Here is a 72,089-nt window from a genome sequence, read left to right as displayed (position 1 = left end):
ATCATTATGGATTACAAATTCCTTTGGCAAGAGATAATGTTGCCAAGTTTTCAATGCTCTCACTAATGTATACAATTCCTTATCACAAGTAGGATAGTTTAGGATAACTCCATTTAACTTCTCACTAAAATAAGCAATTGGATGACCTTCTTGCACCAAAACAACACCAATACCTACATTAGATGCATCACCACTAGTGCAGAATTCCTATTTTACCTCGCCTTATATGCCTCGGTTGGCCAGGAACCGAAGCATATAATGGCGCGGTGGCATTTTTGCAATTACAGCCAAGTTTTAGGCCTCGGTTCTCCAAAGACCCGAAGCCAAAGAGGGGTATAGGCCGCGGTTCTCTCAAAACCGGTGCCAAAGAGGTGTTTAGGCCTCGGTCCATCAGGACCCGAAGCCAAAAAGTGGCTGGAAGTCAGGATATAGGCCTCGGTCATACGAGAACCGGTGCCAAAAGGGGTCAATGGCTTCGGTTCTTCTAACAACCGAAGCCATAGGGTTTATTTAGGGTTCGAAAATCGCGAACCCTCTTCTTCCTCCCCGCGCCAGCCTCTGCAACTCTCTCTCTCTCTCTCTGCTGCCTCTCTCCGCTGCACCACACCTTTCGGCCAGTGCAACCACCACGCGACCTCCTCCTCCGGCCACCATTTTGTGTCTCTCTCTCGCGCGCTCTCTCTCTCTCGTGTGCTCTCTCTCTCTCTCGCGCTCTCTCTCTCTCGCGTGCTCTCTCTCTCTCTCCGTTCACCCACTGCCACCACACCCTCCGACCACTGTTGACCATCTCCGGCCACCTGCGACCACCTCTGGCCAGTGTAACCACCACGCGCGAGCCCCCTCCATTTCGCGTCGCTCTCTCTCTCTCTCTCTCGCGGTCTCTCTCGCAAGCGCGCTCTCCCTCCGCTGCTCCCACTGCCACCGTTGACCACCTCCGGCCACCTGCGACCACTTCTCAATTTTTTTCCGGCAATTGTAGTACTGCCATTCCTCCAAGGTAAGTTTCTAACTCGTTTTTGTTTCATTTTCCATTTTGTATATATTATTTTTGAATTTCGATTATTGCAAATATTGATTTTCATTGGAATTGAAATTGTTTGAATTGTTTGTATATACTATGAGTTAGCCTTAGTTTCCCGTTTCAGATTCAATACGAAAATTATGTATTGTCCCTAAATTTTCATTTTGACGAAACTACTTATTTTTTAATTAGATAAAAGGGGATACAATACTAATAATTTAAATGTATTGAATCTTGAATTGTCCAATTGGACAGTTTAAGAAGATAAATCACTTCTTAGTAGTTTATTAGTGCATATATATTTTAAAATACATATCTTAAAATTCATGAATATTTGTGAATTGTGTTTTGTATTGATCTTCAGGTGCATATTTGATTGTGCTTTATAATCACTTTCATTTCGTATATCCTGAAGGCCAATGCGAAATGCTGGCAAAATTTCGTGAAATTTAATATATGTATTTTAAAAGTAATATGTACCAATAAAATAAAGAAAGTGAATCTTCTTAAATGGGATAGGGTCACACCTTGATTACGACGTGAGCATTGATTCAAAGATTACTGAAATTGTTCACGCGATTTCAGTATGGATCGAGATTGGATTAATTTACCACGTATCAGCGCTGAGTATGAGAATGGAGTAGAAGAATTTATAAAATTTGCGCAACGTTATGAGGGGAGAAGTGATGATGAGGTGAAGTTCAGATGTCCTTGTGTCAACTGTTTGAATGGAAGAAAATTGAATGCAACTCAAGTTAGGGAACATCTTATTTGTGATGGTTTCCTTAAAAGTTATACAATATGGATATGGCACGGCGAATTAATACACATTCCAACTGTTTCTCGATCTGAATATCTTGCCAATTCCTCCATGAAAGAGCGACGAGAAAAGCTTCACAGAATTGCTCGTGCTCTTGAATGAAATTCTTCCTGAAGGAAATACTCTACCCACTCGAAACTATGACGCCAAGAAAATTCTTTGTCCGATGGGTATGGAGTATAAAAGGATACACGCATGTCCTAATGATTGCATATTATACAGAAAAGAATTTGAAGATTTGAAAAAATGTCCAAAGTGTGGGTCATCACGGTACAAGCAGAAAAGAAACAGTGAAGATAATGGTCAAATAGAGAAGGAAGGATCTGCTTTGAAAGTAGTTTGGTACCTTCCAATCGTGCCCAGACTTAAGCGTTTGTTTGCAAATCCTAAAGACGCTAAAAACCTTAGATGGCATGCAACTGAGAGAAGATGTGACGGACTCCTTCGTCATCCAGTTGATTCAATGCAATAGAAAAATATTGATCAGGAATTTCCCAAGTTCGGTGAAGAATGTAGAAATATTCTTTTTGGCTTAGCTACCGATGAAATGAATCCATTTGGTAATTTAAGTACAAATCACAGTTGTTGGCCTGTTATATTATTCATTTACAACTTATCTCCTGGACTCTGCATGAAGAGAAAATACATGATGTTGTCTATGATGATATCTGGTCCAAAGCAGCCTGGAAATGACATAGATGTATATCTCAATCCTCTAGTTGAAGACTTGAAGGTGTTATGGGTTGATGGTGTTGAAGTATTTGATACTGTTGCTTCTGAAACTTTCATGATGCATGCAATGTTATTTTGCACCATTAATGACTTTCCAGCTTATGGTAATTTGTCAGGGTACAGTGTCAAGGGTCATAAAGCATGTCCTATATGTGAAGAAAACACTGCATCTCATCAATTGAAAAACGGAAGGAAGACCATGTATCTGCGCCATCGAAGGTTTTTACAAGCTAATCATCCTTATCGAAGGTTAAAGAAAGCATTCAATGGACATCAAGAGAATGACAAAGCACCAACTCCATTAACTGGCATTCAAATTCATGAAAAAGTTAATAAAGTACATCATGTATTTGGTAAAACGTCCAAGAAGTCATCTGCATCGAGCCCTTGGAAGAAAAAATCAATATTCTTTGACCTTCCATATTGGTCGAAGTTAGAAGTTAGGCATTGCATAGATGTCATGCATGTAGAGAAGAATGTGTGTGATAGCTTGATTGGTACACTACTCAACATTCAGGGAAAGACAAAAGATGGAGTAAATGCTCGTTTGGATTTGGTTGAAATGAAGATCCAAGAAGACTTGGCACCAAGGGAAGTTGGTAGGCGCACTTATTTGCCCCCTGCATGTTACACTATGTCCAGACAAGAGAAGATAAGTTTTTGCTTATGTTTAAAAAGTGTCAAGGTACCTCAAGGATACTCTTCAAATATTCAGAGTTTAGTGTCCATGCAAGACTTGAAGCTTGTTGGCCTAAAGTCTCACGATTGCCACATCTTAATGCAACAATTGTTACCTGTAGCTATTCGTGGAATTTTACCCAAAAATGTTAGACAAACTATAATGCGTTTGTGTGCATTCTTCTCTTCAATTTGTAGCAAAGTCATTGATCCTTTAAAGTTAGATGAACTTCAAGCCGAAATTATTATCATCTTGTGTCAGCTAGAGATGTTTTTCCCTCCATCATTTTTTGACATCATGGTACATTTACTTGTTCATGTGGTGAAAGAAATCAAGTTTTGTGGACCAGTATACTTAAGATGGATGTATCTCATTGAACGTTACATGAAGATTTTGAAAGGGTATGTGAAAAATCAATATCGTCCAGAAGCTTCAATGATCGAAAGATATATTGCTGAAGAAAGTGTCGAGTTCTGTTCAGATTACATGGCAAAAGCAAAACCGATAGGAGTTCCTCACAGATCATGGTTGAACAGGCCTGAGTGTGGTTACCAAAAATCGCGAAGAGTTGATGCAAGCACACCTATACATATTGAACAACACAAATGAGGTAATGCCTTACTTATCTGCACACAAAGTCATTGTGAAAGAGAACAATCCAAGACAATCAGAGAAATGGCATTTGATGGAACATAATAGAACATTCATGCCTTGGTTTAAATCTGAGGTTTTGAAAGATGCGCAATGCTCTGAGACTTTGATGTGGTTAGCAAATGGGTTGAAATTTGATGTCATCTGTTGTACAGGTTATGAAATCAATAATTGCACATTCTATACAAAGTCTCTTGATGATAAAAGCACAGTACAAAATAGTGGATTCAGTCTTGAAGCCGAGTCGCTACAATTTTCTACATCTAAAGATCAAAATCCCGTAGTAGGATCAATGACATACTATGGTGTAATACAAGAGATATGGGAGGTTGATTATACCATGTTTACTATTCCACTGTTCAAATGTAAGTGGATTGACAACAAGAGTGGTGTCAAAATAGATGAATCATGAATGACTCTAGTGGATTTTCGAAAGGTGGGTTATCGAGACGAGCCATTTATCATGGCACAACAAGCATCTCAGGTTTTCTATGTTAAACATCCTGCGTCTGAACATTGGTTTGTCACTCTTCATGGAAAAAAACAAATTGATCCTAATGAAGAGAATATGAGTGATCTTAATATTGTTGTCACCCACCCATTTAGAAGAACGATAAATGTTGATGAAATCCATCTAGTTGATGATGGACATGCAATTCGAGAAGATCACGATGAAGGAATATACATATGACCAATCAATAACTTTATGTATGAATTTCATATTCTTGTTAACATTTAGGTGTTTTGTTAAATAATGTTTTATATATTAATTTGCCAGTTGCTTATTAATGTTTTTTTATGTTTTCATTTCACAGATACATGGCTGAACATTATACTTCATCAGAGGATGAAGCACCTACTAAGAGACCCACCAGAGGAGCCACTAGGTTGAGAGAGCTCTTAATTAGAAGAGCTAAAGGTCAGAAAACACATGTTGATATTAACGTCGACACTGGTGAACCTAGTGGTCGTTATGGGGACGTCTTCAAAAGCTATTTAGGAATGTTGGCACGAGAGAGAATATCAATCCTTACGCCATCTTTTGATCATGTCACTGAAGTTGATCGGGAAATGATATGGCAAGATTTATTGGTAACTAATATTAATGTTATTAAAGTTATACTTTGATTTTGTTGATAATATGATAAATATTGTTGATTACATTTTCTATATTGCAGCTAACATTTGATATTCCAAATGTGCCGACGCTAAGACAAAAATGTTTGTCATCGGTGGCTGAGAAATTTCGTAGTTTTAAGACCAAGTTGACGTCAAGGTATGTCTTTGGACATAAAAAGAATGAAAATCCATTGTTGAAATACACTTGGATTGATGAAGACACATGGCGTCAGTTTCTTGAGCTTCGGACATCTGAGGGATGGCAGGTATGTTTATTTGAAATCATCAATAGCACAATTGATAATTATGCAAAATTTTAACTAATTCATAAAGTGGGTTTTATATGTTACAGGTAAAGAGGAAAAAGGCTCAAAGCATAAGTGCTCAAAATAAAAACCCGCACATATTATCTCGTGGTGGGTATAGAAAACTTGAAGAGAAGATAATGACAGAAAAGAAAAAATCTAGGCCCCCACCTTCTGAGGGTGAAGATACTGAGCCTCCTTCACCACCATCACGTCATCAGAAGTGGAAGTTAGCCCGTTTACGCTCATCGGGCAACTACACTTCTGACTCTGCACGAGAAATCTCTGAGAAAATTGTAAGATACAATTCTTATCTAAATTGCTCGTTCATGTTTTATATTGTATTTTGATTTATAAAATTTTTTGTTACATTGTAGGATTCGTTGGTTGAGCAGACCTCCCAAGGAGGATTCACTCCAGAAGGTCGTCATGACATACTTGCTGCTGCAATGGGACGACCTAAGCACCCTGGACGTGTGCGTGGTGCTGGATCAGGAGTCGGCATACGCCAATTTTTTGGTTCCTCCTCTCGTCAGTCTTCATGCAGTCATGGTGCTGATTATGAACAAAGACTAAAGGAAATGATCACGGCGCAAGTGAGAGAAGAACTAATGCGCCAATTTGAGCATTATGGCATTCGTTCGCCAGTGGATCATCCGCCAGAACTAGACCCATTTGTGCCTCCCACGGGTAAATTTGTTTTCTATAAGTTATGAATTGAATAAATGATATTTAATAAAGTAATTGAATAACTTTAATAAATCGTTGGCTCTAACAGGTAGAAGCGGAAAGGGGAATTGTTCAGCTCCACCCGGGGATGACATGGATGACACTCATCCATGTCAGCTATATATTTGGGATGGTACAGAGAAGAAACTAGTGGCTCGTGGAAAGGTATTTGAGGCAGCCACAGTTCTTCATGGCATGGAGTTATCAGAGGATGAGGTTAAGGTCACGGTAGAGGAGGTTCTCATGCCGTATGCTTTAGTTTCTGTGCCAACGGATGAAGTGTATACTGTGGCACAGGCATTCCAGTGTTTCCTCGCCTGGCCTAGAGATTTGGTTGATACTGACCCCCCGGTACAGACTCTTAAACCCACAAATATACTACATTTTAAAGTTGACATGTTTATTATATTCAAACTTAAATTATATTCCATTTTAATTGAAATTGCATCAATATAGGAAAAACCTCAATCAAAGAAGACTCTTCTCTCTTTGGACGATCCTTTTGGTGCATTGCTCCAACTTGCAGAAATCATAGCTGATAAGCCGATGCAGGTTCCTTGGGATGCTAACATTTTTGGGAGAGATCTTGACATCCCATTTTACTTGCATTCCCAAGATGTCTTAGAGCTTGCACGAGGACAAGAGGAACTCAATATTACCATTATTCAATTATGGATGATGTAAGTCTTTTAGTCATTATATATAGTTATTTGATATATTTATGTATTTACTTATATCAAATCAATTTTTGGTTTAGGTATCTGTCTGGTGTCACTGAAACTATGGGGCTGAATGATCTATATGGGTTTATAGACCCCCAACTCACCCATGAAGGCAACAAGTTTGATGACATTCAAGCATATGTGACCAAATGCTTTCAACGTGGAAAAGAAATTTATTTTGTCCCTTATGTTGCTGGGTAAGTCATTTTTGTTAACTTATGAATATAATCAGTCATTTTAATGCATAACAATGAATTTATTTTCTTATCAGGCGTCATTGGCAGTTACTTGTGGTTTACTTAAGGGAGAACCTTGCTGTGTGGTTTTGCTCTTTGCATCGCCCTCCCCCCAACCATCTTAGACAAGTGATAGATTGGTAAGAACCTCAATATCAATCTTATGAATATGACATGTTATATAAAAGTATCCTAACTTATTCCCTATATCATAGTTCAATTGCTGCACATAACATGTTGTTAGGGAGATCAACGGCTAAGGCAAAAGGTCTTGTATGGTGTTCTCTCCAGGTTTGATATTTCTATCTATAACTTCATGATTGTTTGCTTGATTTTCTTCCTTAATTAATTGTAACGTTGTTAATATAATGCAGTGTAATAGACAAACCGGCTCATATGAGTGCGGCTACTATATAATGCAATGGATGAAAACCACTGTGCGTGCTCGTATTACAACAAATTGGGAAACGGTAATATATATTTGAATTAAAATGAATACTTTGCAATATTTCCTTTTTATATACTAACTTAACTAATCTATTATTTTGTAGACATTCAAGAGTCCTGCAGCAATTCCCGCAAAGTCCATCAAGTTTGGTAGGATAGCATGTGCGAAATATATAATTGAAATGTACAATACTATTGATTAGAACATGTATCTTGATTGTAAATGATTTGTAATTGTCTTTTAAATGAATTTGAATTGTGGATGTGTTTTAAAATATTCTGTTCTGGTCTATTCTGGTCTGTGCTGGGTGCTGAATAAAATTTGCAGGTTTAAATGTGGGAATAACAACAAATCAGAAACAACATTAAAAAAAACAGCGTATTAGGCCTCGGTTCATACCAGAACCGAAGCAAAAAGTGTACTTTTGGCCTCGGGTGCATCCAAAACCGAGGCCAAAAGGTTATTGAATTTTATTTTTTTTTTTAAAAAGAAGCCCATATGGCCTCGGGTGCATCCAAAACCGAGGCCAAAAGGGTATCAAAAAAGCCCATATGGCCTCGGGTGTAACCAGAACGGAGGCCAAAGGGGTATCAAATTAAAAAAAAAAAAAAAAAAGCCCATATGGCCTCGGGTGGATGTAAAACCGAGGCAGAAGGGGACTCTATGGCTTCGGTTCTTAACCGAGGTAAAAAGCTATGACCTTTTGGCCTCGCCCCAATATGCTTCGGTTCCCGAACCGGTGCAGAATATTGAAAACAACCGCTGCCAAAGGCCCTTTCTGCACTGGTGCACATTCAATTTCAAAAGATTTTGCAAAATTTGGTAATGCAAGTATAGGGGCATTAGTTAACTCATGCTTTAGGGTAGCAAAAGCCTTCTCTATTTTTTTCTTCCCATTTAAATCAAACGTGTTTTTTAAATATTTCATTAAGAGGTGTAGCCAAAGTGCTAAAATCTCTAACAAACCTCCTATAGAAACTTGCTAAGCCATGGAAGCTCCTTACCTCACTTATATTTTTTGGGGTTGGCCAATCTTGAATTGCTTTCACCTTTTCTAGATCAACCTGCACTCTTAGTGAGCTAACAACAAAACCAAGAAAAACTACATGATCCATGCAAAACACACATTTTTTTCATGTTAGCATATAATGTCTCCAACCGAAGTGCTTCCAAAACACACCTCAAATGCACCACATGATCATCATAAGATTTGCTATAAATAAGCATATCATCAAAATATACCACAACAAACTTTCCTAAAAATTTCCTCAATACATGATTCATCAATCTCATAAAGGTACTAAGAGCATTGGTTAACCCGAAAGGCATAACCAACCATTCATACAACCCATATTTAGTTTTAAAGGTTGTTTTCCACTCATCTCCTTCTCTGATTCTAATTTGGTGATATCCACTTTTCAAGTCAATTTTAGAGAAGACACAAGCACCATACAATTCATTCACCAAGTCATTTAACCTAGGAATGGGACGTCTATACTTTACCATGATGTTATTGATAGCTATACAATCTGTGCACATCCTCCAAGTTCCATCTTTCTTAGGGACTAGAATAACTGGGATTGCACATGGACTCAAGCTTTCTTCAACTTGCTTTTGAATCTCCTTGGTTTCTTAGGGATTGCTTCGATAGGCTAGTCTATTAGGCAATGAAGCTCCTGCAATAAGGTCAATTTGATGCTCAATGCCCCTAAGAGGGGCTAAACCTATAGGCACTTCTTTGTTAAAAACATCTTCAAAATCCTACAGCAAAGAAGAAACCTCTTTTGGAAGAGAGTTAGTAGAACATGGGCTGTTTGAATTACCTTTTTTACTCAAAAGTAAAAGTATTGGCTTTCTCAATTGCATAGCCCTTTTGACTTATTTTTCTTTTATAAACAAATTTGATTTTTTTTTCTTTTTCTCTTTTTTGCCCTTTTTTTCTTTTCACTCTGTTTTTTCTTTTCTCTTTTAACTCTTTTCTTCCTTTTTTTTTGCTTTTCTTTTCTTTATCATTTTTAGTTGATCCTCACTAACTTCTCTCGGAGCCAATGGTGTAAGAGTAGTTTTGCGGTCTTTATGCATAAAAGAGAACTTATTAGTGAAACCATCATGCATGACTCTCCTATATACTGCCAAGGTCTCCCAAGAAGCAAATGACAAGCCTCCATAGGCACCACATCACACAACTTGCCTATTCACGGTCATCTCACCATCTTCACTAAGCTATTGAAGTTTGTAAGGTCGCAGTGTGGCTTAGTCTCCAAATTCAGTTTTGAAACCAACCTTGCACTAGCCATGCTAGTGCAACTCCCTCATCAATGATCAAAGAGCCCAACTTCCCTTGAATGAGGCATCTTGCATGAAAAATATTTTCTCTTTGACAATTATCCAATTCAACTACTTGACTACCCAACATCCTTCTAATCATGAACAAATCTCCTTCTAACTCTCTTTCATCTTTATGCTCATTTTAATCACTTGATGGAGAATTTGAAGAAGATGCACTAATTACTTCTCCATTCTCCTTAAGTAACATGGTCTTCTTAGTGAGACATTGAGAAGCTATGTGACCTCTTCCCAAACATTTGAAACACTTAATCTCACTACTCTTTATTTTCTCAAGTGCCTCATTAGACTTATTTTGAGTTATGTGAGCTATAACATTGGGGTTGCTTGTTGATGATCATCCCTCCTTCTTATTCTTGTACTTCTAGCTAGGAGAGTGAAAATTAGATGAAGTCCTCCTCATGGCACCCTTTCTCTTCAATTGTTATTCCACCTCGGAAACTTGATGTACTAAGTCCTCCAACTCCACATAATTTTGCAGCTCCACATAATTTTGCAGCTCCACAACATCCCTTATATCACTATTTAGCCCATGTAGGAATTGAGCCATAGTAGCCTCCCACTCCTCCATAACATTAGCCCTAATCATGGAAACCTCCATCTCTTTGTAATATTCATCAACACTTCTGCTCCCTTGTGTGAATCTTTGGAGCTTGTTGTGAAGATCTCTTTGATAATGAGAAGGAACAAATCTTCTTCTCATCAACCTCTTCATTTCTTCCCAACTTTCCACCAAGGGTTCTTCATATCTCACCCTCTCCCTTTGTAATTGGTTGCACCAAATGAGAGCATAGTCAGTGAATTCCATGGCTACCACCTTCATCCTTTTATCTTTTGTGTAATTATGGCATGCAAATAGTTGCTCCATTTTCATTTCCCACTCCAAATATGCTTCTGGATAACTCTTTCCTTGAAAAAATGGGTATGTTCAGCTTTACTCCTTCAATTTTGTTTTCTCTAGCATTACCTCTACCATCATCACCATTTTCTTGATTTTCTAGTTCTTCAATTCTCACATACAACTCTTCAGTATGCTCTATCAACATTCTTTTCTTTCAGGCTGTAATGGCCTCAATCAACAATCTATTGTCTCCCCCTAGAGAAGGGGAACAACCACCACTTGTACATGCCATCTTTCAAGTAAAAAAAAAGACCAAACACATGAAGTAATAGGACCTCACCACTCTTCTCACGTGTTTCTACTCAAAGATGTACCACTCGTGTATTGTGCTCTCTTTTATGGTTTTTTTTAATGTTTCACTCTTGCCATTTACCACTCTTTCCCCTCTTAGATTTCTTACTTGAATCAAACAATCTATGACCAAGAATCAATTTAAGTGTCGATAGGGCTAAAACAGAATTTAGAACCAACAAAACAAAGAAGTAGTAAAGAACAATTTTACTTCTAACAAAACAAGCAAGTGGAGACACTAGACACTTAGGAATTTTAACAAACAAGTGGGGTGCATTGAATTTAGAATACAGTTGTTGCACCTTTTTTTTTTGCTTTTTTAAGCTTTAAAGTTGTAGCAACTAAAAATGAAACTAAACAAAAATCCCCAATAAAATAAGCATATATTTAACATTTAACAACAACTTAGCCTAAATCACATGGATTGAAAGGATTAAAGTTATTGAACAATGATGAACATGGGATGAACCCTAAGAACATAAAAGCAGGACTGAACAAGAATTGAATTATGACCAACCTTGCTTTGATTACCAAATGATGCGGACTGTTGCACAAATTCAGCCAGGAACGTAATGTTAACTTTGTTTCATATCTCCGCCAAATCAACTCCGATTGCGACGATTCTAGAATGAGAGGAAATATGGCGTTCTGAAAATCAATTTAGACATAAATCACCGAAAAAGGATTAGTAAAACATGAGATATGTATATGAGAAAATTTGGACAAAATTTGGAAATTAGCAATGCAAAAATATGAACAAAGGAACATAAAAATTGGTGAGGAAGAGGATGGGCGCCACAAACAATTGACGTTTGATAAACCATAAGGATCGCCACATGAATTTTAGTGGATTCTTGATAAGACCAATGGTTCAAGGAAGAACCCTAGCAGAGAATATGTCTCACTTCAGAAAAATTCACATCTAAATTTGTCTATTCATTCACATCAAACTTACTTATACAAAGTAGTTCTCACGTACTAAAGAAAACAAGTAAAATATAAATGAATTATCAACATTACAAGCATAATTAAAATGCCTTGGTCTCAAAATTAGCCATAGGCACTTTATTATAACCATTATTATTTAATTTTTATTTTAAATGTCTAAGTCACTATTAGCCTTCAATGATTAGTACATTTTGAATTGCTTTGGCCTCTAAGTCCTTTTCCTTAGGTGTAGCTTCAAGGATTGTTGCCACCACTTGTTATAGGGATTCTTGTACCTTCTTTGTCCTAGCTCTAGTCATAGACCCTCCAATTAATTATCTTGAACCTTGATCAACTTTAATGTCCTCATCATTTGATAACAAGATAGCATGTTATCTCGATGTGAAAGTTCACTTTTAGAGGTTTAATAAAAGGAGATGAGTGGTTTGAAAGAAGAAACCAAACAAATATGACATTATAACATCAAAGCTAAATCAAAATGAAGGAAAACAACAAGAGAATGGAAGCATAAGAAGATGATAATGGAGCAATGGAAAACGCCACTCATAAGGGGGCACAAAGGCCAACCCTTCCCAACAGATAAGTGTTGATGCTGCTACTTAATTACTCAAGATAAGGCTAAAGCAGAGCATTCATCATTTGAGGATAAGCTCATAAAAATTGTGGTTGAAACAATATAGAAATACTCAAGTTGATCAACCCTTGTACATTTTTTAGGGACACCACTTAAATATAGAGTTTTAGGGGTCTCTAAGCAAAAACCCAAAGTACAAAAGGGTAGTTAAGCAATATAAAACTCTACTTTTTAGAAGGTAGGTTAAAATGAGTCAACAAATAGGATAGAGTGAGAACTTCCATGTTGATTCTCGGCCAAGGGAGGCAAGGTGTAACACCCTAGGCAGATATTACGTGATAAAGCATTTTTTTTAAAATATTAAATTCAAAAGTTCATATAGTTCCCAAGTGCGGGAAAATTTGAAACTTATATCGCGAAAAACATAAGTACTCCTCAAAGGCCTTATTACAATCCATAAGCCAAAAGCCAAATAATAGAAAATTACAAAATGTTCGTAAATAAGGCATAAAGTAAATCCTCATAGCTAGCCTCGCTCCTCTACTACGCATCACCATCCTCACCTGAATTCACATATGCTCCCGTGTGACAAATCATACATTCATCGCCAAACACAAACAAAAAGAGTGAGTTGAATAAACAATCAAACATAAATAATAAACAATGAGAAATAACACCCACCCAAAGCATCTTATCCATTTTCTTATTCAATAGATTCATTTATACCATTCCACCTCAATCTCATAACCTATATGAGAAGGATACACACCCAACTTTGGTCTTAGGGATTATCTTGCTTCCACGAACCTGCACGCTCGTGGTCCAACTCTATGAACCTCACCGCTTGTAGTCAAACTCTACGAACCTCTCCGCTTGTAATCCAACATACGTGAACACCTGCTGTGAACCTCCCCGCTCATAACAACCTCAAGTGTGAGCACCAAATATACAAACCTCGCTCGTATCCCCACTAGAGCTATCAAAATAGGTAACCCGACCCGACTCGGCTCGGCCCACAACGGGTTTATGATTTAGTGAGCAAACCCAACCCTACTCACTTTTTAGCGAGCCAAAAAAATTTGAAATTGACCCGGCCCACCACGGGTTAACGGGTTAAACGGGTTGGCTCACAGGTTCACTTAATTAAAAAAATATAATTTTATTTATTTTTTCCAGTCAAAACTAAATTGTAATTCTAATTAAAATCTAAATAAACTTTAATACAATTCAAATACAAACAAAAAAATACAAATTATTTATTTGTTGGATAAAAAAACAACATAACATGACCCAAATGTAAAGCCCAACTTAATAAAAAAAAATAAAAACACTTGTGTGACCCTTTTATCTGCGGGTTGGTGAACCAACCCGGCTTACCACAAGTTCAACTCGGCTCACCACGGGTTCAACCCGGTTGAGCCGGGTTCTAGATGAGCCAGGTCAAAAATCAACTCGTATTGAAATCTGTAAAAAAATTTCAACCCAACCTGGCCCGAACCCGTGATGAGCCGGGTTGGCTCGCAGGTTCCAACCCATTTGACAACTCTAATCCTCACACAAGAGTACAATGAATGGACCTCCCCGCCCCCTTTAATCACGCATCTCCAACTCTATTACGAAACTCTTCGCTTGTAATTTAATCAAGCATATCCCAGCCCAAACCATCATGACCACCCCAAGCAAAAACCCTCCACAAAGATCCCATGTCCTTGCATTATCGCCTTGCACCGCCCAAGCGCCGCTAGGTGAAACTATGCTCCTAACTGCTTGGCGAACACCATACGCCGCTATGCACCACGCTTTCCAGAACCCTCTAGTTAGTGGCTATCGCTTGGCAGATCAGTCCTAACCGCCAAGCGCTATGCACTCCAAGGACTCCTTATTTTGTAGCTATCGCCTAGCGGTACTATCCTTCCCGCCAGGCGCTACACTAGTAAAACGTATCTTACTGGTTTAAGTATAATAGAACACATTTGAATATACCAAGGCATTGCAATCACACTTCCAAAATATCAATTATATATTAGTACAGTTCAACCTACCCCAAATTTCATCATTACAATGTCTAAGTACCATTCAAGCATAAGCATCCATGTATTTAAAATCTAGAATTATGACATCACTTAAGTGTAGCCAAACTATACATGGAACATGTGGCCCTATGTGACAACAATCCAATCATGCATATACTTATACCAAACCTAAGAGTACATATGATATTCCTTCATCCTAACACACCACAACCAAGTACATGAACTATCCAACCATACAATCACATTTATTCAAAAATAGTATCATCTTAGTAGCATGTTAATATTAAAAAGAGATCCTACATGCATTTTAAATACATCTAAATAATCATCCCTGAAACTTCTAAACACCTGCTCTACCCTCTCCTTTCCATGACTCATATCGATTTCAAGATCAATATTACTACATATTCTTAACTCATGCATTAGACACATTCACATATGACCATGTTCATTATTTCATCATTCAATTTTAAGTGCCCAAATAGTCCCCAACCTAACCCCACTTCGTTGGGAATACAATCAACTAAAATTGTCTGTTGGCCAACGTCGATCTCCTAGCGGCATCCATGTACCGCTGGGCGGTGCTTTAGTTTTCTGGAAATTCTAGAATTATGTTGCACCTCCTTGAAACCCTAAACATTCTCGAACAAGATTAAATGATTTATTTGCACATATATCACAATCAATCAAGCCTCCAACATGCATATGTACTCAATTAATCCAAACACTTGATAAATAACCACATTCGTAATATGTACAACACATTTAACATTCATCCCCAAACCCCCGCGAAACCATCATGTTTATGAAACCCCTCAATCATCACATCGTCATTAGAAGGGAATGTTCTCAGTTAATTATACAATTAAACGACCAAGTAAAAGCACCAAAATTTTTAGTACATCCAAACATATTGCAGAAACACAAGAAAACACATATCACACCAAAACCAGTTCATATCACCTGGCGAACCTTCATTGCCGCCAGGCGGTTCTTCATAAAACCCAAAAATTTGGGTGAAAACAAGATGAGTCGCTTGGCAATGATGAAGGTTCACGCTTGGCAGTTTTTGGGCAGAAGCCCAAAAACTTTGAAAACCAGTGTTGTTCATGGAAAATTGAGACACCCAAACCACATTATTGCTCATAACATATTGCTCATAACACATTACTCAAAGTAAAAGCACACAGGGACAACTCCCTTTACTTGGATTCTTTGCTCCAAATGTGTTCTTAGTGATATCTCAAAGCTTCAATCCTCGCCTCCACTCCAAGACTCCCTTCCAGCACTCAATTTCTCTCCCTAGGTCACAATTTTTTATTCTCTTTGACTCTCCTTGGTGCCACACTTAATGACTCTCTGATTACTCACTTAGACTCCCCTCATTTTAGCCAAAAATAAATAAAAATAAATTAATAAAAAAACTAAGACTAATGGCTATTTACTTGAGTCTTTTACCGCACCACAATTACCCTCAATCTACCATTTCTGGTTTCTTAGAGAATTTCTAAAGTTTCTAAAGTTAATGCACCACAACTACCCTCAATCTACCCTCACATTAATGTCATGCCCAAGATTCAAACCCAAGTCCTCTCAATATAACCAAGTACTTTTAACCACTTAAACTAGTATTATTCCTTTTTCATGACTTACTAGATAATTCTCTTAGAAGTATTTCCAACCTACCATTATTGGTAATTAATTACTTATTATTTATTTAAATTTCTCGGGTCTTACACAAGGAGATGCTAGGTACACTTGTACCACCTCGGTACAAATTGCTTTATGCTTTTGCCTTATGTTTTATGTCTTTTCTATCTCATCCACCTTTCCATGTGGTCCAATCATGCTTTGCCATGTAGGAATGTCGTAATCCATCTCTATTAGTGATCATCTTACTCTAATCATGCTAAACCTAAAAGAAAAAGAAAACAAAGAACACAAGTCAACATGTTTACTTAGGTTAAGTAAACTCTAGTCAGCTTTAGTCAACAAGTCAAACCTAATCAAGGTTGACAAGTCAACTAAGGTTAATCCAACCAAATCAACTTTTGGATAATCAACATAACGAAATACTAAACAAAGACAAAACAAAAGGAATAAAAGTCTCTCCTCTAACCATGCTTCTTAGGACTGGGCCAAAATAACTTAATTGTATTGCACTTTAGTTAATTGAACTGTTTTAAACTAAAATTAACTGAACAATTAGTAGTAAAATTAAAACTAATCTGTACTATTTATTAGTTAAGTTTTAAAAAATTCAACTTTAAACAGTTACATGCTCACGTAACTACATTGCACTTATTTTTCCTTTCTCTTCGATCTCATTTTGTCAACGACGCGCAAAACACAACATGCAAGTTTGGTCAATTTCTGTTTCTTCCTCCCTTTAGCTATAAAACAATTAAATGAATTGTAATGAAAAAAATAATAAAATAATAAATCTATATATATATATATATATATATATATATATATATTTATCTAATTATAAAAAATACCATATCACAACCAAATAGATTAATAAATTGTTAATATAAGATACAAAGTGATTAATTATTAGTTTTAAATTTTGATAAGAATTTACTAAAATAATATATATTTTTTAGTTGATTTCTTATGTTTTAAAAAATGATGAAATATTATTTTTTTTATTAGATATTGTAAGGCCCATTATTTTTCTACTCTTATGTTTAAGGGTTGTCCCTAAATCAGTTGGGTCTAGGGCTGGCCCATAGGGTGTCGAAAGCCCCTAAGGCAGCCAAATTATTATGATCAAGGAAGTGAAACTGTTAGAGAAATTCAGAGATATGAAGCTACAGGTAGGGATGACAACGGGGCGGGGCAGAAACGGGTTTCGCTATCCCATACCCATCATTGTAGAAAAAATTCATCTTCATCCCCATACCCAAACCCAACGGGTATCAAACTTTTGTCTCATCCCCATCTCCACCGGGTAACGGGTATAATCTCGTACCCATACCCGTACTCGTTCTACTACTTCAATATTAATTTTAATTAATTTTTATAAAATAGTAAAAATTACGGTAAAGGAAACATTATATTATAAAATATTCAATATTAGGAGGACGATTGTTTCTTCGATATCAAATACTTTTAAATAAATTATAATTGTTTACGTTTTAGATTAGAATACCAAATAAAATTTCATGAGAACCAAAACATTTATTAAATTTTCAAACATTAATGAAACCTAGTTGATAAAATTTAAAAATATTTTTAAAAAAATATAAAAGAAAAACAAATATTCAAATTAAAATATATTTTAAATGTTTGTTTACTTCAATTTTTAAAATTCTAATGAATCTCTTTTTTATACACTAATAAAAGTTATAATACACTTGATCAAAATGACGCAAATAACAAATAATAAACATAATAATAAAATTTTGACTTAGATCTTGTATCTTTTGAACTCCAATATATGTTGAATGGTGATAAAAAATATTCATGAAAATTACATTAAACTTTTATATTGTAGTAAATAAAAGTTATTTCTACAATTATAGTGAAAAGATTACAGTATGATTGATAATGAGTTAGAAAATAAAATAAAAAATAATTAGATAAAATATATCGAAATAGTATTCTACATGATGAAAATAAACAACAAATAAAAATACTAAAAATTTAACAAATGTGTGTCTTATAAACAATTTGAGAGACTATTAAAAGAAATCTCACAAAGGAAAACAAATGTTTAATTAAGAGTATGATAAGATGAAAATACCTTAGAGATCTAAGAAAACTTTTTAAACATCAACATATATACTGAATGGTGGAGAAATAACGAAAGTTATTTTAGCGAAACAAAAAAGTTCTTCAATGAAACAAAAATTATTAATAATAAGTACATATATTTTTTTATACTACCTATTAAATGAAAGGTTTAAGCTATTAAACACTTAAATTGAGAGTATTAAATATTCTCACGTGAAAGAAAAAATATACAATAAATAAAAATATTAAAAAATAATAGAAATATTCAAATGTGAGACATAATTTTTTTAATTGACATATATTATTTTAACATAATTACATAAAGGTTATGATAAAATGAAAATATATTAGAGATGTGAATGAGTTTCATGACAAACTAAATAATTAGAAGAAATAAAAAATAGAAGGTATATATATATATATATATATATATATATATATATATATATATATATATATATAGGGTTACTTAATTAATTGTGAATATTTTAATAATTTAAACGGGATGGAGATATGGCGGAAACGGGTATTATGACGGGGATATGTACATCCCCATACCCAATTGAAAAAGTTGGGGATTCCCCATACCCATACCCAGTCAATGTGGGGATTCCCCATCAAAACGAGGACGAGTTCGGGCAATACCCACGGGAGCGGGTTTATTTGCCATCTCTAACTACAGGTGGAGTTAGGATTTAAGTTCACTAGGTGTAGTACTCTGACTATATCTAGTGACTTCTTGGACTCAGTTAGAGAAAGGTAGTTATTAGATGTTAGTTTGAACCGAATGAGAGAACAACTTGGATCAGATGAAGCAAAGGATTTTGCCCTAGGTAATGATGGTATACTACGATTTCAAGGCAGGGTGTGTGTACCAGATGATGTTGAGGTGAAACGGTTAATCCTTGAGGAAGGACACAAAAGTCGTCTTAGTTTGCATCCTGGCATTACTAAGATGTACCAAGATCTCAAGGAGACGTTCTGGTGGCAGGGTATGAAGAGGGATGTGGCACAGTTCGTGTCTGCCTGTCTAACCTGTCAGAAGGCAAAGGTGGAACATCAAAGACCCGGTGGGATTCTACAACCTTTGGAAATACCAATGTGGAAATGGGATAACATCGTTATGGATTTTGTGACCCATTTGCCACGAACTTTTAGAGGGCATGATACCATCTGGGTCATAGTGGACCAACTGACTAAGAGTGCTCATTTCTTGGTGATGAATCTGAGAATGTCTATGGCCAAGTTGGTCCAGTTGTACATTAAGGAGATTGTGAGGATGCATGGAGTTCCTTCGAGTATAGTCTCCCATAGAGATTCACAATTCACTTTACGGTTGACCATGAGTTCAGCCTATCATCCCCAAACCGATGGTTAGTCCGAGAGGACGATTCAGTCGCTTGAGGATTTGTTGAGGACATGTATGCTGGATCATCTAGCTTCTTGGGATGAAGTCCTACCTTTGATAGAATTCACCTACAACAACAACTTTCATGCGAGCATTGGCATGGCGCCATATGAAGCTCTATACGGTAGGAAGTGTAGGACTCATTTATGTTGGTATCAGGATGGGGAAGCGGTGCTAGTTGGACCTGAGTTGTTAGAGCAGACCACTAAGAAAGTGAGAATGGTGAGAGATAGTATGTAGGCCTCTCAGCACCAGTGTAGGAAGGGCTTTTGGCAGTGGTTGTTTTGATGTTCTGCACCGATTCCCGAACCGAAGCATATTGGAGCGAGGCCAAAAGGTGAAGGTTTTTGGCCTCGGGTGTGACCCGAAGCCATAGATCCATGTTTATGCTTTGGTTATCCTAGAAACTGAGGCCATAGAGTCCCTAAATTTTTAGAGATTCATCGTAGCAAACCTCACCATTGTTCGCCGCAAACGAACCTCACCACCATTTCGCCACGAACTCCACCGCAACAAACCTCACCACCGTTCGAAACCCTAATCGTGAGAGATCACTACGATGCCTCCATCTTCAACGCAAAAGCAATCCAGATCGCGCCTAACAGAAGAACGCGAGTCATCTGCCACCAACATGAAACCACAAAGCACGAGAAAGGTGCTGGAACGAACCAGAGTTCCTCCACAGCAGCACCTTCGAACCTTCATCGGAGCAACCGCATCAGACCATTGCGGCAACAACCCCTGAACTACGTAGGACCTCATTCTTCTCCGCCACGAACACGAACTTGCTGGAACGAACCCACCTTCCTGCACCGTTGGCGTATAGCCACAACGTCGCAACAAAGTGGCATAGAGCAGTGACAACCTTCGTCGGAGAACAGTGGTGGCTGTGGTGGACGGTGGTGCAATGGTGTGATGGAGTGTGGTGGAGTTCGCGCATAGAGGGACAACAACTTCGAGTTTGGGATGAAGATGAACAGTGCTTGATTTGCGAATTTGAAACCCTAAATAAGGGATATGGCCTCGGTTCAATTAATAACCGAGGCATAAAGTGGAATAGGCCTCGGTCCTATTCCACCCGAGGCCAAAGCCTCTGCTGTCGATGGCAATTTTGAAAATTTGGAGAACTCTGACATGTTATAGGCCTTGGTTGAGTGATAACCGAAGCATAAAAGCCCTTATAGGCTTCGGTTGGATTGGGACCCGAGGTAAAAGAGTTCGAAAAATTTCAAAAATGTCACTGCGTCCTTTAGGCTTCGGTTCCGCAATAACCGAGGCCTATAAGGCGATGTAAAAACACGATTCTGCACTAGTGCATAGTAGGCAGAAGGTCTATGCAGACCGCAAGAGGAGACCCTTGAAATTCGCGACTAGAGATCGTGTGTTCTTAAGGGTGACCCAAACCACTAGTGTGGGAAGGGCTTTCCGCTCGAGAAAGTTTTCTCCTAAGTTCCTTGGCCCTTATCAGATCTTGAGGAGGATCGAGCCAGTGGCTTACGAGATTGCTATGCCTCCGTAGTTGGCAAACCTCCATCCGGTGTTCCACGGGTCACAATTGAGGAAGTATGTGTTTGATCCATCTCATGTGTTGGAAGTCGAGGATGTGTAGATTAGGGAGGATCTCACTATGGAAGTACCACCTGTGGCTTTAGAGGATAGCCGAGTTGAGGAACGTCGAGGAAAACCAGTCAGTCTTGTCAAACTCATTTGGGACTGGAAGACATGTGACTCTACTTGGGAGTTAGAGGAGGATATTAGGAAGTCATATCCGTACCTATTTTCCTAGTAAGTCCTTATTTTCGAGGTCAAAAATTTTGTTGTTGGGGAGAATGTAAGACCCATTATTTTTCTGCCCTTATGTTTAAGGGCTGCCCCCAAATCAGTTGGGCTTAGAGCTGGCCCATAGGGTGTCCAAAGCCCCTAAGGAAGCTTAACCCCTCTCATTTCTGCCACACTTTGCAAAAATAATGCTCTTACCCTCTCTTTTCCTCCCAATAGAAGCTCTACTAGGGTTTGGACATTTTCTCTCTTCGAGTTCGCTCAACTCCATTGTTTCTGCTCACGTAAGTTGATTCACCCTCCGTATGTTCTTTGTTCTCAGCTCTGCAGTCATGTTTCTAACTATGGTTCACATTGGTAACCCGTTTTGAACTTGTTTCGCTGTTTTTCAGCTCTCAAGTTCGCTCCTAGAGATTTTTTGCCCATTGTTTAGCGTCAAAGTATTTTGCTAGCTACTTTCCAGGTAAGGAAAGTTAAGGTTCACTCGTTTCTTACGTTTTCTTGCTTGCCTAGCTGCTATTGTATGATTTTATGGTTTGTATGCTACTGTGAGTTGATGAAAATGCCTTTTAGTCGTTGGGATTGCGTTTGTGTGATTGTTGCACGAGGGAACAATGGTTGTAACATCGCGACCAGATATTACGGGTTCAAATAATAAAATAAAATAAGAAATGAAATCACATTTATTGTAAATCCATTTCCCAAAAACGCGGGAAATTTCAAATAATTTATTACATAATAAAGATAACTCTAAGTTAAAATCTTCTAAAAATTCAATAAATTACCAAAACAGTCTCATAATAGTTTACAACTTTATTCCAAAACCATAAATGATAAACTCTATAAAATTGTTTCCATGAGTTTTTCCCCGCTCCGCTGCTAAGCCTCACCAGATCCACCTGCAACATCATCTGCTCCCATGTATCGCGTACACGATCATCGCCAGACACAAGCAGATAAGGTGAGCTAACAAAATAAACATGTATCTACAAATCATATACAAATATCAAAACACATAAAAAGAATTCCCTCCCTTCATCCCACATGGCCACAACAATGTTTGATATCTATTCACATCAAAGGAACCTCATTCTTTCCTTCCACATGGCCACAACCATGTTAACCGTGTTCTACATCTTCTAGTGATTACCTCAAGATGTCTTGCTGCCACACCTACTGGCCACAACCGATAAAGCACGTGCGGGAAACAATGCTACGGATCACACACTGTAACACCAGGTGGAGTTCCCAATACAAACAAAGTCTGTAACGTCCCAAGACCACCAAACTCGTCAGCTAATTACTGAGGAGGGCAATCTATTTGGACCCATCCGTACTGGCCACAACCAGCACACTCACACCGGCAACACTCACCAACCCAAGCCACAACTCAAGAGTTCCTTGTGTTCATCCGCTATCCCGAGCCACAACTCAAGGGATGTCATTCCGAGCCACAACTCAAAGAATGCCACATGCTTAACCCCTATCATGAGCCACAACTCAAGGGATACGTTCCGAGCCATAACTCAAGGAACACCAACAAACCCAACTTGAAAGACATCGTAGAAGCCTTGTAGACCACGCATTACAAATCGTACATAAACCAATCCGATACAGTATTATCGCTTGCCTTGAACACACAATTTCACTATTCTCAGCTTAGACTAAAAGAATTCGCTCAAGCACCCATGCCAATCTCGCTTAAGCCAGACTCTCTCGCTTGTGCGAGCACGTTGCATCAACAACCCACAAACTCTCGCTTGAGCGAGCTCCCTCTCGCTTGGGCGAGACCATCCTTCTCCCTGGACTAATGCACCTTGCCTAGGCGGCGCGCTAAACAAAACACCCAACACACCACAATTTCTCGCTTAGGCAAGGAAGGCTCGTCTGAGCGAGAGACTCAAGCAGAAAACACGAAATCCTCACGATTTCTCGCTTAGGCGAGACACACTCGCCTAAGTGAGATGGTCTGTTGCCTAGGACTAAAACCCTCCGCTTGAGCGAGACGCTTGAGCAGAATCAGAGTTCAAGCCTCTGCTATTTTCGCCTAGGCGAGTCACAAACTTTGACCCTGTTTACGCACACAACATACCAGAAAAATGTCTAAATCCCATTCCAATTCACACATCACACTTGAAAATAGTGCATCAGCATATGAACCTAATTACAACCCAACATGATTACCAAAAATTGGAGTTTGAACCATAACAACATATATCCCCAAACCCTTATAACATTTATATAGAGGCATACTGAATTTCTCATACAACATCCAAGGGAATCATTCAACCACCAATTTATAACAGCTTGAGTACGAGAATCATGGCACACAACATCAAAATCATGCAATTTATACAACAACACAAAATTTCAAGTTCAGCTCCCCTAACCTGGAGATTCCTTACCTAACTTTGAAATTGGAAGGTCTTTTTTGATCCCCAAGGGCTTGCCTTATAACCACTTCAATCACCCTCTTCTAATTCACTATCCACTCACTGTTTTACCTTGGATTCGTGTACCTCATAGAGCTCTCTGAAAACCAGCCTTCCAAACCCCTCTTTTCTCTCAAAATTTGTCTTATAAAGGGTTTTAATGTGGGTAATTGCAAAAAAAAAAAAACTGGTTCTTATGGTGAGGTTAATTGCTATTCAAAGCCCATTATTTGGTTATTTTTCAGCCCCTCTTGGTCGCCCCTTCTGCTAGGGTTTTCTCTACCCTTTCATATTCAGGCCACAACTAACTTTTTAACAAAAAGAGATTTAAATTTAAGTTCACCAAGGTTCGAACCCATACCATGCTCATCATCAATTCAATGCACAATCACTCAAGCAATTTATGTTTTATGATAATTCACATAATTCTATAATCATGTTATCACTCAACATGATCATGCATATTATTAAAAGTTAATAATAAATCAAACAACACATAATTGGATACATAAGACATGAACCGAAGTCCTCTCACACAAACAAGTACTCTCAACTACTCAAGCTAGTACTTTTCCACGTCACATCAATCAATATTTAATGCCATAAAGGCTCCCACTACCCACATTTATTAATTAATTAATTATTTAATTAATTAATTTTTCACGGGTCTTACAGTGGTGGGCACTGGTTTTCTCGCCCAAGCGAATGTGCCTCGCCTAGGCGAGACTGATAGAGGCTCGCCTAGGTCTTTTGCGTGAGTTGTTGCTCAGGCGACCAATCTTCGTTTTGAGCGAGGGGATGTCTCGCTCAGGTGAGGAGGTCTCGCTTAAGCGAGAAAGTGTAGAAGGCCATTGTTCCTGTTTGTCGAGCTCTCACCTAAGCGAAAGGAGCTCGCTTGAGCGATACCTTTCTGCCTAAGCGAGGAGTTGGGCGATAAGGGTGCTTGTTTTATGGTTTCTTTGTTTTTGGATGTTGGTCATATGTTTGGACAAATTATACATTTTTAGGCATGAATCTAGTGATTGTGTATGGACAAGATGAATCATGGTCTATAATTGATGAGTTTAACATGATTTGGGTATGATGCATATATAGAATGATTCATGGGCTAAAAATGATGAGTTTGGTATGGTTTTAGTATGGAACATGAATGAAGGTTGGTTATAAATGTTGGCATGAGATTTGTATGCATGACCAGTACATATTGGATGGTCAAACATGATTTGTATGTGGTTAAGGCGTAATTCCACGATAGTTTCGTGGTAGTGCCTCATTGGTTAAAGTGTAATTCCATGAGTCTCTAGGTGAGACCTCATGGTGGTGCCTCAGTTGGTCGGGACGTAATTCCATGACCCATGTTAGTGGGAGTTCATGGTGGTGCCCCATCTATATAATTTAGTAAGGATTCAAGGTAAGGTTACATCCTGACACTCTAAAGAGTCAGTTAGTCTCACATAGAGCGTACTGACTCTAGTTGTGAGAGTAGCAGGAGGCTTGGAACCCATTAAAGGCTAACCTTGTGTGTGGGAGATGAGACATTGTAACGATTAGCTCGGTAGAGCAGGGAAGTCCACCACAAGTGCAAGCATCCGCTGAATCCGACTAATTATATGTATTCGGATGAGTCGTGTCTCGAGTCTTAGTGTATTGTGTGCAAGTCATAACATGATTGGGTGACATATGCATTTTGGATTGTGGAGATGTATATAAATGTATGATAAACTGTTTTTTGCTCTAGCTTACCCTTCTGTTTGTTGTATGTTCTGTCTGGTGTGGTTTTCTCTCTTTGCGATGATCATCAATTTATTGATGTGAGCATATGCGAGGACTACCCGTGGTCAACAGGGAAATGATGATTCCGCTACGTAGCCTCTCTAGGTTGGATTCCAACTTTCATTTAGGGCTAAGACCTATGTATTGTCTTATCTAGGGAGTTATTTGAATTACTGTCAATCTTTTACTTCACTTTGTATCTAGCATCGTGGTGTGCCTTAAATCTTTTCCTGAATTTTCTATGGATATTAGTCAGGAGTAACGTTATACTCCTTGACTTTGTTTCTCATTCTATTTGTGTGACATTTCATTTAAATTAAGGTTATTATTTAAATAGGATGTTGCAGATATAACTTCTCAATATGAAGTGAGATCTTTAAGTGTTATTAATTTAGATGATTGAAGATGTATTAATATTTTTTTTTCGTTTATGGGAGAACCTATATGTTAAGATGTATTAATATTTTGATTTTAGTGTATTGAAGTATTATGTATGTGATGCTGGTTTTGTTGAGAAATGTTGCTTGTTTTCAATAGGATTCCTAAAATACAAAATTTTCTCATGTTGTGTACTTTTAAATTATAAACGTTAGATTACTATTGCATAGTACAACAATATACAATAAAATTAATGCAATTTAGTTAAAAAATAGTACAGTTCGGTTCAAAAATAGTGTAATTCGGTTCAATATTAGTGTAATTTGGTTAAAAACTAGTACAATTTGGTTCAAAAATAGTGCATTTCAATTCAAAATTAGTGCAGTTTAGTTCAAAAGTAATGTAGTTCAGTTCAAAAATAATGCAGTTTAGTTCAAAAATAGTGTTGTTTGAAAAACAATTCAATTTATAATAGTTCAGTTCATATTATAGTTCAATTCAATGCAGTTTCTCAGAAGAAAAAATAGTTCAGTTCAGTCCGTCTGAATTATATTTTAGTTGAATTCAGTTCATGTGAACTATTTTATAGTTCACTGCATTTTTATATAGTGTAGTGCAATTTAGTTCGTTTTTTCCCGCATGGGGAAAGCTTTTATAGCATAATGTATGGTCAAATGTTTTATGTAAGCGAGAATGTGATATTTAAAATTAATAAATTTGAATTATTTTATCGAAATAAACATTTTAAAAATAAAATAATAATAAATAATATCAATTTAAATTTAATATAATTAAATATCTTAAAAATTGTAAAAATTCTTACCGATTAGAAGTTAAAGTTGTTATCATTAGTAGCATTTGGTTTGCTTAAAAACTTTTTTATGCAGGTATTTGTATTCTTCTAACTTAGTCATCATATATTTGTTTTGGAAACTAAATCCTCATGTTTACTGTTTTGTTAAACTTTTAATTGTAATACATGTTACAATTTTCAAAATATTTATTGATTACAAAATAGTTATATAAAATAAATATTTATTGTGTATAATACGCAATCTAAAATATTAGTCATTCCTGTAATAATTCACACATAATTTAGTTTGCATATAATTTTTCTAATACCGTTAAAAGTTTGGTTTTCATGGTCGAAAAATAAAAACGATTAGTATTTTGTCTTAATTTTTCTAATACGGTTAAAAGTTTGGTTTTCATGGTAAAAATATAAAAACGATTAGCATTTTGTCTTAAACAATTAATTACTATTGTTATTTATTTTATATTTTATATTTGTTTCCCGCTAACCCAGAAACATTCTGAAGAAACTTTTCCCGTTCATTTGAACTTCAAAATGTGACCTCTCCTCGCCGGAGCTCGCACTAGCTGGTAACACTTATTCATCGCTAACGAAAATCGCGTAACCGCCGAAACCCTAATCTTCCTTTCACGAACCAACGCGTTGGTGCGCGCAGCATGAACGTTCTGAATGTGGCGGAGAAGCCCTCTGTGGCGAAGTCCGTCTCCGCCATCCTCTCCCGGAACCAGGGCATGAGAATGCGGGAGGGGCGTTCCCGCTACAACAAGATCTTTGAGTTCAACTACACCATTCGCGGCCAACCCTGCCACATGCTCTTCACCTCCGTCACCGGCCATCTCATGGAGCTCGAGTTCGACGAGCGTTACCGCAAGTGGCACGCGTGTAACCCCGCCGACCTCTTCCGCGCCCCTGTCAATAAATACGTCCCTGAGGTTCGCATCGAAGAACATCGTTGCTCTTTATCTCTCTGTGTCAGTGTGCGTTTAATTTTCCCTTGCAAATTGTTTGCGTTGTTAACCCTAGGACAAAAAGGATATCAAGAGGACGCTGGAGGAGGAAGCGAGGAGGTGCCAGTGGCTTGTTTTGTGGCTCGATTGCGATAGAGAGGGTGAGAACATTGCGTTTGAAGTGGTTGACGTCTGTACTGCGGTGAATCCTCGTCTTAATATAAAACGGGCTCGGTTTTCTGCATTGATTGAGAGGTTCAGCTTTGCTTTGTGTCCTGTTGTGGTGGTTGTTTTTTCTTTTATTTTTGTTGTTGTTTGATTGTTGCTGTTTTTCATAGAGAGATCCATCATGCTGTTCAGAATCTTGAGGAGCCCAAGAAATGTCTTGCTGATGCTGTCGATGCTAGGCAGGTGAGTAGTCACCCTTTTCTGACTTAGAAGGTGCTGATTTTATCCGTGAATATGTTTGTAGGAAATTAAAACTAGGGTTTGACGCAATTGCCTTTTTGTTTTATATGTTAACTATTACATGATTTTGCTGGTGGTGAGGATGATTGTCTAGCTTTATTTTTGTAGGAAATAGATCTCCGTATAGGCGCTTCTTTCACGAGGTTCCAGACCATGTTGATGAAAGATGCTTTTGTCATTGACACTGCTACGGATGGCAGAAACCTAGTCCTAAGTTACGGCCCTTGCCAGGTATGCTTCTATTGAAAATAGCACCGAGACTTTTGTGCTTAAAACGTTATTGATTCTTATTGTGAGTTTTAGTTGTATTTTTTTACTACAGTTTCCTACACTTGGATTTGTCGTGGAAAGATATTGGGAGATACAAGCACATGAGCCAGAACAGTTTTGGTTTATCAACTGCGCTCATGATTCAGATGGACGCATTGCTAAGTTCAGCTGGATGTAAGATACGAAGGCTTTAATGTTTTGATACATTCATGATTCTTGTTGTTTCACTGACTGCAGGCTAATATTTAATCTAAAATTCATTTGGCAGGCGGGGCCACTTGTTTGATTATACATGTGCAGTTATAATATATGAGATGTGTGTTGAGGAACCAACAGCAACAGTGAGTCTTTTTTAAAACATCTGGTGGGGCATATGCTGAATGCAGACTAATTCTTTCGTTACATGTATTGATAACCTTTCAGGTGACAAATGTTAGACAACAGGAAAAGCTGAAGTATCCTCCGCATCCTTTGAATACCATTGAGCTTGAAAAACGTGCTTCAAGATACTTCCGGATGAGTTCTGAGCACACAATGAAGGTGACCGGACATTGCCATTTGTTTGTGTGCTTTCTGCTAATGGTGATGTCTATTTCAAGCTGTCAGCTTTATAAAAAATGATTTGTAATAAGCTGTGATTATTGTGTTTAAAAGAAGAAACAATATACTTCTAGATGATGCCAAAGTAAAACATAAAAGACTTTCACGTCAGTGGGAAGAAGTTTAACTATCAAACATTTTATCCATAATTCTCTATACGATATCATATGTGGTATTGTGTGTGCATGTTATGCCATTTAAAGGCATGCGATGTTTGCTAGTATTCCTAAAAGCTTTTGTGCTGGTGTCATTGTTATCTGGAGTCTGAATAATATCTCACCATTTATGTGTATGTCTGATTGTATAGTGACTGTGATGAATTAAAAGATTTATATAAATAACAATTTTGTGGGCAAGTTCAGAGTGGCAAATACTTCTGTTATTTTATTCCAATTCTATTTTTTCATAGTTTTACAGATTTGATGTTTTTATATGCAACTATGCTTACAACTTACTTAAATATTTATAGGTGGCAGAAGAACTTTACCAAGCTGGTTTCATCAGTTATCCCCGTACAGAGACTGACAATTTTTCTTCAAGGACTGATTTGCATGTGGGTTAGCTTTTTCATCTATCTAAACATGAATAATTATCACAGTTGTGGTCTACTGGATAGTTGGGTTTAAAGATACGAGAAAAGAGGAGTAGAATTTTGCTAGTTTGCATGTGGTAATCAACCTGAATTGTCATTTGAAATGGGGAAGCCTTCACTTTTATGGTCACGGAGAACATGCTATTTGACATGGATGTTGTCTGATTCCTTTTTATTTCCGTAAGAAAATATTGTATGCATCACTTGAGAATTTTAATTGTTTGACAGAGCTGTTGTAGTTATATGCATTTTTTTTGTGTGTCTTCTAATACACAAAAAAGAAAGGGGCTTAGTTTTGACATTTTGGCATAGGTTGAACCATGGAGGAAATTAATATAGTATACTTGAGAAAGATACAAAGGAATTAGAATTACTTTGAGAGTGTGTTTACCTCTCGTAGGATTTCATATTTATAATCATTTTGGATACATTAGATACAATGTACAGAGTGAAGAAGAGAAGAGAATTCAAAGAGATACATTTAGGAACTAGGTTTAGCACAAAACACACATCATCTTACAATAACTCCTTTTCAAGACTATTTATTGTAACACTTCCTCTCAAGCCGGATCATACAACTTGTATGTGTCAAGCTTAAAACAAATAAATTCAATTTGAGGACCTCTAAAGGATTGTGTTAAAACATCTGCACTGCAAGTTGATTATTTGATCTGACAAACTCAATGCAAATTTCGTTGGACAACAACCTATCTCGAATTAAATGACAATTAATTTCAATATGTTTGGTTCTCTCATGGATGATGGCTTGAAAGTAGTGTGGAGAGCAACTTGATTATCACAATACATCTTCATTGGCTGAATGTCACGAAAACCTAATTCTTATAGGAACTATTTTACCCATATGAGCTCACAAGTGAGGTATGTCGTTGCTCTTTACTCATTGCTCTATTCTCAACTTGAATAGATGATTGGACAACAACATTTTGCTTCTTGCTTTTCCACGAGATAATATTTCTTCCAAGGAAACCACAATATCATGTAGTAAAGCATCTTCCATAGGAGAACTAGCTCAATCAGTGTCACAATATCCAAAAATTTGGGTATTCCCTTTATTTTTTTAAAGTAGTCCTTGTTCTACAGCCTTTTTAAGATATCTTAGAATATGAATGATAACATTCTAGTGACCAATTCAACGATTTTGCATGAATTGATTCGTAATACTAACTGCAAAGGACAAATTTGTTCTAGGTATAGTAAGATATACGGTTTTTCCAACTAGTCTTCTATATCTTTATTGATTGGAGAAAGCTTCTTTTTGTTTTGCCATTAATTTTTATTTGGATCCATGGGATAGTCCACTAGTTTACAATCAATCATACTTCTCTCTTTTAGGATATCAAGAGCGTATTTCCTTTGAGAGATTATAGCTCCTTCATTTGATTGGGCAACTTCTATGTCCAAAAAATGAGATTTCCAGTATATTTGGTCTAAAATGATGGCATAAGTGTTCCTTTAATGGAGAGATTTTACCAACATCATTTCCTGTGATCACTATATTGTCAATATACACAATTAAGTACACACTTTTTAGGAGAAGTGTGACAATAGGAAACAATGGTTTTTCTCTCTGCATTTGAGCCCAAAGGATTGAACAATGGAGCTAAACTTTCTGAACATAGCATGAGGACTTGAGACCATAGAGAAAGCGACACAACTTACAAACCAAACCGGGCTATCCTTGAGCAACAAACCCAAGGGGTTGCTCCATGTAGACCTTCTCTTCTAGATCACCATGTAGAGAAATATTTTTAATATCTAGTTGATGAAGGAATCAATGATGAATGGTTGCCATGGCAAGAAAAGAATTGACAATAGCAATTTTGGCCAACTTAGAAAAAAATTATGAGTGTAGTCAAGCCCATATATCTGAGTATATGCTTTAGTCACCAATTTTGAGGCGACCAACTTCACCGTGAGGTCCAACCTTAATGGTGTAGACCCATCGACAACCTACTGTGTTCTTTCTTGAAGGAAGAGGAACCAACTTTCATGCTTTGTTAGGTTTAAGGGCTTGCATTTTAGTGTTCATGGCTTGTTGCCACTCATGATGATCAAGTGTTCTTGTCACATTTTTAGGAATAGTAATAAAAGAGACAAGAAATAAAAGAAAAATAAAGAGACAACCTGTGATAGCTAAGAAAACTGTAAATAGGGTGAGGATTACAGGTAGATCGAGTACCTTTGTGAATGACAATTGTTGACTTGAGTCATCATAATCAGGAGTTGTGGTATTAGGTGATGATTAAGGACTTGCAGAAGAGGATTCACCTTGGGGTACTAGGCAAGCCATTTGGTTCTTGCATTGATAGGTAACAAAAGCTGGTGAAGATGGTTCAATAGGACTTTATGGTATTTTGGATGACAGGAGCAAAAGGAACGAAATATTCAATTAAGGGCACAAGTAGAACATGTTGGAAAGAATTAGAATTTTGTGTAGGGAAAAAAGGAGTTGGTTCAAAAAACATGACATTGGTTGACATATGGTACTTCTTTGTCTCATGAGAATAATATCAATATCCTTTTTGAACTCGAGAATAGGCTTAGAAAACAACTTGATGACTCTAGTTGAGAGTTTATCTAAAATTGGAGATATATCATGAACCAAACATACACAATCGAAAACATGTGGAGCAATAAGAGAGTTCTTTAGGAAATAGAATGGAGTAGGGAACTTTATTTTGAAGAGAAAAAGATATTTTGTTAATGAGATAAAAAGCATTTAGGATAGCATCACCCTAATAATGAACAAGCATATTTGCATCAAGCAATAAGGTACGAGTAGTTTCAATAATATGTCTATTTTTTCTTTTTGCTATTCCATTTTGCTTAGGTGTACGAGGGCAAGTAGACTAATGCAAAATGATGTGTGAGCTTAGAAGTTTAGATAATTAAGAGGAAAAATGTTCTTTAGCATTATAGCTTCTTAAGATTTTGATTACTTTTCCAAATTGATTGTTGATTTCATCAAAGAAAGACATAAAAATTGATAGAAGTTCAGAACGATCTTTCATTAGATAAACCTAAGTATCAATGATAGTAACAAAATATGTAAAACCAAAAGATGACACACAATTTGGTCCCCAAATGTCAAAATGGATAATGGAAAAAGCATAATCACTTCTAGATTCAAAATGTTAAGCAATAGAAAACTTAACAGCTTTTCCTAATTGATATTATTCACATTCCAAAGTTTGGAGACAATTATGTTTAGGAACCATCTTTAAATTTTACAAAGAAGGAGAAAAAGCAACTTGACCGACCAATTCCTTGGGAAGGTACTTTAGATTTGTTGGTTACGAAATGAGATGTTATAGGTAAGGAGAGAGAAGAGAAAGAAGAGATATTACCAAAAATATACAGATGACTATGTGTCACCAATCCATGGATTTTGACTCTCCATAGATTGTGAAGTGAAGTTGTTGAGAAATTGGAAGATGTAGATGATTGGGCTTGGTTTTTAGATTTCAACCTTAAATACTCCTAATATTTTTCAGTAGAGAATTTTGGCTCAAAACCTTCAGCTTTGGAAATATTGGCTGTCCAGTCAGGGAAGCCATGTAATGAGTGATGATTATCTTGGGTGTTATGCACTCTTTTACAATATGTGCATTAAGGACATCTTTTACCACCACACCCTCCTCTAGACGACTTCCTTTTCCTCAAGTAGAAACCATGGTAGAAGACTCAACAAATTCATGAATATTTCTATTCTTAAGTGTTGGAACACGAAGGAGCCATGTTATCAAGTTTTTCATTGAAGGAACTTCTTAACCAGTCAAAATTTGACCTCTAACATGATCAAATTCTGGATGATTTGCACAAAGGATTATAACTATATAAAATTTATCCAATTTCTTTTTTTTTATCTCATCTAGTGAGTCAACTTTCAATAACACCTTTAATTCCTCAACTTCTAGTTGAGCTTCAACAATAAAAGGCATCATGTCATTATCAGGCTATTTGAGAGAACCAATCGATTAGTTGAATTGTAGAGGTCTTGGATATCATTCTCAAATATTTTGGGCTTTTTTCTGAAAAAGATTACATGCTTTGAAGGATCTTGGAGTACTCAAAATATTGGGCACTACTAATTGCGAAAGTAGAGCACAAAGCTAAGAATAAGTTTTGTTCCACCGTTAAATTTGATCTAGTGGTATTGAATCCATCTTCTTACAATTGATCATGCAAACCTTGGCCAAGGAACCAAAGTTCCACTTGGGCAGACCATGACAAGTAATTTTTCCTATCTAATTTTTCAGAAGTTATGGAAGGAATCTTGAAAAAAAGATGATATAGCTCTTGAAGATATGATGAGCATAATAGAGGCAAAGCCATAGTCTAATAATACAATAGAGAAGAACAAAATTTAAATAGGGTTTTTAGATAGGGAAACCTAGGGTTTCAGGAGATAGAAACCTAAAAGACACACCAAGTGATCTTGGAAGGAGGAACAAAGGGTGGAAATGGGCCCATGGTGCTCTGGCAAGCCTAACAATGGTGATCTAGAAAGATTCTAACCATTGGAAGGTGGCGTGTGAGACACATTCGCCTAGGGCAATAGTGGCATGTGTAACCACTGGGATGGGGTTGCACTCCTCTAGACACCTCAGACCCAAGTGTTGGAAGACAAAGCTTCGGTAGTGGACAACTACAATGGCCGCAAATAACAATGACAATGACATTCCTTTAACAAATTGAGATTGGCTGAGCGAGATCGACCTGCTGTGATACCAACTTCAGAAAGATATAAAGGAATTGGAATGAAATTGAGAGTGTGTTTCCCTCTCTTAGTATTTCATATTTCATATTTATAATCTTTTTGAATATATCAAATATCATGTGAGAGGGAAGTGAAAAGAATTTTATTAGATATATCTAGTAACTAGGTTTAGCACAAAGCACACATCATCTTACAAGAAGTCCTATTTAAGACTATTTATGCTAAAAATTATACTTATTGCCTTGAATGTTATTGGAAGCACTTAGCGTTTTAATATTTAGTTATTTTATACACGTCAGGTAATTTTCTTTTGTAATATATGGTAGTAGAAATTTAAATATATTCTTTTATGCAGGTAAAGAAGATCTGGCTTTTACAGCCACCATACTCAATTATTGTGCTTTAAGATTTTGACTTGTGTTGTTCAACCTGTCTTGTTTTAACAATATTGTTGTTTCACCCTTAATCCTTAGTAAAGTTTTTTTCCTGAATGACTGATCTTTCATTTTTCTTTTTTTTTATTTTCCTTCCAATTGTAGACAATTGTGCAAGAACAACAAGGGCATCCTGAGTGGGGAGTATATGCACAACGGTTGTTGGACCCTGGGACAGGGCTTTGGAGAAACCCTAGAGGTGGTGGACATGATGACAAGGCTCATCCACCCATTCACCCCACAAAATTTTCTACTGGAGAATCTGGATGGAGCCAAGAACACCGTGTCAGACAATTCCCATACCACTCTTTTTACTTTAAGAATTGCATGTTGCTTGGACATTCATATTATTTCTTAAATTGACACAGAAACTGTATGAGCTGGTTGTTCGCCACTTTTTGGCATGTGTCTCAAAGCCTGCTGTAGGAGCTGAAACCACCGTTGAAATTGATATTGCTGGCGAACTATTTTCTGCATGTGGGAGGGTGATTCTAGAGGTGAGATGTTTGTTGTGCATGATGCGGATATCCCATATTGGGATGTGTTAGATATTGTTTGATATTATTAAGATATTGTTAGATATTATTAATCACAATATCAAATAATATCTTGTATTTACTCTATTTATTTTCAATTACTCCTTTTAATTGTACTTTTCTCTATTATAAATAGATTACCCTAGTGTGGTTTATACACAAGGGAGATTAATCTTAAACCCTATTTTCTTTATTCTCAACAGGATGTAATATTGAGCTGCACCTATTCTAACATGTAAGACAAATATTGGATCTATTTGCAGCATTTGGATTATGAGGAAGGATGAATATATTATTTTCTGATCATTCAAACGTATAAACATTACTATTTATACAACTTTCATTGTAATGCTAGAATTATGGACATCAAATCATTCCTGATTATTACAAATTAGGGATCATCAATCAATACTAACAAACGAATAAATCTAATTATATCTGTACTAAAGGAAGTAAGAACATGCTTCATATTTTACAGGTTACAACAGTTTTTGTCATGCTGGTGAATAGATGTTTATTATTCTTAGTTTTCTAGTAAAATATTGGTATCATTTTGTGGGTAGTCCCTTTGAACATCTTCTAAGTCACCTATTGAAGGAGAACATATGGTGTTTCAACAACGTTGTCTAACTCTTTCTTGATATCTATTTCCATATGTTTCCATTCTTCATGGTGATCCGAATTATGAGCAAGGCTTATGGTATTTGTTGCCCACAAAAAAGCTTCATAGGAACTTAATACTTAGTTTTGAGACCATCAAGTATGATCTTCATATCCATACTAGTTCACAAATCTCTTAGGTCATAGTGAAAAAATCTGCTTGCACACTAGACTTCTCAATCACAGTTACTTTTTGTTCCATGTAACTAATATACCACCTAGAAACATTCAATATCTTATGGTTTCAAACCAAAGATCAAGAATACTACTTAAGATTGTATAAGGCCTTTCTTATTTTACACAACTTATTTCTTCCATTGATTAAATCATAGCTATGTGAAATATATGCACTTCTATTATGTTAAAAGCAATGTTATCAAATTTCGGCCATGGCGGTGCCATGGCAGACATCGGTTGCGGTTTCCCAACCTACCGCAGCAACATGACGGAGGCGAAGTGGGTTTTCTGTGGCGGCTCGTGGCGGCCGCTTTTCGCATGGCGGCTGGCGGTGGCGAAACGGTAATGGCGAAAAAAGAGAACTGAAGAAAGAGTATACAATATCAAAGTGGAAGAGATAGCGCCGCTAACGTGTCTGAGAAGAGTGAGTAGCGTGGGAGATGAGATAGGCAGCGGCTGGCACACATAAACCCTAATTTCATCCTTCTATGCGTTTTACTCTACATCAGTTTTACGAGGTTTAATTTGGGTCAGGCCCACTAACATTATTTGACCTAACCTAAGCCCAGAAACCCTCCTCTCTTATTCTTTTATATTTTACTGTGGCCCTTCTCTTATTCTTTTACCAGTTACCGATGCAGTAGAATATTACTGATGCAGTTAAATATCAATTAAAACATCTCTTCTCTTATTCTTTCAACTTTGGCCTTAGTTACTGCAACTAACAGCCACAACTGCCACCACTAGTTGCTGCTGCCTGCCATTGTCAGCCACTGCCGCCTGCCGTCACAATCAGCCACCGCCACCTGCCTCCGGCCGCCACAGTCAGCCACTGCCACCACTGTCAACTCCTTTTTTTTCAAATTTTTTTCTACTTCTCTTCTTTCTCTATAATTATTTTTTCAAAAATTATACTTTCCGCTATAACCCGATATGATTTCCGTTATAACTTTATAACGGATTTTTGGCTTGCCGATATTTTCCGTTATCCGACATTGATAACACTGGTTAAAAGTTATAGCTAATGATCATAGCACAACTATTTCTACTTAAAAGTGTAGTAGCCTAAGTGTGATGATTTGATTATGACTTAATTCACTCGACCTACGTCATGAGACAACTAATGCAACTCAACAATCTTGCCGTCAACAATTCTCCCGTTGAGGATCGAGCTTGTCACCTTGATTGTCATCATTAAAGTACCCATTGTCCACTAGATGACTCTCTTATAGTGCTAACTCCTCCATCCCCTTTGGCTCTGACAATTGAATTTAATCTTCCCATTGTCATTCGTAAAGATATACACTCTACTTGTAACCCATCTCCTTATTGTATTGCTTTGAGTTATCGTAGGTTATCTTTCATTCTTGTCTTTTTGTCTATTTCCTTTATGTCAATTCCATAATCTGTAGGTGATGTTTTTGCCCATCCTGATTGGGGTTAGGCCATTCTTGATGAAATAAGTACTCTTCAGAGTAGTGAAACTTGGGAACTCATTCCTTTACCTTCTAGGAAATTTGTTGTTGGTTGTAGGTGAATTTTTGCTATCAAAGTTGATGATACTATTGATTGTTTCAAACCTCATCTTAGAAGTTGGTTTTGTAGAATTGAGTTAGACTTAAAGCTGTATCAGAGCCATTTAGAGCCTATCCTTAAGAAATATGTTGTTTGTTGGGCCTATTGTGCCACTTGTTATCGGACCTCTAACAAATATCTAGTTCCATACTCGAGATGTAGATGTCTCGACATGAGAGGTGTGTGTGGGAGATCCCATACCGACTGTTAGAGATAAGAACAATTTACTTGTAAACCTTATCTTATAAGTTGATTCTGTAAAATTGAATTAGACTTAAAATCTACTTCTTAAGAGAAATAAAGGATTAAGAATCCCTTCTTGTCCTTCTTAAAATTAAAGGGAGTGAATTGCTGACTAATCAGCAATAGTGAAGGTGCAGATTGAAAAAGTCTCCTTAAAGCTACAACGAGCTTACTGCACTTTGATTTTATTCTGTACAGAGCCTATTTAGGAATGGTTCTTGCTGGTTTTTTCCAACGTCATGCTGTTTGAATCATTCAAAATTCTTTTTCAACACTTAAACATCAACAAGAACTGCCTATTCATGCTTCCTTAATCATATTTTGAACCTCCTTGATTATTTGTTGCTGTATGAACTATCAAACTAATTACGAACTCAAATCTATATAGTGATAACTTAGCATTCAATTATTTTTGGGAATTACTAAATCTCGTGTGGTGCATGTCTATCCCTGAATGTTTTTAATTTTATTTACTAAGCATTTCATATATGTTAGGGGCAAGTTACAAATTTTCTGATTATGTTATTGTCTGATTGTAATCTGATCAGAAAAACTACTTGGATGTTTATCACTACGAATCTTGGGGTGGATCACTGATTCCAACATATACTATTGGTCAACAGGTTTGCTTTGAATTATAGCATCAGATTTTATGAAACATTCTTGTACTAGTCATTGATTACTTTGTTGTATTATTTTGTCGTGTCATATCTGGCACTTGCCATTTTCATCAACATGGTGTTCATTGTCATAATTGTCAGTTTCCTGATGAATTTTCAACACAACAAATCCCATTATGACACATTTTGATAAATTACTTATTCTTGTGCAAGCTCCACTGTGGTATTTAGTTCCATATTAGAAGCTGAATATTTAGGAGTTTGGCAAATTTTGTTTTTATGGCAAAAGTTATCCAAACGTAAAATTTTTCATGTATTACCTCAAGTATCTATTTAATGTGCCTATAACCATGAGAGAGTTGACCTTTTTGTTGCAGCAGAGCTCTGTGTGAAGCTCCACTTGCCATTTTCCTCATCAGTTGGGCATGCTAGACATCAATGCACCAACATGTGGGGGACGGGGGTTTATTCTCCTTTATTTATTATGTAATGAGGGTGTTTAGATTTTCTATTAATAGTCTTTGCCTATATAGCTGTAATATAATTTTGATCAATGTAGGATAATAAAATTAATATTCTTCTACCAAAAATACACTTTATAATATAACTTTTGTGATCCTTTTCCTATACAGATAAATTTCGGCATTGAGCTAGACTATGTTTATTTCTAAATTCTAATATGGAATTAAAACCTATCTAATATTTATGTTGATAGCGTTATCATGGCATTTTAGATGCCAATCATGCAACTTCACACTTCAAATTTCCAGCGTTAGTAGTGAGGGTCTGGGTCTAAGATGTTACACATTCACTTGGATTATGGTTCATGTAGCCTTGTAATCCTAGACTCAATTTTTTGATATTTTTTCTACATATTATAGATGTAATATTTGGGTTCGTGTTTCAACGTATGCTATTTGCATCCGAGCTGAAGATGTTAGAGTAAGGTAGGATAGGGGTGGTGACCTTATTCTGAGCCTGCTGGAGTGTATGTTTTCCTGTCTGTCAGTTGACTGTTAGGATTGTATTACAGTTCAGCTCCAGTTGAACCCTTTTCATATTTTCCTTTATAGATTCTTGTGTTACAGTGTACCAAAACATCCAGTAATACATTTTTACCTTTCTTCAATCCTTTCTCATTTTCTTAAAAATCTAAGAATAAATATTCACGACAGTGCTATTGATAGTGCAGTTCATTCCAACAACATTAATCCTTGATTCAGGAGTAACCCGACCACCACCACTTTTAAGTGAAGCTGATTTGCTGAGTTGCATGGACAAGGTGAGAATTATTTAGAATCTGACTGACTAGAAATTTGATACTTTGTTTTGCACAAGTCCAATTATGTGTCACCAGATATTGACAATTGTATACCTATTGTTTTATTTGTTCTCAAAGGAGGGTATTGGTACAGATGCTACGATGCATGATCACATCAAGAAGCTACTTGATCGATTTTATGCAACTAAGGATGCTAACACTCGTTTCACACCAACTAATCTTGTAAGTTCATACTGTTAATTTACAGTTTGCAGTTCAGACTCGTTTCACTCTATCTCTCTGGTCATATTTTTCTTGGCTGTCTTGAATTTTGTTTACTTTTGTTAAGAAGAGTTACTATATAAGATTATTGGGCTAGAAGAGGATGCTGTATATAGGTCATTACGTGAATATCTCATATAATAAAACCAATTCTGTCTTGTAGTAGTATTCTAAAATTTAATATGCTGACCACTGAATGTGTATATTAAGTTGTCAACCATCTGGCTTAATTGACAGTTATGTGAGGCTTTACTTTGAACGTTAAGAAATAGACTTTGACCCATACATATATGTGAACTAATTAATACATTTACAAACTTACTAGTGTCTCTATGTGTTCCTGCATTTAATTTATTTTACAACAATTAAATATACAGCCTGAACAAAGAGTTAATAATCTATCATGGGAGTCTACTTAAATGATTCTTTCACCATAGCATGACATTAAATCTTGTTATTGCCTATTATTAATTTTATTACATATAGAGCAGTAGAGCAGCACAACAGAGCGATGTGGGATTTGACATGATTTTTAATTTTATAGATATGATTTAGTTGTATCCTTCTAGTTGTTACTTGCATAAATGGAAGTAGATCAATATAACAAAAAATTGGAAACGTTTCTGTATTTTCATGAATTTTTTCATTGAAGAATCTTTTCTTTTTATTAGCTTAGTTATAATCTATATAATTCTCAAAGATGCACTTGCACAATAAACAAAAAAAATTATGATATTTTTTCATATCACATTGTTATTAGTGACGAGCTTGATATTATTGCAGGGTGAGGCACTTGTTATGGGATATGACGACATGGGGTAAGTAATTCTATTCATTTTAAAATTGTCTCTAATCTCATATTTAATCTTATTAATATATTCTTGATCTAACTTGAGTGGATTTCTATTTTGTCAGTTAGATGCAATCATTTATTTTTTGAAAAAATAAGGAAAGAAAAAGATGAATCATCAGAAAAGATATTTCTAGTTTAAGGACAATTAACCATTCAGCTAAAGGTGATGAATGTATGGTTCATCCTAATAATGTTTCAGATGATTGATGGTGTTCAAAGCGTGGTTAATATTTTTTCAGCTATTGGCTCAATTAATTATTTTGGTTGTTAATTGAAAAGCGGAAATCATTTGTCAAATAGTTTATTTTTTATAACTTAAATTCCTTGTTTGTGGTTGAATCCAAAAAGTGATTTTCACATTTAATTCTTCATCCTTTTCCTTACTGAGCATGTTGCTTTCCCTATCTGCAATCTACCTTGTGACACTGTTAACCTAATGTATACTTTGTTGTGCCTTTGCCTTTTGTTACCGGTGAGGTTTCAGTTATAAACTATGGAAACCTTATCTTAGAGCAGTTATGGAGCGTGACATGAAATTTGTTAGTGAAGGAAATAAAAGCAAAGCTGATGTTTTGGCAACTAGCTTGCAGCTGATGGAGGCTTGTTTCCTAGATGTAAGTAGCAATTATTTGTTTCTTGAGGTTTTTAAGTTATTACTTATTACCTATGTTTTGTTATTCAGAAGTTCTGTAAACCCATGCAATTATGTTAAAATTGAAACTTTTTGAATTGTTATTTTAAAATTTTCTTTATCATTGAGGTTGCAAACTATTTTAGGTTTCTTGGCATATAATAGTCACCCGTCTAGATAGTAATAATAATTGGTTGTTTGTTTTAGAAAGGTTAAATTGATTTGTTTCTCTTAACATTTTGAGACTTCTTTCAATAGGTTCTTTTCTAGGATTCTGCAAACTACACGGACTTATGTGCAAAGTTTCAAATAATTTAGGGACCAGTTTTCTTGTTCAAATATTTTCTAGGTCCTCGAAGTATTTGAGAATTTACTATGGGTACCTGTACGTACCTTTATGGAACCCTAGTGAGGGACCTGTGAAGGACTTTATTTACAAAAGGATAATATACTTTAATCCACTTTTTTTAACTCACTTTTAACTTATCATTCTAATCACCATTAGATCATCACATCACATCACTAAAAAGAATCAAAATAGATGATCTAACGGTGATTGAAGTAGTGGGTTAAAAGTGGGTCAGAAAAAATGGGTTAAAATATCATTATTCTTTATAAAATTCTATATGGACTTGTTGTGTCCAATGCCTTGTGCAGGGAGTTCAGTGACGAGTCCATGTTTGTGGGTTGGGTTATGTTGGAAATCTCCTATCGACTAGAGATAAAGTCAAATTACATAATATAACTGGGGACAATCCTCACTTTATAAGTTGGTTTTTGTGAAGATGAGTTAAGTTTAAACCTACATTCTAATAGGTTGTACTATTTTTTGGTTGAATTGTAATATTTTTTTGTGGTTTAAGTCCTTACATCTTAGAACTCAGTAATTTTGGCTTAATTCATAATGTTGTATGTTTTTTTTTTCTGATTATTTTTATTCAACTGAAATCAAATCGAATATATTCATTTAGAGTACTACTAAGAAATGATTTAAATTATTAAAATGTAAACAGTTAAAGAAAGAAACATATACAAACTTGAATATTTGATCAAATTGCGGAATTCTAAAATAGGGAACTAAAACCATGGGAAAAAATAGGGAGACTAAACTCGGGAATTAAAGGAAGATTGAAAATGTACTTTAGCCCTTTTTGTGTCTAATTACTTCATGGAATCAATCCTGAAGGCCAGTTCACTGGCCTTTTCCCTATCCTTTGACAATGAGCAACTTAAAGCATTGGATTTGAAGCTAAAACTGTAGGGAATATAGCGGAGGGTTGAGTATAATAGTTATGTAAGCAAAAAATTTCTGTAGATGGGATAATTTTTATAAGTGATGTATCTATTCAGTTAAGTATAACAGCAATACATTATTAATTGTGCATTTAATCCTTTCTGAATTATAAAAACTCCCTTAGATGTCATTTTGTAAAGTCAGATGTGCTCTGTGCTCATAAAATTTATTGGCAGAGCAGTCTAACTGTCCTGATGCTTGTTGCGACGAACTGGGCTTATGTCTTTTCTCCACACTTGATGGACTTTTTTTTTGTGTGTAGGGGGGGGCGGGTGAGGGATCATGAGCAAAATTAGAATTTTCGGTGTATTGTCATCTTTTGCCTTCAATTGCAATTCTTTTGGTAACAACATGCACACGAGAATAAAATTATCGGTATTCAATTTACTTTTCTAATGTAGTTTTTCCATTCAATCTGCCTTTTCAATTATTTGAAATCTCTCAGAACCAAGCTTATTCAGTTATGTAGATTTTGAACTCCAATGTCTGATCATCTGTAAATATATGCAGGCAAGATTGAATAAAGGGAAACTTTTAGAAGCAATGGCAATATTTTTTGAAAGGTGATTATCTTTCATCCTTCAGTCATATGGACTCCTTATGCAAAATGCTAATAGGTATCTTCAATCACTATTGCAGATCTAATAGATCTGGAAACGATGAGCTACATGCAATGGGGGTTGTTCGACGATGCGGACTTTGTCAAGAATCAGACATGGTGCTAAGGAAAAATCGAGTATGTGTTTTCAGTAGTTGTTCCCTACCAAGGGAATGATTACATTTAATAAAGAGAGTTGTCATTCATGTTCAATTCCATCATATAGTGGTTAACCAATGACGTGAGACTAGGAGTCTATGTGTGGAATTTAGGTTGTTGGTAGTAGTAAATAATTTTATGCCTGGAGCGTAAAACACAATATAAATGACAGTACTGATTTACTTGAATTTGGGTTTTAAGTAATAAGTGTTTTATCATATCTTCTTGAATGCAGCTGCATATTTTCTTATGTGTATACTTGCTGAATTTCGTTGTTAATGTGTATGAGGACTTCCTTAATCATAATATTCACCGCAGCCTTTTGTTTATGGCATTTATAGTTTTGAAACGTGTTAGATATTGTTAGTTAGAGGATCATGTGTATTTGGGCTTAGTCCATATTTTTCTGTATTCTTCTTTATTATAATTATGTTACCCAATGTGTATTTTCTACACAACGGGAATTAATCCTATACCTAGTTTTTCTTTATTTTCACAAAAGGAATAGATGCATAACCTTTTATCTGATTAATTTTTATATTATCATTTACCAGGATGGCAATTTTATGGTTGGATGTGTGGGTTACCCTCAGGTTGGTTTCTTCTTTTTCTTTTTCCGGATATCTGTTAATTGCTCTGTTAAAAGTTACAACATATCTTCCCTTGGATTTGCCAGCTACCAATATTTTGCTGTGCCCTCCGGGACAAAAGAGAGAAACACGTAGATAAAAATACAATAAATTTCTAATTGCTCCCCATCATTTCGTAACAAACTGGTATCAAAGCCCGTTTCAACTTGGTGGCTTATGAGTTCTCCTGCTTGAAACAATGTGGGACTTCCCAACATTCCCCCTTCACAGATGCCTGCTGAACTAGATGATTACCAATACAAACTATAGGCTCTGATATCATGTTAATTTTTGGTTAAAACCGGTTGACATTAAGTAAAATTATCTAACAGACATATAAGCCTACTCCAAGACTTGAGGCAGGTGATGTGACACTTTCCAACAGTTACATGTATTTACGTGTCAACAAGTAACTGCTATCTATCACTTGGTTACATGAAAAAGAGTAGTCTACTGCTGTACACAAATGTAAACAGAAGTAAAAGATTCATTAACTCTGTAAGATAACAGGGATTATCTGTGCATCAATAAGTTGGGTCATGTAAACAAATTAAATTTCAATAGTATATACTTAAGATGCATAGTCCTGTGAATACCTCTTCATATTGATGATAATATTTTGAAAATAATTTCCTCCACCGTGTCCTATTTTTAAATGTACTGTTGTAGAAGGCATGATTAAAAATCTGATACAGATCTTATTTTTATCCTCTCCAAATTCAAATTAACTGATTTATGATAGTTGTGTGGTTTTCCTCCCTTGTTGCCTGTATCTATTTCTTCAGATCACAACTGACATGCTAATATAAATTTGATGTCTACAAATAAATGAACAGTGTAGGAATGCTGTGTGGCTCCCTGGATCACTATCAGAAGCAGTTGTGACCACCAATACGTGCAATATTTGTACTCCTGGTTAGTGACTTAATTTAATCAAGATACTAATGCGGGTGGCCATTTCCCACTTTTTCTTAATAGAATAATAAAGCCTTGAATTTAAAGACTATAAGCACTTAAGTTGAAATCATTGGGATTTAAGTAGGATAAGAATGAAATGGAGATTTCAAACAATATTATTTCCTTGAATATGATGATGTGTTGGAAGTGATAATGTGCAGTACTTTAAAGAAAAATATTTTAGGAAATTTGTGAGAGTAGAGTAGGGAGATGTTTTGTTTCCTAGATACCAAAATAGCTTTGAGAGTGTAGTTTTACTGTGTTGTACTGTATTTTTTCAATACTTTGTACTGCAGTAGGTCTCATACTAGATCTCATACTGTTGTGATTCTAACCAACATAAGTTCTAGTTTGAATTAGTTAGCTGTACAGGCACATATAAATGCTTGTTGTAAATCTGGATTGGTTTTATGTGCTGGTTTTTTGCTGTACTTTCGGAATACACCAATGGATACTGATTTTGAAGTTTTAAAATATATTAAAATGATTTTTAAAGTACCAATATCAATGTATTTTTAATGTTAGTGGACAACACCAAAAAACCCAGCAAAGAATCTAGAATCGAAAATCTGTTTTAGCAGGATTGAATTCATTTTCACAAATACTAATTTCTCTCTAATTTATTTATGTTTTAGTGATCTTAATCCTGCGTCTTATTTTTGATATTTTTATCATATCTGATTGCATACAATACTATAGGTCCTGTTTACTTAATTCAGTTCAAGTTCAGGCAGCTGGAAATTCCACCAAACTACAGTGTCAACCATTTGGGTAGGTGCACCTCTGCAAGATCAATTTCTTTTCACCTAATTTCCCCTTTTGATATTTGCCAAAAGTGAAAAATTAGACTCAATATGGAAAAAGATTCATTTAATTTGCTCTTTAATTCAAATATGACTCAAACCCCTTTTTTAGTCAAAATGTTTTTGTTTGATTAATGCATGTGATATGTAGGATGCATTGGTGGCTGTGACGAGATTCTTTCACAGTTGACAGAAATATGTGGCAGGGGATCTCGCATGCCAGGTCTGTTTAAATGACTCAGTAATTATTGGAAACTTTATTAAAAGTATTGCTGGATTATATCAATGTAGGGGGATGTTGTGTTAACAAGAGTTATAAGCATTTAAGGTGAACATACTTAAGAAATAACCAATGTGTATATGGCATTTTTCAATACAAAATTTGAGTGGATTAATGTCATTCAAACATTTTTAGGGGACAATAACATATATTTCGTGGATATTATTGTAATCTTTTTGCTAGTTTTTACCTGTTGTTTTTCTTTTAGTCTTCAGCATTGAGTATGTTTTATAATTGTGGTCACAAGCCAGTGACTGGGGACGGGATCGAATTCATGTTTTAATCTGTTTGCTGCTATTCCCAATGTTTCCATGAATAAATATTGGAATGCTCACAAAATACCTTATCATGTTTTCCAGCAAGACCTCGAGGACCAACTGCACCAACGAGCAATGCCCATCATACTAACCCACGACAAAGACCTTGTATGAACTGTCAAGAAACAGGACATTCTTCTAATGACTGTCCTTTACGCTCTGGGAATGTCGGACATCGTGGAAGAAGTGAACATAACGGTAAGGTTTCTGTGGATTTTAATATCCTATGCCAGTTTGGACATTTTGAGAAATAAATAAATGTATTTCTCGGATATCCAGTGTTTTCACAGGGATATGAGCAAATGCTTAGAGTGAATCATGATTCATGAATACTGACAGACATTGATTTTGGAATATGTGGAAACATTGAGAAATAAATAAATGTATTTCTCGGATATCTAGTGTTTTCACAGGGATATGAGCAAATGCTTCAGTGAATCATGATTCATGAATACTGACATTGATTTTGGAATATGTGGAGATGGATTATTGAGGAATTTACCATAAAATGGTTTGTATTAATTCTATGAGCTTGGTATGACATGTGATACAAATTTATTTACTCTCGTGATATGCAATGTGTTACACGGTGATCATTGTGTATTGGGAAGGCCAGGAAGCTATTCACTGTAATCTTTCATTGATAATTCCTGTTATTCTCAGTCCATGTTGGTCTACGATTTACTGTAGCTGTTGGTCTACGATTTACTGTAGCTGTTGGTCTACGATTTACTGTAGCTGTTGGTCTAACCGCATAAAGAGTGAAGACACAATTTCTAACCACGTATAAAGCTTTGGTTCTGGAATCGTTTTATTATACTTTTCAATTTTCAAGATTTCTCGTATGTCTTCATATTTCAGGCATTCAATAGACACCAATGCAACATATTTTATCCTTTTCATCTCTTTCTCTATTTTTCTTTTCCTCAATTTTTTTTATTCCGGATTGCCCTACAATGTTTTTGTTGATAATTAGTGTTAAATTTTAATGCTTTACTAGTTTCTGTATATCATCACTCAAGCTCTCAAGTTATGGTTTGTGGTCATATAACTTGGGTATATTTTTCAGTGGGATGTTAAAAAGGGAAAACTGACTTATTTTCCAAAAAGTAATCTTCTCAGCTTGGTGCATCATGTTGGGAAATCTTGTTCTTTTATCATGCTTTTTGCAGTCATTTTGCAGCTGTCAAATTTGAAATTTAATGCTTTGCCTTTTTTTATAAATCATTAAACAATGCAGGGGAAGCTTCTGTTTCATGCAGTTCGTGTGGAACACCATGTATTTTGAGAACTGCTAATACAGCAAATAACAGGGGAAGGAAATTCTATTCATGTCAATCGCAGGAATGCAACTTCTTTGTGTACGTGAACTCTTGAATTTTATTTTTTTTTTGTATGATTATATTTCAGTCTTTTCTAGTCTTGTTTTTAACGAGGGAAGGAGAATTGGCATTGTTTATCTATTCCAATATTATGTAACTGTCACATCTTTGGTAGTTAATAGTATCTGGACTCTTGACAAGTGAATGATGGACACCATTACATAATCTGTGAATCTAATACTTTGAAGAGACATAGACTGTTTTGAATTACGTGATAGATTTTGTTTTTGAACAGTTTATAGAAATGGGGCCATATTGCATGGTTTTGAGATAGTTTTATAAGCCTTATCACCCTGCAACAGATGGGAGGATAGCCTGAATAACGGAACTGGAGGCAGAAGTGCCACGCGTTCAAATAGTATTCCATCCTCCAATCCTAGGCGAGGTGGTGGACGTGGATCTCATGGTAGAGGTGGCCAGACCGGAGCTCATACGGCTGCCACAACATTTGTTTCAGCAACCGGAGATCCTATTTCTGGTAGAAGGTGCTTTAGGTGTGGTGATCCATCTCACTTTGCAAATGTCTGCCCCAATCGTGGTGTCTGATCTCTTCTCATTTATTCACCTTAAACTGTATATAGAAGGAAAGGTTGGCCATTAAGAACCTGTGTTTTCATTTTCTATTGTTATGCATGTGCTTGAATCAACACTGGAATAGTGCGTCAATCTTTTTGAGCATGCATGAACAAAACTTGTGCCGGTTCTAATATACCAATGCTAATGTCAAATCTTTTTTATTCATTCGTCAATTGTCTCTTGTATAAAGGAACTTGTAGCATCAGCTTAACTTAAAATAACTGAAGAATCTATTTTAATTGGATCTCCTTTGCTTATGGAGAAGTTGTAGTTCCCGAATTCCATGGCTTTTTGGAATACAATTTTACCCTTGAACCCTTTTGATACAGGGTATTGAGACGGATCAATTCCTGTTTATGATCTTTTATTGGTTGGGTGATGAGTAAATATCATTATAAGTCCTCATGGAATCCAGCTTAAATAGATCTCATAAACTTTGTTCCCATGAAAAAAATGTTTTGTAATACTGCATGCTTCATATTTATTTATTCATTCAAATGTGAATGAGAACTGCATATGCTCTACAATGACAAATTATAGACATTTTTTGTTTTATTTCCATCACAGTATGTAGTATTCTGTAATATTGAAATAGGTCCAATCCTGAAAATTTGGTCACACCGTCTGTTTGTCGAGCACATGGTGGGTATGCTGTCACGAAACAATCCCTTTGCCAAATCTGAAGGGAGCATGTGCGTGGGCAAGATCATAACAATTGTTTGACTGCAGCTAAGGAGGGGACATTAAATCCATACTTAGTATCGAAGGCATAAATCATATCTCAATTTTCTGCCAGTGTCTAATTTATCGAGTGTTTAACCAAACTATATATAAGTGGAGTGGCACCGAAATTTAATCTGCATTGTAAGCTTAATTTAATAATGCAAAGCCATCGAATTACTTTTTCTGTATGAATTTTTTTTTTCGAGTTCTTCTAGCCTCTAGTCAGCTTGTTAATCTTCAAATCATGTGCGTATGGGCTTCAACAATTTGAACAGAATAATGACACGTCATCTTCTTTGGCTACATAAACATGTTGCTGATTTTTCGCATCGCAAGCAAGCAGAGATTCACATGTTCGCAATATGTTTAGATGAAGAAAATAATGTTCGCAATAACTTTTACTTTTTATATTTTTGTTTATCTGCCTTGTATGTTTCATCCACAATATTTTGTAGTATAGTTCTAAACGATTGGCATTCTTCGAGGGTTTGAGGTTTCGCTGAATGATGCTGTTTGACGAGAATATTAATTTCCAGCCAAATTAAATCACCAAATGTAATTAGCTCTTTCTTTTTTGCCCCATTACTCATGCAAAGTGTTTGGTGAAAATAGAGGGATTTTTTACAGACATTATTCCATTCTCTTCATCTAAAGATTAGAAGTAAACAAAACTTTCTAGAGTCATTTATATGTCGACTACTCCGTTGATCAGTTTTCCAAAATCTCTGTACTAGTTTTCTAAATACTATTTTGCATAGAAGCATGTGAATTAGGACAACTAGGAATAGAAACGACAACTTGGATTTTTGTTTAGGTACAACTGGATAATGGACGGTTTACAAATATGCGGCATGTTAATTACGCCCAATGCTTATGCAGACAATCATCTTTTACCAATCACTCCAATTAATTATTCGTATATTAATTTTATATGTTTTCTACAATATTCTTTTCCTTTCTTTCTCATCTTACTCCATTTGTATTTTATATGTAACTTTAGAGCAATTTCTTTGTTAATTCAATCTCTTCTCCTGAAAGTAGGTACCCGAGAAAAGATGATTAAATCATAGCTGATGGCCAGAGTTGTCCTTTGGGTTGAAGGAGTGCAGTTTCGACCACACTGGCAGAGATAGTGGGTAGCATAATTTTCAATGAGAAAGATGAAAAGTCTTTCCCATATGCTCTTTTTATAATATTATAAATGTCCCTTCACCTTTTTGTATTCTCTGCTATTAAAGGCTCACTTGCTTTTTTTACTTATTATTATTATTATTATTATTATTTTAACCTTGACTTCAATAGTGGTGCATGGAATTTGAAGGTAGGGAAAAGGCATCAAATGAAACCCACCGCTACCCCCAGGTTAGGTGCATATATAGATGTTGATGCTTTAGCATTATTCGTAGAGGACAAATACTATCTGCTCACTCTGCGCACTTCTAACACGTGAAATAAATAAACACACGCCTTTTTCCATGTTAACAATAAAATTACCCACTTTACTTCTCAGCTCGACAAATTTTTCTTTAAACTTTTCTATTAATATTACCGGAGAAAAAAAATAATTATGTTTCATTTTCATAGAACTAAAATACTTAGCTTTCCTAACATTACAAAGCATGGTTTTCACTACTATTTTTCACTACTATATATAGATCGAGGAACCGTTCCAATGTTAAGGCAACGACTTTGAGACTCAGTTTGACTTCCAACAACTTGAAGTGAGCTTTTCATACAATTAATAAAAAATTATAGGGCTAAATATGGTTTTGGTCTCTTAATTTTTAGTAAATTTTGGAATTAATTTATTTCGAAACTTTAAACCAATTTAGTCCTTTATCTTTTGAAATTTATGAATTTAGTCATTTTAATCAAATTTTGTTAAGTTTATTTGACATTTCAAATGTGTTTCATAATAGTATTTGACTTAACATTAAAGCAAAAATTTATCAAAGAGTTTAAACAACTCGAATACAATCCTAAAATACCTATAAAACATCAAATAAATCTAACAAAATTTAATTAAAATAACTAAATCCTCGTATTTTGAAAGATAAATGACTAAATTGGTCTAAAATTTTAAAATAGACTAATTACAAAAGTTAAGGGAACAAAATCATATTTAGCCCAAAATGATAACATAAATTGCTATTATATTTTCTATATTCCTATTTATTTTAAAAAATTCAAATCTATATTTCAGAGTGAGATAGTCTTTCTTTGCTGAAGAAAAAGAGTAAAATCTCAATTTAACTATCTAATAATATTGACGTAAATATATAATAAGGCATGGTGTAAATAAAATATTTTTCTTTTCATAATTCGGTTAATTATTTTATGAAAAAGCTGTACATGATGCAGACTTATATATCATGTCCGTTTAGTAAACATGTTTAGTATTATTGTAGTAATTTGAATTTTGACTTATAATACAGTTTTTATGTGTACAATAACTATAATAAATTAAATACAACATTTTATGATATGAATATGAACTCTAACAATTCATAATAAATCATCATCGGGAATGTCTAAGTGTGCGGTTGTAATGTTAAACTTCGTATACCACATGAACAATTATGGAGTAATTTTCTAACGTTATGTATCGCATTTAACAAGTATACGAAATATCAAATCTATTATTTAAATTATGTAGTAAGTTTTCAGAAGTTTCGTCAAATAATTGACCAGTAACCATACAAAATTTAATTTAAATTTTGATTAATGTTTGGTTGATGCAAGCCGTCGCAAACCTCATTTTTTGAGGCTTCACGTTAAGTAAATGCAATAGTTTAATTTGATAATGAAGCTATTAAGATATTTCACCAAATTCTCTTTCTTGGCTTTCATTGTAACGGAAAACAAAAAAGGGCATGAAATCCTCCGCTGGAGATCCTATCATGATATATAAAAGGACAATTTTTTTTTTCTTAAGCCGTTGAATTCAGCTTTCGATACTTTCTAACGTTACTGAGATTATTTTTATTAAAAAAAATATAATTTGTTGAAATAGCCTTTAAATAAATGTTACTAAATCAGTTTTTCAAAGATAATAAGTAATGATTGAAGTTAGCCTTTATGTTATTGTTTTTTTATATACATATAAAGAAGAATTCAATACTATTTCAAAGTTACAAGAAGATATATTAATGTAAAAATATTTAAAATTAGTGTAATCACATCCTGGACATTTTAAAAACTGGTTGAAGTGTTTACTCATTTTTATTAAGTTAAACAAATAAATTAATATCCATGCAGGCGTGTAGGATTCTCAATATGTTATAATGTACCATTTATTAAATTACTTTTGTGTGTGTAGACATTACTGGGCTAGTCTTTGTCATCATTAATTTCAAAAGTATTGCTGATTCGTAGGCATGGAAATCAAATTAAGAATATGCGTAAATGAAATAATCAATATACAATAATAACAACTAAGTTATATATATTTATTTTTATTTTTATTTTTTTCTTTTTGATTATTACTTTAGATGGCATCGACATAGACGATGATGATGGTTTCAAAGGAACGGATTATGAAAAGTTATAGTGATTTACTTTTAATAGCTTTTGTCTTCCATTATTTTATTGTTGGGACATACTTTGGAATTTTCATAATAAAAAATGTATTGTGAGGTACTGGTAAATTCTCAACAATTGTTAAAATTGCATTAATATTGAAAGATTATAGCTGAAGTGGGGAAAAGAATAAAGTTTTTATGTTGAAGGTATCTCTGAGTTCGTAAGCAATATCTGGTTTTCCCCACACTTCATTGTCTTTGGTTTACTTTTGGAACGGCTACTATTATATGGGTCCCTTCTCCTAAAAAATTGGTTGCAACTATGAACTTCATCATTTTCTTTTATAATCACATGCCCTTCTATTCAAATGCTATATTTATATCACCATAAATTAATTAAAAAGTTCATCAAAATGGATAAATCTAATTTAATCCTATAAAACTAATTCATAAAAGTAACTATAAATTTATCTCTAAGTTTATGAATCGGTAGTTTAATGGATTAAATTGTGGTTCTGCTCTAAATTTTGCTTTATGTAGAATTATAATAATGTTGTTTTGTATTGAATGGGGTAAAAAGTAATCCATAAATCATGGGTCATGCAAAATATCTTAGCCATAAATATTGTTAGTTATATAAGTTTTTAAAATTGTATCTTGTGGCTTTGGGAAACACGAAGACTCTGTGAGGACACGTGGCAGACAACAATTGATACTATGAAAATGAGATGATAATAACTAAGATCTTATGCATTATAAGTATATCCCAATATTTATTATGAGTCATTCCCAAGTTATTGAGTGAAAGTGACATTCACACCACCCACCATTTTCCACTATAATCATAAAATCTTAAATGACCATTCTGCAAATATCGACAATTATTAAATAGGTAATTTTTTATTTCTTTATGCGGATGGATTCTAATTATAGGTTATTTTATATCATTTTTATGAAAAAAGGGTAATAGTTTTATATTTGTTTAGTTATTTAAAAATGCATGTATTTTATTACTTCTGGTGAACAATCACAGTATATCTTTGTAAAAATAACTATTCTTGATAAAGTAATTAAAATCTCATTCAAGAAAAGGATACGATAAAAAACATTTATATCATTAACTTCAATGTAAAGATATTAAGTTATACATTACAGAAGTTATTTTCGTATACGCAAATTTCATAGTTTCTCCTCCTTTGTGCTACCACTACGTCGTCCATTGTCACGATCTTCTCGGTTAAAATTGTAGACTTATTTTTCACTTCATGTTTTATTTTAAAATTAATATATTTTTATTTTCTAAACTTATATCAAATTAGAATTTATTTAAAATATGTTTTATTTTTAAAATTGAATAAATAAAATTATTTTAACTTAACTAGATTAAATTTTTCTGACGTAAGATAAGATTTAGGCTGTTTATATTGTTTTAATATATTTGTACTGAAATGTTAGTTTAAAACACAATTCAGTAATCCTAAAAAATATTAATGTTGCTATATTAAAAATATTATATTTATTTAGTTCAAAAAGAATTAAAATATATTAAAGTTTAAAATATAGATAAATTTTAATTTCAAATTTAAGTTTAAAGAGTAGAAATATACTTACTTTTTTTATTTATTTTTTTATGAGAGGCTAAGACATTGTTGACTAAATATTTGAGATTTATTTTTGCAGATCTCACTAAAGGACAAATTAATAATGACAGTTTTTTTTGACTGTATAACTATTATTATATACATTGGTGCTATCTCGTATTCTTTATTTTTTAATATCCCATTTAATTTAATATACAAAACTAAAGGAAACGTCACATAAAGATAACATACTAACGCAGTCCTGGAGTTTAAAACTTAAATCTTTACCACCCAAGGCACACCACGATGCCCAAAAGAAAGCTACATAAAGAGTTTAACATAAAGTATATAAATTCAAGGACGAACAAGTACATGACCCTAGCCCTAAAGAAAAGCCCATTAAGAAATTAATGTCCAGTCCATGTGGACTATGCAGCGGAACCATCACCTACCTGTTGCCCACGGGTGTTCCTCGCATCTGCTCACATCAACAAGTTGATGATCATCGCAAAAGAGAGTACCACACAGCAGAATACACAACAATAAAAGTAGGGTAAGCTAGAGCACAAAAGATTTCATCCATACAATCAGATATATTTTCACAATCTCATATACACATATCAACCAAGCACGTTATGACTTCTCAGACAATACACTAAGACACGACTCGACTCATCCGGATACATATAACCTGGTCGGATTCAGCGGATGCTTACACTTGTGGTGGATACCTCTGCTCACCCCCGAGCTATGTGTTACAAGTGTTACAATGAATCAATTTCCCTCACACACAAGGTTAGCCCTTAATGAGTTTCAGGTCTCCTACTACTCTCACCACAGGAGTCAGTCCGCTCTAAGTGAGACTAACTGACTCCTTAGAATGTCAGGATGCAGTCCTTACCTTGAATCCTTACCAAGTTATACAGATGGGGCACCACCATGGACACCCACTAATAGGAGCCATGGAATTATGTCCCGAACACTGAAGTACGACCATGAAGTCTCACCTAGAGACCCCAAGGGATTACGTATTGACCACTTACCAACATATACAAACAGCTAAGAAATAAACACATATAACATACATAGAAACTTCATACCAACATCTGTAACCAACCCTCATTTATCACATGTTGAATCAGTACCAACTCATTATTACCAACCATGAGTAAAGTGTCTCTTCCCATACCAATACCATGCCACTGGGTTATCTACCATCAATGTTCATCGTTGCTCATGCCAAATTTGTGACCACATATGTATATCCAACCCCTCATGTATAATTCACATAAAGATCATGCCAAACTCACAATTTACCACATGTAAACCTCCCCTAATCATATATACTCATTCCCATCATGCCATCATACAATAATCCAATTAATTACATGCCAAACATCCAAGAACGGAAAAGAAATGCCAAACTAGACCACACTCTCGCCCAGCCTCTCGCTCAGGCAGAGGAGTCTCGCTCAGGCGAGAGAGTCTCTAGCTCAGGCGAGCTCACTTCGCCTAGGCGAAGGCTCGAAATCCTGGAACAGTGGCCTTTGCACTGTCTCGCTTAGGCGAGACCCTCCTCGCCCGAGCGAGATGCTCGCTCACTCAAATTGAGCTGGTCGCCTGAGAGACCCCTCGCGCGAGAATACCTGGGCGAGCCCCTGCTTATCTCGCCTGGGCGAGGCAAGCTCGCTTGGGCAAGATTATCAGTCCTCACCCACTGTTCACTCGCATAACAGACCCAAACCAAGCCAAACAATGCAACAATACATTTCACCCACTCAGAGCAGTATACAGATCATTAAATCATACGAAAAATACATAAGCAAACATGGATGTCAACAATTTCACGAAAACCCTAACTTCCCGTACCTGGAAAGGGGTTACACGAGGCTTCGACACTGAACCACGGAGCACAGCAACTCGAGAGATAGACTTAGAAACTGGAGGAACAACGGGACAGTAGAAGAACATAGTTATTATGGAACCCTAAATGGAGGAACACGAAAAAAGAGCTTTAGGGAGTAAAGGTATGAGATTGAGAATCACTTACATGGAGCAGAAAACAATACTGAGCTTTGAGCGGACTTGTTCGAGGCGAAGAAGCAAACCCTAGCAGAGCTCTATTGGCATAGTTGAGAGAGACGACTGTAATTCTGTAAATGAGTGAGAGTGAGTGTGTTATGACAGATTAGGGTTTGGTTTTATCCTCTGGGCCAGCCTTTAGGCCCATTACATTAGGGCAGCCTTTTTAGTTTAGGACAGAAAAGGAAAACAAATATACTGGCCTTACAATTTTTATTTTATTTTTATTTTATGAGAGGTTGAGACAATGTTGACTAAATATTTGAGATTTATTTTTCTATATCTTACTAAAAGACACATTAATAATGTAATTTTTTTACCGTATAATTGTTATTATATACATTGGTGTAAACACATGCCCTATCACACTTATATGTTTATATTTTTTAAATATTTATAAATTATTTAAATATTAAAAATCTAAAATCGGAAAAACAAAAGGTAAATATAATTATAGATATAGCTATAGATAAAATAAGTTTTAAATAAAAATAAAAAATATTATAAGTAATTTTGTGTAAATAATTTTGTCAAACTCCTAAATATTCAGCTTTATAAAAAGTATCATAACTTTTACATTTTTCAAAACATAATGTGAAATTATAAATAAGGAAAATCTAATACTCATAATTAATTGAGAAGTTACCTTATATTTAAATATAAATAAATTTCAAAGTACTCTTGTCAATACATATTCATAAAACAATTTTATGTTTTAAAATCGCCAAAATAATTACACGAGTAATATTTTTTAAGGTTAAATATTTTAGTTTTCAAATTTTAATGTAACTATTTTTTGTTATTATCCAAAAGCTTTGATAAATTTTTTAAATAAAAAAAATCAATTTCTAAGTTTAAGTACTAAAAATATATTTAATTCCATTTTTTAAAATGAAAATATATTTTTAATTCATGTTTATTAACAATAAAAATATTTTTTTATTTAAATCAATTACATTAAAATCAATTTAGAACAAGGATTACCGAACAAATCAAAGTCAACAACTAAAAAAATTGGAAGAAATATTTAATTTTGATAATTAGATGATAAATGAATGATTGCTTTACCATAAATGTGTACATTAAAATTATTGTCATAGAAGGAAACACAATATAAAAATAACTATAATTGTATAAAAAATATTTTCTTTACCTGTCGATACATCTTTAATACAAGAAAATTAATAAGGAACGATCTTAGGAATAAAACTAATTAGTCATTATTATAATTAATTTAGATACTAATTTATAAATTAAAAATTATTAATAATTAAAATAATTTTTAAATTAGTCATAATTGTCCTTTAACTTGAATATTAATATTTAACTATCAAAAAAGTTAGTCTCCAAATTTAAATACAAGTTTATAAATAACTTTAACGTAATTATAGAGAAAAATGCATAAACTAAATTATATATATATATATATATATATATATATATATATATATCACTAAATTATACATTTGCAAATAAAAAATAGAATAAAATAAATCTAAATGTGACATGTAACAAATATAAAAAAGGTAATCAGAGATTTTTTTTTCTAATATAGCATACTTTATGCTTTTATTGACATAGCACACTATTTTTAATAATTACCAGCGGTTTTGGTTAAGGTCAGAATTTGGAATATTTTTTTTTTCTTTTACGTCACTTACACTGTTCCACTTTTTATTATCGCAGATAACACATTATTTCTAATATTTACAAGCATAACATACTTTTTGATTGTAGGTGAGAATTAGGACCTAAATTCTAACTTATTAGGTGACTACTTTTTTTATAAATTATCAATTATAAGTTGGTCTTAAGGACTCGAATTCTGAACTGGTTAATTTTTTTTTTTTTAATTGTTGAATTAATATTTACAAGAATATTATGATTTTTTTATTGTAGGTGAGAATTTGGTCTAAAGGATCCGAATTCTAGCCTATTAGGTGACTACTTTTTTATAAATTATCAGTCATAAGTCAGTTCCAAGGATCCGAATTTTGAACGGGGTTTATTTTATTCTTTTTTAAATTGTTGAATTAAGATTTTTGAAATTTAAAAAAATAGTTTTAGGTGTTATTGTTTTATTTTCTTTTTTGAAAAAAAAATGGTTAAATTAGAGGTTAAAATATTTTTTGAAAAATAGATTTAGTATTGTATTTTTAGTTATTTTAAGTTTGGGGAAAAATAAAATAAAAAATAAATGTAGGCTTATTTTATTTTTGAATTTTTTGAGTTAAAAATAGATATAGTATTGTGTATTAAGTTATTTTAGGTGTAATTTGAAAATATAAAAGTAAAAATAATTAATGTATAATATTTGAGATGGTTTTGTACTATTTATTTTTTTTTATGTTTATTGAATATTTAAAATTAAAAAATTTGGTGGAAGTACGAATTTATTTTTCATTTATATTTTTTTACTTTGATTTCTTTATAAGAATTTTATTGATAAAATGTTTATTTTTTCACACAAATAAATAATGTAAAATTTATTGTTATATGGTGAAATAACATAGTAGGTATTAACTTTAAATATAAAGTTAGAATTAATTTTTTTGAAATATCGTAATAAATAAATGACTAAACATTTGGTTGAAATTAATTATTTTTCTTGTAATTTAAAATTTTGTTTTTGTAATATATGTGTATTTTAATTAAAATTTATAAAGTATAATTGAATAGAAAATATATTTATTTAATGAAAGACATTACAAGTACCATAATTGACATAAATAAAAATAAAATTTATTTCTCTGTTGCTTGAATGAACAATTCAATATATTGCCAAGTGTCAGGACGTGCCATAGACGGGTCCAAACGTTGAACTTCTTTCCACCGCTTGATCATTTGTGCAACATCAGTATTTGTTTAGATTTTAGTTGTGTCATGGATAAGTTTGTTATTGACTATCTTCATGGGACGAAGGTAGATAATATGAGTTATTACGAAACGGGTACCACAATGTGTTTTCTGCATTATTTTCTGTAAAAGGTCATCAAAGGTGAAATTATGGGGGATTGACATCATGCATTAGTGTTGGATCTAAAGTATAGCCCATAACCATATGGGCTATCTATGATGTATGCCCGTCTTAGAGGTCCTCCATAATATAACTTTGCTGGTGAATGCGGGATACGGTTTGGGACTGTGGAAAAGGATGAGGGAGTTCGTTGTAGAAGACTAAGTATTTCGTCAGCATACCTTGTAAACGTAACAAACAATTCAATTATTATATTAATGGGTAGATGAGACTTACAATGAATGATTTCAGCAACGTCATGATCTGTTGAGATTTGAAGAGCCTCATACATAATGGCTCCATCTTCTTTCAATGTGGGTCTTCTGAAGTACAACTTATTGATGGATGTGGTGGTTGGAACCCCTACACTTGAGCATACTTTCCGGGTCAAAATGTTGAATGTGCAATTCGCTAGTATGCGAAAGAGTTTTGGACTTGGGAAAAATATGTTTTTGGTCCCTCAAGTTTGACCTCAATTTGGTAATGGTCCCTGGTCAAAACTTGGTCACTGTTTGGTCCCTGTACTTTCGAAATCATTGTTTTTAGTCCCTATTTTTGGACGGCGTTAAAAATAACAAACAACGTGCCACATGTTATTTAATTTTTTATATATAAAAAGAACTAGCGTCGGCCTAGCCGACGCTTTTCACAAAAACTGAAAAAAGTGCTTTTGGTCCCTAAAATTTGAACTTAATTTGGAAATGGTCCCTGGTTGAAACAAGTTATTATTTAGTCCCTGTACATGTAAAATCAATGTTAAAATATAATAATACTACTACTATTAATAATAATAAAATTATATAATAATAATATTATATAATTTTTAATAATAATATTATCATATATTAATAATAACTAATAATATTAATAATATTATAAATAATATGTAATAATAATAATATTATTATTATATATTATTAATAATATTGTTAATAAATAATAATATTATTAATTATTATTAATATTATTACTAATATATTATTATTATTATATAATTATTATTACTATTAATATTAGTAATAGTTATAATATTATTATTTATTTTAATATTATTAATAATTATATATAATTATTATTATTATTATTATTATTGTTATTATTATATAATAATAATACTATTAATAATTATATATTATTATTATTAGTATATTATTATTATTATATAATTCTTATTCAATGTGCATGGACTAAACAATAACCAAGTTTCAATCAAGGACCATTTCCAAATTAAGTTCAAACTTCAGGGACCAAAAGCACTTTTTTTTTTCCAGTTTTTGTGAAAAGCGTCGATTAGGCCGACGCTAGCTTTTTTTATACAAAAAATTAAATAATACGTGGCACACCGTTTGTTATTTTTAACGTCATCCAAAAATAGGGACTAAAAACAATGATTTCGAAAGTACAAGGACCAATCAGTGACAAAGTTTCGATCAGGGACCATTTTCAAATTTGGATCAAACTTGAGGGACCAAAAACATATTTTTCCCTTTGGACTTTCACATTGGAACTTCACACCATCTTCACATTGCATCATTTGGCCATTGGAAAACAAGACTACAAGATAGGAGTTTGAATAGTTTTCTTGGGTGTTGATGCCAAAGTGTTCCATGTCAAACAATTGGATGTGTTGATCTTTTGATAGTGGTTTGAGTTGGTAGGTTTGCTATGCAATAGCAAAGTACACTAAGTTGTTTTTGGAGTTTATGCATTAATAAGGGAAGTAGTCGTGGGTCTTGTTATGGATTCAAATAAGGTTTATATGACCCAATATCCCAATAAAGTGCATACATCTTATCATAGTGTCAGGTTGCATGTGATATCATTAATGAATACATTGTGTAAGGCCATATGTTGAAGTATCCGTCAGCTGTTCAAGTGGTCAAATTATGTATCTTTATTTGCACACTATCCCAATAGCATTGACAAGTCTTGTCCTAATTCCAGGGTGCAAGTGAGGGCATTATTTTTTTTCACAGTACAACCCCATATAATACATCATATGTCAGCTTTGACACTGTATAAGGCCATGTATTTAAAATATCATTTTGCTTTTACAGTTGTGGAATTAAATATCTTCCTTGGCACATTATCCCAATTAAAGTACATCTCATCTTTTATAGTGGTCAAATATTAAATTTGTCTTGCAACACCATCCCAATAAAGCTTGACATGTCTTGTCATAATGAGAGGTTGCATGTGAGCCCATGTATTTGAAATATGCGTCAGATAAAAAAGTTGTCGAATTAAATATCTTCCTTGGCATGTTATCCGAATTGAAGTATCTGTCACCTTTTACAATGGTAAAATAATAAAAGCTCATGTCAATCACATGGGTACATAAAAGCTCGTGTCACTTATATTATAACATTAACTCTTTTGCAAGTCACATGATGACATAATAGAAAGTGACATGATAACTTTAATTTGGGTATAAAAGACTACTATAACATTCTAAACTAAATCTCAATCTTGCAATTTCTCTTTACTCTGAAAAATCATCGAAAGTCAAGGTCAACCACAAGCTCAGATGGAAGGATCAATGTTTGTCTATGTATACGACGATGGAGAAATCTCCAGTGACGCTCAAACTGGTGTCTACTTTGCATCTGCAAAGACAATCATGATCCGCATCCATAGAGATTTCAGGTTGTCCAAACTTATTTGCATAATAATGGACAAGCAAATAAAGATCCAAGGGATGGAGTTCCACTCATTCACTTCAAATTTCCTACTAAAGTTTATGGCCAACATGTCATACACAACCGCTCAGATCCAAGACGACGATGACTTGGATGACACTTTCGACATGATACAGGCCACCCTAACTGTTACATCTATTGAACTCTACACCACCTACAACTCAGGTACGAGACCTTCTAAAAATAATTCTTTAACACATTTTGATGTGCATCATCCACATCTAAACACCGACTCCACATAAGAACTATTTGACATTAACACTACCTACTTAGGGGACTAGGGAAATGATATACAACCATATATCGAACTACTAATCGGTTCGTCTACCTCAAATATTTTTCAAACTCTCGCACATCACAACACCCAAAGGTTACCTCCTCCAACTATCGTAGAATTTGAAAACCTAGGTCTACCTACAACATCCTTAGACACGTTTAGTGAAGATGAGAACGACATACTTTTTGCTCAACTTGATGACCATGACCAAAACCTAGATGTCCACCCCATACAACAACACCCTCACCCTCAGACACATGTCCCCTACAATCCTCCACAACACTTCGAATTATATGAAGAATACAATCAGCCCCCACTCCAGGAATTCCCAAATGCATATGACCACCACAAAATGTTGCATGACAACTTTGAGCACGATGTTGGTACACTGACCCAAGGAATGGGGTTTCAAACAAAGGAACAAATTTTAGATGCTTTAAACAGGTACCGCATAACAAACCATTGCACGTACAAAACAACACACTTAAACACAACAAGGTTGATGATGCAATGTGTACAACAAGTGTGTCCTTGGAAATGTCAGACAATATTACGTACAAGGAACCAAGTGTGGGAAATAAAAAAGGTTGAAGGTGTGGACACATGTGCCACACAACTCATAACGCAAGACCACAAGCACCCGGGCTCAAGAATAATTTTGCAACATGTAAGGCAAATGGTGGAGTCAAACCCATCCACACCAATTGCAACAATAATTTCTTCCATCCATACCTCTATTGAGTATAACACAAGCTATAGAAAGGTGTGGTTGGCGAAAAAACAAGTAATTGAAGATGTATACAAAAATTGGGAACAATCTTACAATCGATTGTCATGCCTACTACAAGCCATGCAAACTTATTTGTCTAGATTTGTATACGAGTTAAAAACCAATCCAATTACAAATGGGGAGGAGGGCCTACAAAACCAATAACACTTTTGAAAAGTGTTTTGGACATTCAAACCATGCATTGATGAATTCCCATTTTACAAACCAATAGTGTAAGTGGATGAAACATTCCTTTACGGAAGGTATATGGGCACCCTTCTAGTAGCTGTTGCACAAGATGGGAGAAATAACATTTTCCCCATGGCATTTGCTATAATAGAGGGTGAAACGACTGAAGCTTGGATTTTTTTTCCTTAAAAACCTGAGGAGGCACGTTACACCTTAACAAAATTTATGCTTAATGTCGAATCGCCACAACTCAATTACTGCAGCATTAGACAAAGCCAATAGTGGCTGGACTGAAGGGAACTGCATGCTGGTGTTTTGTATTTGACACATTGCATACAATTTTACAAAAAAAAAAAATCAAGAATACAACTTTGAAAAAGGACGTCATCAACATGGGTAAGTTATTACATGTAAAACAAATTTCTTTTTCAATTTTTGGCTGTTTATTATTCACCCACATTGTTAGAGAATAATTTGTTCCTAAATTTATATTTGTAGCGTACGCATTGACCAAGCCACGCTGCAACTACTACTACAACATCATTAGAGAAGACAACCTAGAAACAACAGCTTGGGTAGACCAAATTCCAAGGGAGAAGTGGTGTCTTGCATATGACCAAGGAAGAAGGTGGGGTCACGTAACAACAAATATGGTTGAAGCAATAAATTATGTTCTAGAGAAGACAAGGAATTTGCCAATTTCTTTCATAGTATTGGCCACGTACACTAGGTGCAACACCTACTTCACGAAAAGGGGTAGGCAAATAACTGTAATGCTAAGTGTTGGTCATGTGTACTCTAAATATGCAACCAACTTCCTACAAGATGTAGACTCCAAGTCAAACACGCACCAGGTCATTGAATTTGATAGAAATACCACAAGATTTAGAGTGAAGGAGATGGTTAATCCCAGAGAAGTACGTTCTGTAGGAAAATTTGTAGTCAGATTAGATGAAAGGTGGTGCGATTGTGGAAAGTTTCAAAAAATCCATTTACCTTATTCACATGTTAATGTAGCTTGCAAACATGCATATCACGACTTTAGCATGTACATAAGTCCCCATTATAGGCTGGATGTCATCATGAAAGTATATGACAATTTCTTTGGCAAGTTAAGACATGAAGAATATTGGCCACCATACCAAGGGCCACAAGTTTGGCCTCATCCTGCCATAAAAAGGAGCGAGATGGGTCGTCCTAAATCAAGTAGAATTAGGATTGAGATGGACATTAGGGAAAGAAGACAATCAAGAAAGTGTTCCTATTGTAGAACTGAAGGACACATACGAAATCATTGTCCTAACAACCCTCCACTTAAATGATCCACATTGAACCAATTAGTTTATGTTGTACTTTTAATTGTGTTCAATAAATTTATCCTTTTATTATTATCTTTTATTCTTACTTATTTTACATAAACCGAAAACAAAAAATTTAATTTAAAATATAATAATGCAATAGTTTTAAATCATTTTAGTAATTTCCTTCATTTTTAAATTAGTTTTACAAATTTCCAATGTTATTTTTTGACTTCTTGCACATAAATCATTTTAGTAATTTCCTTTATTTTCATAAAAATATTGTTTAAGAATTTTTTAAAAATCTATATTTTGGAATTTTTTTTCTACATTACAAATTACTACAACAAAAATTTAAACCATATAAAAAAAGTAAGTATACAAATGAAATTATTTTTTTTAACCTTTTAATATACAATTTTAAATTAACTTTTATATTTCTAAATTACAACTAAAATAACTTAATACACAATACTAAATCTATTTTAAATTGTTTTTTTAACAAAAGAAATTCAAAAAATATTTAATTACATTTACTTTGATATTTTTTTCCAAATAATACCTCAAATAACTTAATACACAATACTAAATCATTTTTTAAGAAAGATTTAAACTCAACAATTTCAAAAATAAGTAAAATACATTTACTTTAATATATTTCTAAATTACACCTTAAATATATTAACATACAATAAATAATCTATTTTTAATATTATTTTTAACTAAACAAATTTTAAAAAAATTAAATTTTTTTTAAAATATAATTCCAATCATTTTTTTTAAAAAAAGAAAATAAAACAATAACACCTAAAACTATTTGTTAAAAAAATTTCAAAAATCCTAATTCAACAATTTAAAAAAAATAAAAATAAAAATAAACCTATTCAGGGTTTCTAAGACCAAATTCTAGCTGGCCGGTAATTTATAAAAAAGTAGCTATTTGATAGGCTAGAATTCGGATTCCTGAAACCGAATTCTCATCTACAATCACAAATCATGCTATACTTGTAAATATTAGGAACAATATGGTATCTGCGTTAATAAAAAGTGGAGCAGTGCTACCGGCGTAAGAAAAAATCAATTTTTTCCATTTTAGCACATTTTTTCTAAAAATATTATACAAATATAATATTGAAGATTAAATTTATCTATCTAACACGATTTTCGTTTTTAGTTCAGAATTCGATTATCAGAAAATCAAATTCTGAACTATATTTATGATATTCATTGCTTCAAAATTAGTCAGAATTTGATTTTTCAAAAAATAATTCTGAATTGATATTTTCTTTTTTCGTTTTATATTTAAAATTATTTAAAATTAAAAAGAGAAATAATGAAATAGGTGGTTTTATAATTTGTTTGTTTTAATTAAAAAGGAAAGGAAATAATATTTTAATTAAATTAATTAACGAATTTCAATTTTGTAAAGAATTAATTGATTTTATTATTAAAATTTGATGTTAAAATTTGTTGTGTGTAGTTTTAAATAATTATTTTTTTTCAATAATAAATTTTAGTTTGATTAATTATACAATAGAATATGAGAATCAAAATTAAGAATTGAAAAATGTATAAGTAAATATTTTAAAGTAATATATGGAGAAAAATATAGTTTGTATTAATTTGTTTGTTTTTAGTTTATTTTTTTGGAATTATTTTTATGAATAATAGAATATGTAAAATTGAAATTTATAAAGTATAAATGAATAGAAAATATATTTATCGAATAATACTTCACTATCTCCTCACGCGTGACATTTATAATTTAAATTAATGAATTCATGCCAAATTATTGATTTTAATTTTATTGTTAAAAATAATAAAATTCTAAAATTTACACAAAAAATAAAATATAATTATGCAATGCTTATTTAAGCCCAAAAAAACTTTATTTCATTCAACTACAAATTTTCAATCAATTATTTATTATTTTTTAAAACCCAATTTATAAGAAAATTACTTTTTTTTTCAAAATATTAGTATACATTTAAAAATATTTAATTGTTTCAAAAATAATACATTATAAAAATAAAATAAACAAAATAAAGATAAAAACAAATTTATAACTTTATTTTAAAAATACAAATTTTAACAAACTATACATTGCATATAAAATAATTACAAAATTCATTTATTTATAAATATAGTTATACATTTTTCAAATACATTATATCAATTAATATATTATCGACTACTACATTAACCATTACTAAATTAACTTATTATAATTCTTACTTTTACTTTTTTTTCATTCTCTTACAAAAAATTTAAATTAAACAAAAAAACCCAACTTTTTACCTATTTCCCTCCATCTATTAAGAAAACGAAAAAAAAAGAAGAAGAAATATTTCAAGCTTAGAATTCGGTACTAAATTGATAAATTGATAAATCAAATTCTGACCTTAAAAAAAATATAGTGTTAAATTGATAAATTTAATCTACAGTATGCTATTTGTGTAATATTCTTGAAAATCTGTACTAAAGTGAAAAAAGAATATGTCCAGAATTCGGTTCCGATAACTTGAATTACGGACCTCATATTGAAAAAATTGTAAAGTAATTTTATAATTTTTTTTCATTTTAAAAAATTTATTGAAAAAATTATATATATAATAATGAAATTAAAAATGTATAAATGAATAGAAAATTTATTTATTAAATAAAAACAATTAAATGTACCAAAGTTGATATAATTAAAAAGGAAATTAAACTAAAAAATTATAATAATGGTAGTTTAAATCTTATATCTTTTAAATCGACATAATTTAAAGGTTATCTTTCTATTGTTTATCTAGTGTTGGTAAACATATGTATTGTTTGGTCGAATAATTCAATATATTTTCAAATGTAGAGATGATACACAAATGAATTTATACATTAATTTCTTTTTCAGCTAATAATTATTTGTGCAATAATTTGATATCAACTACATTTTAGATAAGTTTGTTATTAACTATTCTTATCGGACGGACGAAAGTAGTTAATTTTAGTTACCATTTTACGGTTACCTTAATATATTCTTTTGGCTTATTTTTAAAACTTTTGAACAACAAAATAATAAAATTAAATGTGATTTCAATAAAACATAATAAAATTAAATCGGTTAAAGTTTATTTATATTTTAGTCACGGGTGAAAACAATAGATAGGTAACTAATAGTTAATTATTGATCTGTTAATAAAATAACCCATACTATTAGTAAACTACAATTTTATATTTCTCATAAGCATACAAACAATACTCCATAATAAAAGAAAACTTTGTTTCACCATTTTACATTCACAGATGATCGTATCAGGATGTGCATGAATGGAAAAGAAAGCGGAATCATTCTAAATAAAAGTGGTCCCCACATTAAAGTTTGCTTTAAATGATTTGACCTCTAAATTATTATTTGTCACTTAATTGTATATTCGACCACACAACATCTTAGCAACTTTCATAATAATGAACACTAAACATGTAACATGTCAACCTATGAGTGAGTTTCGTTTTAATGTTTCATGTTTTGAATTGTTCTGAGATTGAGACAACCTTGCATTCCCTACTTTTAATTCAACGCCGTTATTGAATCGTTGTCATATATTTCAGAGATTTGATATTTACAAAACATTTTTCCACTATTTATTTCGAAATAATCACTTTTATACCGCACTACCCAAGAGAATTTGTGTAAACAATTTCATGGACACGATAGTGTACAAATTTTAGAATATTAACTATGATAAAATTCCTCTTTTAGAATAATTTTTAAAATAATTATAATAGAAATTCATAAATTTAACATTTAATATGTTTAATGGGTCGTATTTAAATTAAAATATAATTAAGATCATTTGAATTAATGTAAAACACTTCACATTATCATGGTAAATATTATTTTTAAAGGGTGAATATTGTTGTTATAATGGATGATAATTCGTTGTTTTTTTTTTCTCAAGAAAATAGATAAGCAAGGAAAACTATGATTTTTAATACTTCACTTAAAGGAGTTACAAAATAAATTTATACTGAACAAACTTGGTTATGCTTGAATTTAACCTTTAATTTTTCTTTTATGAGCAAAAAATAAATTAATATAGAAGAACACTTATAAAATACTCTAACTCTTTAAAAAAAACATTCACAAAAGATACAAAAGATTAGTATCATGACGGTACAAAAGAGATAGACATCAAGATTAGCCTTTAATAATTCAAGTGAGAATTTAACCTTTAAGAATTTAATAAAAAACAAAATCAACTGAGAATTTAACCTTTAAGAATTTGAATTCTGAAATATTTTCGAGGGCCATGCTTGAGTCTTAACAAATCTTTCATTCCACCAAACAAAAAATATTCTGAATTGGATTGCTCAATCTTTTGCATTTTTTAAATATAGTGTAATTCAAGAGTATATTTAATATACGATTTTATTTTAGTACTTTTTTTTTTTTGTAAATTTCCTCATACCATGTAAAATAAGAATTCTTATGAACTCATTTAGTTTTTGCTGTAGATCTTTAAAATCTTAAATAATTTTTTGGAGATTTCAAATTAAATTTAGAAATATTTGAAGACGAAATCGTTTGAACTATTGTTTTTAGATTTTATTTCTTCTTCTGATGTAATATTTTATGAATAATAAATATTACGTTTGAACTTCATTGTCCAAACTCATTTATATTAAATTTTTTAAATTGAATTAATTAGATTACAAGTTTAAAAAAATGAAAAAAAAAATCTAATTTCAAATATGTTTTTCTAGATTTGTTTAATAAACTATAAACTATATAACTTTTGTTAGTAAATCTAAATAGGAAGTTATAGTTATAAAGTAAGCATCAAAACCAAAATAAATTACAGATAAGAAATTAAGTAAGTTTTGGTTGTACGTGAAGTTCCAGCTACATAATTATTTCTCATGTAATTGGTTTGGGCTGGATTTAACTCCCATCACAACGAAAATTTAATGCAACTTCTCTGATTTTAATTATTATGGATTATCCTATCAAACTAATTTCAGGGAAAAGTAACCAAAATCAACCTCAGAATTGCCATTTGTAAATAATAATAAAGTGATCTATATTTGTTTATTTTTTTTTTTCAGTTTGGGATTATTTGAGAAAAAAATGTATCTAAAAAATTTATTACGAAACCATGAAAAAAAATAAAAATTTGCCTCAACTAAATCCTAAAAACCCAAAAATGGTTTTACTGTGAAGAAGGAATCAACTTCTGTTCCGAAACACAAAGCTGTCTTTTTCAAGAATGGACTCACAGTACCGTCCACAGTACCTGCATGCGTCTTGCCACACTGTATAAGCGCCTCAACGATTCAACAATCGCCACGTCATCATGGTCCTATGACCGATAAATGATGAGATCGAGACGAGATTCAGCGTGATCGCGGTCGGTACAATCAACGGTGTACAACGAATCTGTGATGGCTTGCTGACCCGAGAAGCAGGGTAACATTCCCCTAAGACAGTTCGACACCACGGTCCTCGAGCACGATTCGTTCTCTCTCGCCATTCCCAAGATAAAGCAACCAAACACGAGAGAGAGAAAAGCGAAGGAAAGAGAAAAAGAGACAGAGAAAGAGAGAGAGAAAGCGCGAGGAGAAGAAGAATAACAAGTCACTCTTCCGATGAAGTTAATCGGCGACGGAGCCGATGGCCGGAAAGTGCTCGTCGGAGTAAAATTGGATCCTTCCAGCCGCGAATTGCTGACGTGGGCGCTCGTCAAAGTGGCTGAGCCCGGGGACATCGTCATTGCGCTTCACGTCCTCGACTCAATCACTGGTTTCTCTCTCTCTCTCTTCTTTCTCTCTCTAATTCTAACGCTAGTTTCGTTCTTCATCTTAATCGTGATGTTTTTTTTTTGTTGTTGCAGAGGGAACGGCATCGCTGTTATCTCTCGTGAAGACTTTCGACTCCGTTCTCGCCGTTTATGAAGGCTTCTGCAACCTAAAACAGGTTCGTTTCGCCGTTAATTTTCCGTTTGGGCCAGGTGAAATAAATGTGTTCCTTTTCGAAGCTCTGTAACGGCGTTTGTGGCGTTTCAGGTTGGTCTGAGGCTTAAAGTGTGTCGCGGTGACTCGGTTCGGAAGGTTCTGGTTCAGGAGGCTAAGACGTTTGGCGTTTCCACGGTGATTTTGGGAACTTCCAAGTCTCATCACACTATTCGCTCTTCCGCGTGGGTTGCGAAGTACTGTGCGAAGAAATTGCCCAAGTGTATCTCTGTTTTCTCTGTAGATAATGGCAAAATTGCTTTCCGAAGAGAAGCTAATTGTGGCGATCGAGGTTTTTATTTATTTTCCTTTCTTTCTGCTTCTATTTTGTTTTCATGTAGCGCCTTGTTGTTTGGTAGTATGTGCTTTGTCTGTGAAATAGGTTTTACTAAGTGAAGTTAGGTCAGACAAAAGAAAAACGAGAATGATAGAGTTTTACTTTCGTGGCAGAAAAATCACCCGAAGGGTCAAGTTTGTCGCCAAGGTCGTTGGCGGTTTATGCCAAGAAGAATATGAAGAGTTGCGAAAGTTGTGCATTGCAAGAGATTCCTGGGACTGGGTTTGAGCGAGAGTTGTGTGATGATTTTGAGAAGGGTGATTCGCTTGCTCTGGTCCCGTTTAAGAAACATGATGATGGTCCTTGTTTTTCAGTTGTGGTGGATAATTCGAAGCGTAAACCTGGCTGGTCACTGCTTCGCAATGTGTTTCATCACAAGAAGCATTCCCCAAAATCTTCCACGAAAAATACATATATTTTTCAACGGGCGTTGCGGCAGTCGAGTTTTCATTCTTCTGCTGTAGTCCATCCAGATCATAAACAAATTGGTATTGAGCAGATTGATGATTCCCCTCTTGATGGGGTGAGTGGTGCCATTGTGCCATTTGGATCTGCTACTATTTTTACTCGGCCCTCCATTAGCTATGAGTCGGGTAACCTACCTGAAGAATTGTTGATATTACAAGAAAAGTACTCATCTTCGTGCACTTTACATAGTTTGCAGGAGCTTGTATCTGCAACCTCCAACTTCGCACCAGGTTACCTTTTACTGCTTCAACTTACGCTTTTCAGTTTCTGTCTTGCTTTCCTGCTTTTTGGGTTTTCTGATAGGTTTTTTCTCAATTGTTTCAGAGAATTTGGTTGGCAAAGGTGGTTGTAGTTATGTTTACAGAGGATGTCTT

At 34.1% G+C, this 72,089-nt stretch overlaps 2 protein-coding genes and 1 long non-coding RNA gene across 4 annotated transcripts in view; 2 read left to right on the top strand and 1 right to left on the bottom strand.

Annotated features, from left to right (window-relative positions):
* Nucleotides 1-27,383: 27,383 nt before the first annotated feature.
* On the top strand, nucleotides 27,384-49,035 carry LOC114195899 (DNA topoisomerase 3-alpha). 2 transcript variants are annotated; one of them, XM_028086333.1, is made up of 24 exons: nucleotides 27,384-27,812; nucleotides 27,904-28,082; nucleotides 28,166-28,238; nucleotides 28,404-28,526; nucleotides 28,618-28,739; nucleotides 28,834-28,906; nucleotides 28,989-29,105; nucleotides 29,635-29,718; nucleotides 35,038-35,217; nucleotides 35,301-35,429; nucleotides 38,672-38,746; nucleotides 39,936-40,025; nucleotides 40,143-40,247; nucleotides 41,070-41,104; nucleotides 41,624-41,753; nucleotides 43,575-43,627; nucleotides 43,704-43,782; nucleotides 44,376-44,414; nucleotides 45,287-45,365; nucleotides 46,107-46,178; nucleotides 46,362-46,433; nucleotides 46,850-47,005; nucleotides 48,048-48,168; nucleotides 48,492-49,035. In XM_028086333.1, the coding sequence occupies exons 1-24, from the start codon at nucleotides 27,537-27,539 to the stop codon at nucleotides 48,733-48,735; spliced, it is 2,706 nt and encodes a 901-aa protein (XP_027942134.1). In that variant the 5' UTR covers nucleotides 27,384-27,536; the 3' UTR covers nucleotides 48,736-49,035. The 2 variants fall into 2 exon arrangements, with proteins under 2 accessions (XP_027942134.1, XP_027942133.1); XM_028086332.1 differs by having other exon boundaries at nucleotides 43,704-43,800.
* Nucleotides 49,036-54,865: 5,830 nt separating this feature from the next.
* Nucleotides 54,866-56,747, bottom strand: LOC114162140. The gene is made up of 3 exons (XR_003599145.1): nucleotides 56,640-56,747; nucleotides 56,459-56,529; nucleotides 54,866-55,067 (listed from the first exon to the last, which is right to left on the bottom strand). It is a non-coding gene; the product is annotated as an uncharacterized LOC114162140 (long non-coding RNA).
* Nucleotides 56,748-70,415: 13,668 nt separating this feature from the next.
* LOC114164141 (proline-rich receptor-like protein kinase PERK14) overlaps nucleotides 70,416-72,089 on the top strand; it is a 3,526-nt gene continuing 1,852 nt past the window's right edge. The window contains exons 1-5 of the mRNA XM_028048687.1: nucleotides 70,416-70,701; nucleotides 70,793-70,875; nucleotides 70,965-71,202; nucleotides 71,361-71,945; nucleotides 72,040-72,089. The exon at nucleotides 72,040-72,089 is cut by the window's right edge and continues 199 nt beyond it. Coding sequence (XP_027904488.1) covers nucleotides 70,548-70,701; nucleotides 70,793-70,875; nucleotides 70,965-71,202; nucleotides 71,361-71,945; nucleotides 72,040-72,089 — 1,110 coding nt within the window. The 5' untranslated portion in view covers nucleotides 70,416-70,547. The remainder of the gene's footprint in view (nucleotides 70,702-70,792; nucleotides 70,876-70,964; nucleotides 71,203-71,360; nucleotides 71,946-72,039) is intronic.

The sequence above is a fragment of the Vigna unguiculata genome, chromosome 9, assembly GCF_004118075.2.
Source record: "Vigna unguiculata cultivar IT97K-499-35 chromosome 9, ASM411807v1, whole genome shotgun sequence".
In the NCBI taxonomy this organism is placed as follows: Eukaryota; Viridiplantae; Streptophyta; class Magnoliopsida; order Fabales; family Fabaceae; genus Vigna; species Vigna unguiculata.
The sequence above is the reverse complement of the archived record's forward strand: the minus strand, read 5'-3'. Positions and strand labels throughout refer to the sequence as shown.

Excerpts from the sequence above, each read along its gene's own strand:
- LOC114195899 (XM_028086332.1), top strand. The coding sequence starts at position 27,537 with ATGAACGTTCTGAATGTGGCGGAGAAGCCCTCTGTGGCGAAGTCCGTC. Across the intron at positions 35,430-38,671 it reads GTGGGAGGGTGATTCTAGAG|AAAAACTACTTGGATGTTTA; the intron begins GTGAGATGTTTG and ends TAATCTGATCAG. Across the intron at positions 44,415-45,286 it reads GATGTGTGGGTTACCCTCAG|TGTAGGAATGCTGTGTGGCT; the intron begins GTTGGTTTCTTC and ends ATAAATGAACAG.